The following is a 72089-nucleotide window of genomic DNA, read 5'->3' on the forward strand; positions in this document are numbered from 1 at the left end:
AACAATACAAATGAAAGTCAAGTAGGGTGGGGGAGGGGGTTGTGGAGAGGAATGAAAAGCACAAGTGGCCAGTCCTGATACACAAACTGAAAGAAAGAATAAGGTGCCAGAAGTTGGAGAATTCAATATTGGGTTCTGCAGGCTGCAACATGCCCTAACAAAAACATGACATTTTACTCCACTGTGGAGCTCCACTTGTCACAGGCCTCCAGTCAGAGAGGCAACCATCTACAACCTCTCTACCTTCTTCTGCAAAGCCAATGTCTAATCCAATTTACTATCTCATCTTGAATGCCAAGCAATTAAACCTTCTTGAACAACCTCCCATGCAGGACCTTGTCAAATGCCTTACTGAGGTCCATGTTGACAACATCCATTGCCTTGCCTTCATCAACTTTCATGGTAACATCCTCGAAAAGCTCTAAGGTTGGTTATACATGACCTACCAAGCACAAAGCCATGATGATTATTCCTAATCAATCCCTGATTATCCAAATACTCATATATCCAATATCTTAGAATAGCTTCCAATAACTTTCCCACCACTGATTTCAAGTTTACCAGCCTCTAATTTCCTGGCTTATTCTCAGAACCTTTCTTAATCAGCAGAACAACATTAGCTATCCTCTAATCCTCCAGTACCTCACCTGTTGCTAAGGATGATTTAAATACATCTGCTAGGGCCCCTGCAATTTCTGCACGCCTGCCGTAGGGTCCGAGGGAACATCTTGTGGGGCCCCGGAGGATATGTCCACCCTGATTTGCCTCAAGGCAGCAAACACCTCCTCCTCTGTAATCTGTATAAGGTCCATGACCTCGCTGCTGCTTTGCCGCACATCTATAGACTCTGTGTCCATCTCCTGAACAAATACTGATGTAAACAATCCATTCAAATTCTCCCCCAACCTTTTTGCCTCCATGCATAGATTACCATTCTGATCTTCTAGAGGACTAATCTTGTCCCTTGCAATAACTTTGCTCTTAATATATCTGTAGAAATCCTTGGGATTCTTCTTCGTCTTGTCTGCTAGGGCAACCTCTTGCCTCCTTTTAGCCCTCCTGATTTCTTTCTTAAATGTTCTCCTGCATTTCTTATATTCCTCAAGTACCTCCTTTGTTCCTACCTGCCTATAGCTGCTTTTTTTTCTTAGCCAGGGCCCCAATATCTCTCGCAAACCAAGGTTCTCTAAATCTGTTACCTTGCCTTATATTCTGACAGACACATACAGACATTGTGCTCTCAAAATTTCATTTTTGAAGGCCTCCCGCTTATCAAAATCACCTTTGCCAGAAAACAACCTGTCCCAATCCACACTTGCCAGATCTTTTCTGATATCATCAAAATTGGCCTTTCTCCGATTTAGAAACTCAACCCGAGGACCAGACCCATCCTATTCCATAATTACCTTGAAACTGGTGCATTATAGTCACTGGATGTAAAGTGTTCCCGACACAACCTTCTGTCACCTTCCCTGTCTCATTCCCTGATAGGAGATCAAGTATTGCACACTCTCTTGTTAGGGCTTCTGTGTACTGATTTAGGACACTTTCCGGAACATATTTGACAAACTCTATCAAATCTAGTCCTTTTACAGTATGAGGGTCCCAGTTAATATGTGGAAAGTTAAAATCACCTGCTATCACAACCTTATATTTCTTGTAACAGTCTGCGATCCCTTTACAGATTTGTTCCTCTAAATCCCACGGACTGTTGGATGGTCTATAATACCTTTCTTATTGCTCACTTCCACCCATAAAGTCTCACCAGACAAGGTTGCCAGTCTGACCTGACTGAACACTGTATATTTTTCCCTGACCAGTTGTCGGCTTGATATTCCTCAGCTTTGTAGTTACTGTTCATTCGAATTAATTTGCAGTAATCAGTTTATCATCAGTCAACATCAGCATGTATAACCTTTGCATAATTTCAAGCTCGGAAAAACCCTCCATTTATTGTTACCTGTTAGTTTACCTTATGTTTTAGGTTTATATTTATTTTACGATTCTGTTATGTCTAACTTTAAATAATTTACATCCTAATGTGTCCTTCACTGAAAAGGGCAGGACTAGCTGAGTAGCAACCACCTCTAGGGCTGCTGTCAATGTTGGTGTTTTGCCTGAAAGGGTCCATGGCTGGGTTGGTTCACAAAAGGACGGTGACCCTGCACAGTGTAAGGTGCCAGCCTCTAGTTGCCTCATCTCTTCGTAGCTGCACACACCCAACTTCTCCCTGCATCTGCAGCTGAATTCTACAACCATTATAAATATTAGCATGATACTAGTGTAACGTTCCGTTATATTGGCTCGTGAATGTCTAGGGGATATCCCGCCCAGCACCTGCTTCAACACTCCCCTCAGGGTCGGTTGCTGCCCGAATCAATCACAAACATCAATCATCAGCCAGCACACCCAGTAAATTTTAACACATACACTTTATAGATATTACTAATTCTAGGGCATTAATATACATTTGATACAGAGAGGAAAGTAATGGGAAAAAAAAAGGCGCCAACACTTATCAAAGTCCAAGTTCTTCGCGCGCTACCGTTGGAGCTCAAGTTCGACGTCAGACGACCACCCGAATTCCGTCGACCCACGGCTCGGGACCACCCGAAGTGATCGACCGGAGCCTCTCCGCACGTCTGCCGTCCTCCTCGTCTCTCCTCCCGACTCCCCGCCAAAACTCAGTCCACAGTCATATCATACAGCATGGCATCCGAAAACAAAACGATATATAACCACCCATTGGCTAATAGAACCTGGTTATCTCATTTAAAGTAAAACAAACTGTTAGCGCAAACTCTCTGCAGCGTTAAAACACAACAAAGTCGCATTCCACAGATTAACATAACAAAATCGCCATTTTAAATGTAACAAAAGAAAGACCCCGTACACTAGTACTCCTAATCTCTCTTTTTATATACAGAGTGCAGTTTATAGATGACAACTGATAAAGTTACAGGGATTTGGCAAGATGGTGCTGGCAAACAACATTACCTCACACGACCTCTTCCAGATGATCCACAAGCTGTTTCTTTCACCTCGTCTACATCTTCTTCTTTATTTTAAATGTGTTTCTAGCACTGTTGGAGCCTGTGATCTGCAGTTTAAAGGTGTATTTCAGGCCAATTGGACGTGGTGGTGCTTTCTGTTTCCAAGAAGATTCCAGAGGACAAGTGGCCATGAGGCCTGGAAGCTGAGAGACAAAACGCAAGCACATGATCAACTCTATTTTTCACCGAAGTGTGGAAGGTGAGTGTTCAGTGCCATCTGCCAACCTCTTGCTCACTTAAGGAAGGTAAATGCATGTGACGGTCTCTCGGTTGCTGCTCCCAGGGGAACACGCCTGTGTCTGGATGGTCTCTCTCCCCTGTTGCTGGAGGCTGTTACCAAGGTTCAAGGTCTGCGGTTTATCAATTGGACTGTGGCTCTCTTGGACTCTTTCAGTTTTGTGTTTTATATTCTGTTTTTCCCGTTCTTTCTTGTTGCTGTTTGTGCAATTGGTTTGTTTAGAGCTCTTAAAGATAGCGGAATCAAAGGTTATGGGGATAAGGCAGGAACTGGATACTGATTGTGGATGATCAGCCATGATCATAGGGAATGGTGGTGCTGGCTTGAAGGGCCGAATGGCCTACTCCTGCTCCTATTGTCTATTTTATTTTCTGCAGGGACTTTTGGGGTTTGATATTCATGTTACCATTTGCATGAATTATTTTTTCTTTGTGTGGGGGGGGTGGGGTTTGATATTCTTGTTGCCATCTGCACGATTTGTTTTTGCACATGGGGAGGTTGAAGTTCTTGTTGCCATTTGTGCTATTGGTTTTTTTTGTATGTGGGGAGTGGTTGGTGTTTTTTCTTTGAACGGCTCCATGTTTTTCTTTGTCTTGTGGCTATCTGGAGAAGATGAATCTCAGAAGTGTATAATACATACATACAGGTGGCATTCGTTAGTCTCGTGAGACCATGGATCTGCGCCTGGAAGGTCTTGCTTCAGTCTGTGTTAGAGCAGCGTCTGTTGTGGCTGTAGAGGCCCACACGGGAGTGACAGTCTTGGCTGCAGCGACTGCACTTGAAGGCACTGTCCTCCATTGTTATCTTGGTGCTGTTTTTCCGACGAGTGCGCTTTTCTTCAGCAGCAAGCCTCAGCTTCTCTTCTCCTCTTTTTAGACCACTGCATAGTTCCAGCCTCCAGGGAGAGCGATCGCTTGCAATATCCTCCCACCTCTCAAAGTTCATTTTCAGTGACGTCATGTCTCTCTTGCAAACATCTTTGAGAGGAAGATGGGGCCGCCCTTGTGCTCTCTTGCCGGAGGCCAGTTCCCTGTACAGCAGGTCTTTCGGGATCCTCCCTTCTGACATGTGGTGTACGTGGCCCAGCCAGCGGAGATGGTGCTGTTGGAGCAGGGTGAAGAGGCTGGGTATCTGGGCGCAGGCCAGGACCTCATTGTTGGTGACTCGGTCAGTCCACGTGATGTCCAGGATGCGTCGCAGGCTGCAAAGGTGGAAGGCATTGATGCGCCGCTCTTGTCTGAAGTAGAGGCTCCAGGTCTCGCTGCCGTAAAGCAGTGTGCTGAGGACGCAGGCCCTGTAGACTGCAACTTTGGTGTGCATTGTCAGCTTTCTGTTCTCCCAGACTCCCTTTGCCAGCCTGGCGAATGTTGAGGCTGCGCGTCCGATCCGTCTGTTGATCTCGGGGTCTAGGGAGAGACTGTCCGTGATGGTCGAGCCAAGGTATGTAAACTCGTGAACTATCTCCAGCTCGTAGTTGTTGATGGTAATGGCGGGGGGGTGCTCAACGCCTTGGCCCAACACGTTAGTTTTCTTCAGGCTGATGGTCAAGCTGAAGTCCTGGCAGGCTCTTGAGAAGCTGTTCATGAGGTGTTGCAGTTGCTCTTCACAGTGTGTTGCCAGTGCCGCATTGTCTGCAAACAACATGTCCCTGATGAGTACTTTGCGAACCTTGGTTTTCGCCCTCAGCCGGGACAGACTGAACAGCCTCCTGTCCGATTTGGTGGGGAGGTAGACACCATCAGTTGATGTTCCAAAGGCGTGCTTCAGCATGACTGCGAAGAAGATGCCAAACAGGGTGGGGACAAGCACACAGCCCTGCTTCACACCGCTGAGGATGTTGAAGGCCTCCAAAGAAGAGAATGACGCCCTTCATGTCTGTGTGGAATGATTGAACTATCCTGAGGAGCCTCGAGGGACAACCAATCCTGGCGAGGATTTTGAACAGGCCGTCTCTGCTCACAAGATCGAAGGCCTTCGTAAGGTCAATGAAAGCGACGTAGAGTGGTTGTCTTTGCTCTCTGCATTTCTCTTGTAGCTGTTGAAGGGAGAAGATCATGTCGATTGTGGAGCGTTCTGACCTGAAACCGCACTGAGACTCGGGATATACCCTTTCGGCTATTTTCTGCAGTCTGTTCAACACCACGCAGGTGAAGACCTTCCCAACGATGCTCAGCAAGGAGATTCCCCTGTAGTTGTTACAGTCACTTCTGTCCCTTTTGTTCTTATATATGGTGATAATGTTGCAGTCTCTCATATTTTGCGGCACTGCTCCCTCTATCCAGCACTGGCACAGTAGTTCGTGCAGGTGGTTTAGCAGGACGCCCTTTGCACATTTGATGGCTTCTGGTGGAATGCCATCCAATCCTGGTGCCTTCCCAGTGGGCAGACTGTCGATGGCTTTACTCAGCTCTTCCGCAGTCGGCAATGCATCCAGTTCCTCCATGACAGGCAGGCATTCCACAGCATCTAGCACGCTGTCTGCGATGCTGTTCTCTGGAGAAGAGTTCAGAGTAATGCTCCACCCATCTCTCCATCTGCTTGCCTTTGCCACTGATGGTCTCACCTGTTATGGTTTTCAATGGTATACTTTGATAATAAATATACCTTGAACATATCATTGCACAGAAATGATGATCAACTTCTTGCTGATTTCTTATAGAACATCTAAATTTTGTACAGGCTCTAAATCACCACATGTAAAGACAATTGCCTTGCCTAATGCTTCACACTTAAAAGTTAATTATTAGCCCCTTATGCCCAACATAGACATTAAAAGACGTTTATCAGATTGCAACATTGAAATTAAGTTCAAAGTTCCAAAGTTTAAAGTAAAATTTATTATCAGAGTACATACATGTCACCACATACAACCCTGAGATTCTTTTTCCTATGGACATACTTAGCAAATCTATAGAACAGTAACTGCAAACAGGATCAATGAACAATAAACGGTGCAAGTGCAAATAGCAATAAATAATGAGAGCATGAAATAACAAGATAAAGGTTCTTAAAGTGAGACCATTGGTTGTGGGAACACCAGACTGAGTGTAGTTATCCCCATTCATTCATGAACCTGATGGTCGAGAGGTAGTCACTGTTCTTGATCCTGGAGGTGCGAGTCCTGAAGAACTTGTAACTTCTACCTGATGACAACAGTGAGAAAAGAGCATGGCCTGGGTGGTGAGGATCTTTGATGATGAAATTGAACTATTGACATAGACTAAACTTCATCTCTTATCTTGACATGCCTGAAGTAAGAATTTTACTCAGAACTTACGTACTTTTATACTGCCCAATTTAGCTAAGGTTACATTAAGATTGCACCTGAATCCCCAATTTGGTATTAGGGAATTATTTTCAAATTATATTCAAACATTTCTCCTATAAAACAATGTCCTACATGGAGGAAGAAACATGAGAGCTTTTTAAATTGCTTGTGCTAAACAAAATTTCCTTCATTTTCATATATCACCCCTATAATTAAATGCAAGATGAATAAATACTGGGAACACACATAACCCATTATACTTCCAGTCACGAGGAATTCTGCAGATGCTGGAAATTCAATCAACCCATTAAAGTTGCTGGTGAACGCAGCAGGCCAGGCAGCATCTCTAGGAAGAGGTACAATCAACTTTTCGGGCCAAGACCCTTTGACACCAGCAACTTTGATGTGTATTGATACTTCCAGTCAAACAGTTTGCTGCTAAAAGTCGTAAACGTTGAGTTGTCAGCTTTCTTGGAGTAGTTCCCAATTTACTGTATTAAGTCATATGGTAAAGCACCATATTAATTAATCAATAGCCTGTTATTCATACAGATCTCTGATGTAGCATAGCATGCTTCTTTTGTGACTGACATTTCATTACCAGCCCGAGGGGTCAATGTTTCATCAAAAAGTTGTTAATCCAAGGCACCATTTCATCTCTATGCTCAGGTGGAGACCAAAACATCACCTTGTCTGTAGAGAAAGCAGTTTGAATAACAACATAATTCAATAACATAAATAATAATAGCAGTTTAAATAACATTGTTGAAACATAGCAACTGGTCATTTTTTTAATATGACCACAGTGGCACCATTTCAATGGTAATTCCTACACTGTTTGCAAAAAGCACAAAGTATAAAATATATAATTTATAAAACATTTTTATTTAAAATGTTTAAAAATATTTCCAATTTGACTTTTTTTTTCATTTTGTCTACCTCATTTCTGCAATGATGATAACTCACCAAACAAATAACTAGCCTTTGTCATACAAGAGCCTATCTAGAAAACCAGGCACAATGCAAGATCAGATTCAACCATGTTGCCTCTACATTCAAATAGCCCCCTGGATTCAGTGCTTAGTCCAAATGAAGTTGGAATGTTCAGTAAAATGCAAGCAAGAGACATGTTCAGGAGAGGTGTGGATGAGGGTACGGAGAGGCCTTGGTGGAGCGAAGGGTGAGAAAACTGCAAACTTCAGTTTCTGTATGAAAGAGTTCAACAATTCTGGCAATTTGCAAAAACTCAAATGCATCTGCAATGCCAATGTGAATTTTTCCAACTATGCAAATTGCAAGTATCCATCTGAAACTTCACAACAGCAATAAAGAAAAAGTATGTTAAACATGACTTTGATTAAAATTAGGGCCTGAGAATTTACTAATTTAAGCTCAATGTCTCTTCCTAAAACTAGTTACGAAATATACTGTAACAGAAAATATACGTGTATCATTTGAACTCATAGAACAGTAATACGAAGTGTTGCTGAAAATCCTTAACGAAGAGCGAAACTGTTGCAAATACTCAGCAGCTCGGGCAGCACTTAAAACAAAAGGGGAAGCAGAATTAATATTTCAGGTTAATGGCCTTTAATCATAACCGATTAGTATACCTACCTCCATAATTAAAGAGTGCATTGTGAATTGCTTCTGAAAGGCAAGATAATTGTTCTGTTGATCTCTACTGGTAAAGATATTGTTTCATTGATTCAATTTGCTAATGATCTGCCTGACCTCCTCACTCCAGTATGAAATATAGTATCAATAATCTTATCAATATTGCAATTAACACAAATATCCTATTTAACACCTTGGTGTTACATTTCTATGTGGTTACAATTGCACCTGGTGTCAAAATGGTTGTCGTGATGCATCTAGTGTGGTAGTGTAATGGGTAGTGTTTGTCGCCCTCACTTTCAGCTTCCATCGCTGGCTAGCAGTCTTGAGAAAAGGAGAGCTGACTGTGTAAGTCTCTCCCTGCCAGTACATAGCCCCTCCAAGCAAGTCTCATGTAGTGTCTCCTTGCTGGCGACACACAGAAACTGAACTCCTTTTAGACTCAGGCTGAACTACAGAGGACAGGGAGGAGGTCTGGCCCTTGCACTCGTAGAGCACAGGCTCAGTGGCATGTGGACATGCCCTGGTGCTCATGAACCATATCCCCAGCTAGGGATAAATAGCCCCACTGCCTTGTGGGCAGCCTCAGAAGAGACGAAGGCTACAGGTGTAAACCCAGACAGCAAATTCAGGGTGGAGCCCTGAGGGTGGCTGGATATCATTGAACATCCTTCCTGCAGCTCCTGCAGCGAAGCTAGTGTTAAGCATATTGCTTCCTAGGCTTTCCTTGGACTACAGTGATGAGGCCGAGAGGGGGATCTTGACAACTGGGCATCTCAGGATCTCTGTACCTTCCGCCCAGGCTTGTGATGATGATGATGATGACAATCACACGTTGTCCTTCGAGACAGACAGATGCCAACCAGCACCACATTAGCACCACACATTGACTAAATTGGTTTGTATTCTTTTTGCAAAGAACATAGTTGAACTCCAAGTGATAAATGTACAGATTTAAAACAGGGAAAACAGAAGTAAACAACAAATGAAGAATTGGAATGTAGACATGGAAGCCAAAAGAAGCTGCTTGCAAAGACATGAATCAAACTAGAATTGGAATTCTAAGTATTATTAATTCTAGGATATAAAACATTATTAATATCTAGGATACAGATGGAGGGCAGTCTTAGAGTTCCCATGTGTGCAATTACTGAGAAACATTTTCTCAGTAAAACCTGTTGCTTCTCCCCATTTGGGCCTCCTAGAATGTCCACATCTATTCCTTTGGCTGCCTTAATTGTTTTCTTAATGAGTCCCTGGTGACAGCTTTCCCTGCTATCATAACTATAGGAGCATCTGCTTCCCATTTGCCTATAGCAACTGTTCCACTAATGTTTCTCATTATAGAACTCCTTCCCCCAAGCACAGACCCAGAACCCAATACCATCATCAACCAGGCCCCACTCTGTGCCCTCTTTCTCCATGGTCACTACCTTGGCTCCTCTACAGTCCGTATGGACTTTTGCATTCGAATACTACCTGATGCCAAGAAATTCTGCAACACAGACAAGTCATGTCTGATCCATATTACCAACAGTATCACAGCTGTCATACAGAGATTCTTATTGCTATGCTTGCACGCCCTAAGCCTCAGATGTAAAAACAGACTAATTTCCCTGAGTTTCTAATTTTGCTAGGAAATGCAGGATAATAATACCAAAAAGGCAAAGTGTTTCCTGCTGATAACCCTAATGGAAGTAATTGATCAGAATAAACAAAGTTCAAAACTGTTTTGCTTTCATTACCTCAGAGAAGCCTCCACCTCTAGAGCCAATATATCTTTCACCAAAGCATCCAAATTAAGCATTTCCAAAGTCCAAATGCAAACATCTGCGTTCTCCTCCCACAATGTGAATCATCTCCTGCTCACCATAAATTCAAACAATTCCTTATCCTTCCCACTGCCTGCAAGTATTCAAACTTACCTGAGCCATGGAAGTGAGATCTATCACTGACAATGTTTAAGCTGCGCATTCAGCAATCTCTTGCTCCATTTCACCAAAGTCACAGAAAATCGGTGATTAAGATTAAACAAAAACAGGTGCAGTTAATGCTTGACTAAGTGCTAATATTTTATCTGAAGTTTGTGTTAAACAGTTGAATAGACAATTATTGAATGGATGAAGGAAGTCTTTCTTTACACTCAGGATTAATGTAGTTGAGATACTTAATGCATATACTCCCATCATGAGCTGATCATGATTCTCCAAAAGCTAAGATCCGTCTAATGAAAATTATGTTATTTAGATTTTTGATCCGCAGGTGAAGCTAGCCCATACAATGTATAGGCGGGATCATTTCGAGAACTTCGTGTACTTACAGCATGAGAATATCACCGGAAATATTCCACTTCACAAAACACACCTTTGTAACCTTTAGATTTATTATTATTCATTTATCATTAGTAGGTGAAGATATTCAAACTCCACACTAACAACAATGTGAAAGTTTCTTCACCACACAGAGGTTCCAAAGAAAGAGTTAGACGAGCCACATCCCACGTACGAGTAAAAGATAATATCGTACATCACAACATAACTTAATAGCGGCGAAATGTGCATGCCTTGTTTCAGTCACACACTCCCTCTTGTGGCAATATATTGCAAGAGCTCATCAAGTTAGAATTGGACAACAAGACCAGCAGCGAATCATCAATGAATACAAACATTTCTTGATGGAAAGTTTAGATTACGAATTTCCATCCACAAACAGTTGTTGAAATTGTTTATCATGAATATCATGAGAAGTTCTAGGAGTTTTAATCAATTTCTTCACACTTAAAATTCCAATTACTTGAGATTAGGCAACAATTGTGACAGCCTCATGCTAGTTATAACTGGCTCAGGGGAAGTTTAGGAATGGCAAAATGTTGCAGGTGCTGACTCTTTTAGCCCCAGTAATCTGGGTTCAGTTGTGACATTTCATGTTGTGTAGAGTTTCCTTGTCTTTCAGTTTTCTTCCACATCTCAAGGACGTGCAGCTTGCTAAGTTAAATAGCCGCTGTGAATTACCCTCACTGTTTCAGTGAGAGGTAAAATCTGGAGGGAGTTAAGGCAAAAATGAGGAGAATAGAAATGGGAACAGTACTAATAGGTGCTTAATAGTAGGTGTGGGCTCATTGACCAAAAGGCCATTTCCGAGCATATCTCTATGAAACTATACATTTCCAAGTAAATATTTTTTAGAAATGTAAGTAAGTAGTAAGATATCCTTAAAATATCAAAGATGCAGTTTGCTCTGAACAGGCAAGGGTTTTGTGAAGAGGAGTGAAGTACACAGTAAATAAAGTTCTATCAATGTGTTTATCTTTTTATATTGAGCAAGAATGACGAGCAATAAAACATGAATTAAATTCAGGAGAAAAATAAAACTCTGCAGAGGTTACATGTTGGACACAAGTTCAGAGAACCAGTGTGACTTAACAACAATCCATGCCTAAGGTCTAGGACTGTTTTTTTTTTTGAAGAGATTTTTTTTTCCTTTCATTTTGTGTGGATTGGTGGGCAGAGTTTTATTTTCTTCCTGAACTTAATTCATGTTTTATTGCTGGTCATTCTCACTCCTTAACCATACAGCTGGAGGCCTGGAAATATTTTCATCCAATAACCAATCCTGGCCTGAACGGTTAACAGTTTTCACGCAGCTGGGCTAAAAGTGATTGCTGGTTGAATGGAATTTGATATTAGTTATTTATTTAAAATCTGAATCTTTATCTTTCCATAGTCTCAAAGGAGACTTGGGATTTCTCTTTTGGATAAACTGGTTGGAATACCAAATGCATTTGCCATTTCGTGGGTGCTGTTCTAACACATCAGCTTTATGACAAGATACAAGAGATGTTAGAATAGATTTGTGACATGCCCACCTGTGCAAAAAGCTGAGTGATCAATGTTGCTGCTGAAGGAGAAGATAGCTTCATAAGAACATAAGAAATAGAAATGACCATACAGCTTTCAAGCTTGCTCTGTCATTCATTGAGTTCATGATTAATCCTCCGCCTCAACCACTTTCCCACCTATTCATTTAGTATTGACAAATGTATTGATCTCAGCCTTGAATACACTCAATGCTGCACTGTCTTCGGAGACAGCTGATTTCAGGGATTCATAACTCTGCACAAAATTTTTAATCTAATCTCAATTCAAAAAGTCAGATTTCTTATCCTGAGAGTATGCTCCTAAATCATGACACCCCAGCTAGAAGAAACAACTTTTCAGCATCTACCCTCAAGTTCAAGTTCAGTTTATTGTCATTCAACTGTACACATGTGTATCACCAAACAGAACAGCATTCCTCCAGACCAAAGTGCTCAACACAGTACATATAGCTCACACACACAACACAAAGTAATATTACTATAAATAAAAAAGTGCATTTATGACACAAGTTAAAAAGTAAATAGTGTAATGCCACTGGCACCTCATGCATGATGAGACCTGGGTGGTAGTCTTACAACCTGGGAGAATAAGCCGTTTCCTATCTTAACAGTTCCTGTCTTAATACTATGGTACCTCCTGCCTGACGTTATGAAGTCAAAGATATTGTTGGACGAATGGGAGGGATCATTGACAATGCTAAGGGTCCTACGTATGCAGCACTCCCGATAAATATCCTTAATGGGTGGAAGAGAGACACCTTTCAGCAGTCCTTGCAATCCTTCTTAGAGTCTTGTGGTCAGATGCCTTGCAATTCCTGTACCAGATGGTGATGCAACAGGTCAGGACAGTCGGTGGTGCTCCTGTAAAAAAATCACTCTCCTCAATCTCCTCAGGAAGTGGAGATGCTGCTGTGTTTTGTTGACCAACGAGGTGGCGTTGTGGGACCAGGGGAGATCATCCATTATGTGCACTCACAGAAATAATACCCCAACAATTCTTCATAAGAATTTCTTGTTGCTACATCAGGTCCTTCCCATTCTTCTAAACTCCCATCTTACTCAACCTTTCCTGCATACATCACTCCCTCATCCCAGCATTAACATGCACAAAACTGCACAAAATACTAAATGTGATTTCATCAAAGCTCTCTGTAATCTCTGAAAGACCTGCTTAATTTATACCCCAGTTCCCTTACAATAAAAGTCAACATACTATTTGCCTTTCTAATTCTTTGCTGTATTTTATTTGTGCTGTATGAACTAGCATTCCAAGTCCTGTGCACCAACGTTTACTATTTTCTCATTATTCATCTATATTGTTGGAGGCATATAACCTCTCAGCTCCTTCATCTGCCACCTTCTTTCCCATTTGCATTAACTGTCTCTCACAGCTCAGCTTTCTTTGCAGCTTTGTAGAATCAGCAAATTTAAGATGTCACTGTCTTTATCTGTTGATACAGGTTGACTGATCATTGATCCCTTTGTCATATCACTATTAACAAGCTGCCAATATGTAATGATTCTTATTCCTTTTGCATCTTCTGTCCTTTTACCAATCCCTTATCTATGCTAATATTGCTTCCAATTCCATCAGCTTTGTAAAGTCATTTTGTGGTACTATATCAAATGACTTGGAAAATTCATATCCACGTATTCTGCCTTCTCCACTCTGCTTGCTGCATCTGAAACATGTGTTAGACAACTTCAGACTAACAAAACTTCCCTACAATAAAACATATACTATGTATAATCAGATTATAATTTTCCAAGGGCCCAAGGACCACATCTTTCAAGCATTTTGCAACAGCCTAACTCATCCTTTGCTCCCATTCCCTCACTTTACCTTCTTCATTAAATCCCAATAAGCTATTTGCTATAAATCTAACTGAAGGGAGTATAATAAATTCTGCAATGTCTGGCACATCTCAAATTCCAAGCTTTTGGGTCAAAAGGATTGAACTTCTGTATTATTCTTAAAGGCAAAGGTTTCTCAATAGACTTTTACTTCTCAATTTCTGCTACAATCATTGCTGTAAAGACAGAAGCAAATATTTAATGTGTCACCCACTATTTTAATTCACATTTTATTTATTTCTATCAGTGTCAATAGAACCCATGTTTATTTTCCCTATTCTCCTACTTTCCTTTGCATATTCCTAGAATTTGCTTCAATATTTGTTTTATACTCAAATAATTTATTCCCTCTCCCTTTTTTTTTGCTGATGCGTGATCTTTGATATACCTTTCTTCCTGACAATATTATTTTCTCCTTACCTTCCTTTCACTATGTTTGATTGACTGGTGCTCTACCTCCTCACCTCCTTTGATAGACAGCACATATATTGAGAATTTTGATATTTTTGCAGCAAAACTCAAATTTCCTAATCTATCTTGGTTAATGTATCTGTTATATTAACATAGTTTGTGTTAAGTTCAAGGCTCCCATTTTTACATTTGATACATCTATTTTGAACTGCATACAAACATTATTTTATGATCACTTTTCCCCAAGAAAATCTTTATTGTAAGTTTATGAATTAATCTTGTCTCATTGAACAAGATGTTCCTGAGTTAATTCCATGAGGTAGCATTCTTCAAAATGAAGCCAGTTCCTATGATGGCCAATTTCATTCACCCAGTCGAGATGAATATTGTACTAAAATAATAACAGAAAATGCTGTACATATTGAGTCGGCCAGACCTCATCTGTGGGAAGGGAAACAGAGCTAGCACTTCAGGTTGAAGACCTTTTATCAGAAATGAGAAGAAAAGCAAAACAATTTTTTTTTTTAAAAAAAAGCTTATTAAGCTGCAGAGAAGGTGGGATATTTCTGGAAGAGTAAAACCAGGGTGACAGTGGGGTTATCTATTCAGCGAGTGAATAGGAGCAGTCAGAGTGCGAGACATACACAAAAGAACATACGCAAGAATATGGAAGTTGCAAAATGTGTTCAGAGCAAAACACAAGCCCAGTTTAGCAGCCTGAGCATGTCCTCTACTTTCAGAGAGGGAAAAGATACAACAAGCAGGCTGATCTAATATCACATGTGGATAACTCATATCAGCAGAAATCAAGCTACCTTAATATGTAGAACTCAATAAAGTCCAGAAGGCAGCAACATGCCAGACAGAAGATGCTGTTCCTCAAGTTGGAATTGGGCCTCACAGTAGCAATATAGTAGATCACAGACCAGCAGGTCAGAGTGGGACTGGGATGGAAAATTAAAGTGACAGACAACAGGTAGCTCAGGATCACCCGTTGTGGACTGAGTGCAGGTGATCTGCAAAGCAATCACTAAATTTGTTTGGTTTCTCCTGCTGGGTAATTCTTATACTATTTTGTTGATTTTTTCCTTAATGTTCTTAGTCTCCAACTGCTCTTACTCATTGACCAGATAACCATGTTTAGTTCCTCCTTGGTCACCCCAGTTTTAGCCCCAAAACATGCCCCCTTCCCACCCTCCTGTACTCGAGCGAGATTCTTTTGTCTCCTTCTGAGTGCTGATGAAAGGAACCGTGACTTCTTTTTCTCTTCCCAAAGATGCAGCCTAACCTGTTGTATTTCAACATTTTTTCTTTTTATTTTAAATTTCAAGTATCTGCAGTTTTTTTCACTATCTGAATACAAAGATCTTTGCAGCAAAGTTGTTCATTACTTTATTCTTCATCCCTATAAATACACTGTAATCACTCCAGCCCTTTTTTTTGTCCTAATTTATCTTCAACATACTGATTTACCCTATATTCTTTTAGGCCAGGATATTTATTATTACTGCATTCCTGTCTCTATTATCCAGACTAACCACCCAGTAAACCCTCCTACTACACCCAAAACCCCTGCCCCGCTAAATAACTTTCCCTTTCTTTGTTTCTTCTTTTTATGTAATTCTTAACTTCTGTCTCCTCCACAATTGCTGTCAGGTTAAAACAATTGATCTCTATTCATGCCATCAATTTGCAGTCAGGACAAAGTAATGCAATGCACGGGCTTCACCTTCTAGCACATGGACCAGACAGAGGCATCAAGTAAAAGGCAGAAGCAGCAGTATTTGCTTCATGATTAACTTATTCAGGTGCACAGATTTGGTGGTTCTGAGTTCTCTTTCTCTGACCTGGAACATCTGGCAGTCATCGCTCTTCCTGCCAAGGCAGTTTTCTGCTGTCAGCCTGGCAGAGGTGTATATTCCACTCCCAGCAAACGTCAGTGTGGCACTGGAGCAGCTGAACACCTTGATAAGCAGTCACAAAACAGTACACTCTAATACATCCTGATCATTGTAGAGGTCTTCAACCAAACCAACTTGAAGTCTCGAACCGTCTACCACCAACCTGTCATCTGTGGAACCAGAAGGGCCAGCATGCTCGATCACTGTTACACTACTATCGAGAACACTTATCGTGCCATGTCACATCCGTACGTTGGCAAATCCAATTACCTGGCTGTAGCTCTACTTCCACTGTGTAGGTAGAGACTGAGGATCATAGTACCAGTGGTGAGGGTGGTGAAGGTATGGTCAAGGGAGGCAAATGAGTGTTTATAGGACTGCTTTGAGACAGTGGACTGGACAGTATTCAAGATTCATCTTTGAATATAATTGAATACACCGTGGCTCTCACCAACTTCATCAAGACCTATGTGGATAAGTGCACCTATAAGAACATACTGAGTTTTCCCAAACCAGAAGTCATGGATGAACCTGTGCTGACCAACTGGCTGGAGTGTTCAATGATGTCTCCCACCTCCTACTGCTCTGGTTGGAGGTTCTCACCTGCTTCAAAAGGACAACAATTATACCGGTGCCCAAGAAAACCAGGAGTTGTATCAACAAGTATAAACAATAGCACTCACATCTACCTTTATAAAGCAATTTGACAGGTTGGCTATGGCTTGAATTAACTCCTAGCCAAGCAAGAACCTGCACCCACTACAATTTGTCTACCACCACAATGGGTCTACAGCAGACACAATCTAACTGGCTCCCTCCTCTGCCTTGGGACTGCCAGACAATAGCAATACATGTGCTATGCTGCTGGTTATGAATTACAACTCAGTGCTAAACACCATCTTGTCTTCAGTAATTATCACCAAAATTCTAATCCTAGGCCCCTATAACTCCCTTTGTAACTGGATCCTCAGCTTCATCGGATCACAGATGAATAGGCGCTAACACCTCCTCCTCACTGTGATTCAACACAAGGGCACTTCAAAGATGAGAACTTAGCCAACTGCTCTACACTCATCACTGTGCGGTTAGGCACAGCTCAAACACAATCGATGTATCGACAGATGACATCACTGTTGTCGACTGAATCTCAAATGGCGATGAGGAAGTTTACAGGAGTGAGGTAGTTTGGCTCATTATGTGGTGTCGCAACAGCATTGCGCTCAGCGTCAGCAAGAAAATGATTGTGGACTTCAGACAAGGGAAGTCAGGAGAAAACACCAATCCTCTTTGAGGGGTCAGTGGTGGAAAGAGGGAGTAGCTTCAGTCCCTGCGTGTCAACATCTTGGAGAATCCATCCTTGGGCCTAATGTGCTGATGCAATAATGAAGATGGCACGGCAGCAGCTCTGTTTCATTTCGAAGTGAGGAAAATTGGCATGTCACCAGTGACTCTTGCAAATTTCTATAAGCTGTTAGGTGGAGAGCATTCTGACAGGCTGCATCACAGCCTGGTATAGAAGCGCCAATGCACAGGATCACAAGAAGCTGCAGAGGGGTACAGCCTCAGCCACCTTCATCATGGGCACAACCCTTCACATCATCGAGGACATCTTTAAGAGACGGTGCATCAGGAAGGCAGCATTCATCATTCAAAACTGATACAAGCCCTCCTCACATTACTACCACTGAGAAGCTGTCCATAAATCATTCAGCGTGGTCTTCAGGCTGAGGAACCTGAACAGCCACAGTGAATGATTTCAGAATAGCTTCTTGCCCTCCACGATCAGATTTCTGAACGGTTTATGAATATTGCCTTGTAACTCTTTTTGTTTTCTTTGGCAGTAATTGTGTGACTTTGCACTGAACAAGACATTTTACATCATATAAGACAGTGAAAATAAACCTAATTCTGACTACTTTGTAGGATAAAAAGAGGCAATGTGATCTGCTTAAACTAGTGTAATGCCCCGGTTTACCTCTTTACTGTTATGCTGTAGGCATTTCATTTAGCAGCTCTGTAAGAGCAGTCTGTTCTGCTTTCAGCCAATTTAGGTTATTGTTGAAGGGGTAATGAGGAATGTGTGCCATCCAGTTAGCGGGAGGTTTTCTTGGTGAGGGACAATAAGGTTGGTCTTGGGGGTTTTTGTTCAAGAGGTTAAGAGGGAGGATGCTGGGGACAACTGGTCATAGCATACAATCCGGTGGGAGACCCATTTGTTCGAGATGGATTGCAAGCGACGTTCCGAAGGTGGTGTCTGTTTTCACGTTGACTGAGGGCCCAGCGTGTGACAGAGAAGTTCAAGATGAGCTCCAACTTGTGCACACTTGACTGTTTAATTAGAATGGGCTCTTTTCTTTTTGTTATTCTTTACTAACCCTTTAGTTAAGATTCATTAATACAGTTCCTTTAATCATATGCAGTGTACTGCCTGTTATCCTGTGGCAAATGACACAGCATCCACACAATCTGGGGTTTGGGGTGGAATTGCACGCGTCTCAAGCTCACAGGTTTGGCGGGGCCGGAGGTTGCCTTCCTAGACCCACGCAGCCAAGGAAACCAGCGTGTTTCACTAGTTTTGCAACAGCAGTGCATGCAGGTTAGAAACAATAGTCTTTTAAAAATCTTTAAAATCAACAAACAAGCTTCGGCATCATTTACAAATTCAAAGGCCATATCACTTTCAATTGACAAAGTTGCATAGATCATGCAGGCTTTATCACTTTCTAATCTGGTGTCATTCCACAGCAAATACTCGGAAACAACAGCTTTTTAAGAAAGTTTATTCATTAAAAACATTTTCATCATTAATGATAATTTTGAACAAAATTTTAACTTTCACCTTTTCAAAATCCTACAAAACACTGCCAAAGTTACAGGAAAAAAAACGTGTTTAATGAGATTTGCATTCTGCTTTTTCAGCATATATAATGGAGTCCTTCCATACCCTTAATTGTGATATAAATATAGTGATCTTACCACGTCCTGTAATTGTTACAATTACAGTGAAGCTAGTACCAGAAGAATATCAGAATTCATTGCTATAAAAATTCCAGAAAAGTGTTTCATTTCCTAAAATCAACTCATTTCAGCTGTCATACTAAGTTTACCTCTTGTAAAACTGCAAGGCATGGGCAGCTCAATTCTAACCATCTTCTTTTGAACAGGGTTCCTTCAATTCCATAATCTTTTCTGAGAGAGCAGCATGATCTTTTCCCTCCCATGCCACATTTTTCCACCCACCAGAAGACAGTGGGTCCCAACCTTTTTTTAATGCCATTAACCAAGGGGGGGGGGCGTAAACCCCAGGATGGGAACCCCTGCTCTAAAAACAGCTTTATTAGGGAAGCACATCATTTAATCAAACACAGAAATTTGCCAATTGTGAAATTGGGGGGGGGAGGGGTGGGGGGAGCGGGAAGAAGTGTTACTGAAGGGCTGAAGAGAACACATCCCTGGTTCCAACAGGAGATGCACTGAGAGTTGAAAGATAACAAATTATCTCATTCAAACCACCTTTTAAAATTTTAATTACATTTTCCTTATTTTTTGCAAATGATGTGAGTTATCTTTAACTGTGTACAAAAATAAACCCCAGTATTCAAACTACAGAGTTTACTAGTCCTACTGCACTGCAAGCAAAGGAAGAGGTTAGAGTTTCATGGGATCTCTGCAAATCAGCTGCTGCACTAGAAGTATAGTCATTCCTCACTATAATACTTCCATTACGAGAAATGTGAGTTAACAGAAGGGAATCAAATGTGTGTATAATTCTTAAGGCAAAAATATTTCAAATAATTTTAAAGTGCAAGTGTATTATTCCTGTTCAGTCAGCAAAATAAATTATCTCTATATTTTGGAGTACCTAGCATGGCACACTTATAATTCAAATTGTCTTTAAGGGAACAGAGCAGTGCACCGTACCACAATTCACTTTTTTTTCCTTAAAAGGGTGCAGTAGAATGTGAATCGGAAATTAATTCTTCCAACTTTTTCTCCATTTCTTGTAGAAAAATTACTCAGTTTCTGCTTACATATGCAACAAGAACTAAATAATTAGGCTAGTAAACATGAACTGTAAACACCTCTAACATAGTGACATAGTGAACAGCAAATAGTTTTGTACCAGTTTTGTGGAGAATGTTCAACACCTCGAGTGAGCTGCCAAAAGCAAGTTGCCAAGATCATGATTCTAAACGTATTTAAGAATCAATTAGATGATTTGTGAAGAAAAAGAGTAGAACTTAGTCATGTGACCTAGTTTATTAAAATATCAATGCAAAAAGCAATACTAATTCAAAATGTTACAGAACGTTTATGACAAACACACTGTGTACCAAAATTTATCAGATGGTATTTCAATAAAATTGCGCCCCATTGAAGATTAGTACTGCATATTATAGACATGTTCTTGTGTTATATTTAAACTAGAATCAATAGACAGTCTGGCACTACTGAGATTGGCAGAACATCTAACCTCAATTAAAAGTATCAAGAAAACAAGTTCTCCAATTATTCAGCTGGTAAGTGCACAGACTACTGTGAAAACAGCACTGCAATCATAGACTCCAGACTGCGTGATGGCTGCAATTTAGCTGCATGACACTTGGATGCATTGACTGACTTTCCATTTGCTGGAAAGGAAAAGCATGTGGCTCCCATCAGATTACCAAGTGGTCTCTGTTGGTGCTGAAAGATTGCATTGGTGGAAACAGAATCAAACACTTTAACATATTAAACCTGTTTGAGGTCAGTCATTGCCTGTGGAGCCAATACATGCAGAAACCAAACCTTCGAAACAAGTAATATTGAGAATATTTGTTCACAATTCCTGAATTACACTATTAATCCAATTTTGTGGGAAAAATGGCTGTCTCAGACAGAAAAGAACGTACACAAAATACTGAGTTGAAATGAGGATATAGAATTTAGCATAGATAGATGAAAGTTACTACACATAAGAAAAATAAAGGCAATAAATATACTCCCCAGAAATTATTGAAATATTTATGGATATATTTGAAAGGAACATTAGAATTGAACAGATCCAAAACTAAATATAAGCAATTAATTTAGAACAACAGATACATGACAATACGATTTTGAATTAGAAAGACAAAGTAATGGAATAAAAGCCAGAGAAAGCTATTGTTCAGATTGCTCAGCATTCTGTTCAGATCACATCTTAAGACTACTCTGTCCAGTTCTGGTAAACAAGATAAGGGAGTCATTCAAAAAAACTAGAAGTTCAGGAAAGAACCTCACGACTGATTTTTGTTATCAAAATTATAAGAAAGCAAGCATATCAGACTTGACTTTAGATCGCCAGGAAACGACATACAGAACAATGGAAAATTGATTGTGATTCACTGGCAAGTTCAGAATCATTATCAGAAAGTTCTTCTTTTTCCACATGCAAATCACAATGGACATTGACAATGCTTGAAAAAGGTACTGGAAGAAACCATAGCAACAATTAAGAAGCTGGAGCCTACAGCAAGATCATGTGCTGACAGAGGCAATGCGCAGACATTGTACAATCACCTAGCTAAATCTGACTAGTCAAGCAAAACCTGGACCAAGAAAACTTGGCACATCTTCTTTGTCCAAGGCCGCCAGATATATCCAGACAAAATAGGGAAAGCTTGATGGCATTTACTTGCTATTGTACAGTTACTTTAAAAATTCTCAAGTATTATTGGTCTTTAATGCATAGTTCTATTGGTTATTAACACCTGAAATGTGTATTACAACTGGTACTTAAATATGCAAATTATAGGATACAGAAGTGCACAAATTTTCTATTGGATCAATACCTGTGTAAAAGTTGGCAATCCTGGGTTGTAACTTCAAAGCAGCCCAGTGATAGGAGCTGAGCTGTTCCACTTGTGCACAAGTAAATAATGTGTGTTTGACAAATGAGTGTGGGTTGTCAGAGTCCACAAAATCGGAGATGACCAGGCAAGTACAAGACATCCTGAGAGAAAGAGCTACGACAGACTGCTTAGTTTTCTGAATCTATACAACTGTCTTGTAACCTCATTAACATGTAATACACTGGTGCCTAGCTGTATCGGCCCTTGCCCTTCCCTTGGACAACATCGATGTCATGGAGAGGGGAGACTTGTTGCATGGGGCAACTGCTGGTCTTCCATACAACCCTACCCAGTTCTACGCCCTGGAGAACCTTTCCAGGTGCAGATGCATGGTCTCGCGAGACTAACGGATGCCACCACTACTATTGTTAAGTTAATGGAACATAATTTAAAGATTTTAGCCACAATTCTGAAGATTTTATATGAATTCTATATGTACTTCCCCCGCCATGTTTTCTGGTTCTCCCCACACCTTCAGTCATCCCATTTTGCTGTATCTATCTACTGAAAACTTGTATCAGCTTTCTCCAAGCTGCTACATGTAAAAAACATTAAATCTGTCTGCTGAGAACATTGACTCACAATAATCTTTAAAAAAATCACAACTGCCTTTCAAATGGTGGAAGTCATAAATGTTTTCCACATTGTCTCAAACATTCACCAACTTGGCAAGGAAGATGCCATTAACTTGAGATGAATAACAATATGCTTTAATTTTACATTTAAATACAACCTCTATTCAAAAGGAATTCAATCAAATAAATCTGTATTATTGTTTGTGAAAAACATAGCGACATCCTTACAGTAGTATTTTCAGCAGAATTACTCCAATAGCTTAAAATGCTGTATCCTTGTAATGGTCCAGTCAGGTTCTACACCTAGTGTAAATTCTCGACGAAATCTAGAGTTTAGTGAAGAATGAAAGGTTGGTTAGATTCAAGTGATATCACAAGAGTATACCCTCATTCCCACCATTAAAATAAGCTGAAAAATACTAAATTCACAAATGAGTAGGAAATATTCAATGCATGTTCAATTGCATTTAGAAGACTGACCAGCTGGTGTTCTTCCAGTTATCATCACAGAGAATACTAGCTGTATAGCACAGAAACAGGCCCTTCGGCCCACCGTATACATGCTGACCTTTTTGATCATCTACACTAATCCCACATCCCCACCTTTGAACACATTAACTCATTTGTGGGAACATATGATAATATTCATTATCTTCTCTGGATAAAGCAGACACAAAATACAACATTCTGGCAGCATATTGGTTGATGTATTTCAAGGTAGTAAAGGTCAGGAAAGGCACCATATAACTGCACAACCTGCAACCTACCTACTTAAATTTATTTTTCAAAAAAAAAGTCACTAATGATATGCATTGCTCAGCTCTATTACGCATTACCAAATGTTATTTAGAGAAGGTTGGCATTTTGAACTGACAGATTGTCTGGGAAATGTCAAAAACAACATGGACGTGCAGATTGATTTTTAGGTGTATTTAAAGGTACCCCAAGTCAAACAATTCTGGATCCAATTGCTTTGCTTTTTTCAAGTCCAACTCAACAGCATTCCTAGCTTTAGTTCTTTGGCAGTGCCTCAGGATTGAGGGTGACCTGCTTCCGCACTGTTTGAGGCAGACTCTTCCACATATTGGGCAGGGGTGGGAAGGAGGGCGGGAAATTTGAGAGGCGCCACATTTCACTCAACATGTATTCTGGGCCTTTTAAAGCCTGTGCTGAAAATTTCCCTAACTTGGAAAATTACTTAAGTTCTAAAGAGTTCTTTAAACTCAAGGAATCATTATGCCAAAATGCTTATCTGTGAGGCTACCCCTGTACTTCTATCAAACAGTGAACATTTACAAGAATAAAAAGTAAACATTTCTAATTTAAGCACTTATTATAATACTAACTGATATAAGTATTTTCTAGTGAACTCCAAAAAGGTGTCAGTTATCATTTTTACCAGATTTACTGATGCTAGAAATCATGGGAAGATTTGCAGTGTGGACCCAGACAAATGGGGAACAAAATTTACATTATAATCCAATAACATTGTGACAATCATCAGATAGAATGCAGCGCAGGAGGAGAATACTTAATCTTGCTTGCCTTGCCCAGGCAGTTAAGCACATGCTCTATATCAGGGGCTCCCAGCCTTGGGTCTATAGACCCCTTGCTTAATGCTATAGGTCCATGGCAGAAAAAAGTTTAGGAACCCCTGCACCAGATTATACACAATTAAGGTCATTTGTGTAATATGAAATATTGCAAGTACAGAATCTGCATATTCCATTAGAATAAAAGGCAAAGGTAACAACTTCTAGAAACCTTGGTAATTGATGAATAGTAAGATCCTGGTAAAGTGAAAGGAGGAGGTGTATATCAGATATAGACAGTCAAGATCAAACAAGACGATGAGGAGTATAAAAAATGTAAGAGAATACTTGAGAAAAATCAGAAGGGCTAAAAGAAGGCATGAAGTTGCTCTGGCAGACAAGGTGAAAGAGATTCCCAAGGGTTTCTATAGCTATATTAAGAACAAAAGGATAGCAAGGGACAAAATTGGTCCCTTTGAAGATCAGTGTGGTCATCTATTCATGGAGCTGAAAAAGATGGGGGAGATCGTAAATGGATTTTTTGCATCTGTGACACAGAGTTAATAGAACTGAGGCAAAACGGTAGTGAGGTCATGGACCATATCCATATTACAGAAGAGGAGATGTTTGCTGTCTTGAGGCAAATTAGAATAGATAAATACTCCAAGTCCTGATGAGGTGTCTCCTTGAAACTTTAGGGAGGCTAGTTCAGAAACTGCAGGGGCCTTGGCAGGTTGCCGAAGGACCACAGAATAGCAAATGTTGTTCCATTGTTTATGGAAGGCTCTAAGAATAAGCTGGGAAATTATAGGCTGATGAGCCTGATATCAGTCATGGGTAAAATTTGGAAGGCATTTATAAGGGACAGGACATAAGTATATGAATAGACAGGGCCTCATTAGGGATAGTCAACAGGGCCTTGTGTGTGAAGGTCACGGCTATCCATTCTTAATAGTTCTATGAGGAGATTACTGAGAAGGTTGACGAAGAAAAGGTAATGGATGTCCTTTACATGGTCTTTAGTAAAGCTTTTAACAAACTCCCACACAGGAGGCTGGTCCAGAAGGTTAATTCACTTGACACTCAAAGTGAAGGAGTCAATTGGATTCGATATTGGCTTGGCAAGAGAAGTCAGAAAGTGGTAATGGAAGATTGCCTCTCTGATTGGAGGCCTGTGATAAGCGGTGTACCGTTGGGATTGGTGCTGGGTTACTTATCATCTATATTCTCTAGGAAGAGGTACAGTCGACGTTTTGGGCCAAGTCCCTTCGTTAGTCCTGAAGCAGGGTCTCGGCCCGAAACGTCGACAGTACCTCTTCCTAGAGATGCTGCCTGGCCTGCTGCGTTCACCAGCAACTTTGATGTGTGTTTCTTGAATTTCCAGCATCTGCAGAATTCCTCGTGTTATTATCTATATTAATCATTTAAATGATAATGTGGTAAACTAGATAACAAATTTGCAGATAAATCAAAGTCTTGGTGCATAGTGAACAGCAAGGAAAGATATTAAAGCTTACACAAGGTGATCTGACTGGTTGAAAAATGGCAGATGGAATTTAATGCAGACAAGTGCAAGGTATTGCACTTTGGCAAGACAAACCAGGGTTAGACTTACACAGTGAATGATAGGAGACTGAGGTGTGCGTTGTAGAATAAATGGACCTCGGAATACAGATCCATAATTCCTTTAAAGTGGCATCACAGGCAGATAAGGTCATAAAGAGAGCTTCTGGCATATTCGCCTTCATAAATCAAAGTCCTGAGTACAGGAGTTGGGATGTTGTGTACAAGACATTGGTGAGAACCAGTTTGGAATATTGTATGCAGTTTTGGTCACCCACCTACAAGAAAGATGTCAATCAGATTGAAAGAGTGTAGAGAAAATTTACAAGGATGTTGCCAGGACTTGAGAGCCTGAGTTACAGTGAAAGGCTGAATAGGTTAGGAATGGAGTGCAGGTGAATGTGGGGAGAGCTTACAGAGGAATACTAATTATGAGGGGTATAATAGGATGAATGCATGCAGGCTCTTCCCTCGTCAGGTTGGACGAGGATAGAATTAGAGGTCATAGGTTCAGGGTGAACGGTAAAATATATAAGGGGAACCTGAGGGGGAATCGAAGTGTGGAATGAGCCGCCAGTAGAAGTGGTAGATACAGGTTCAATTATAAAGTCTGGATAGGGACATGGATGAGAGAGGCACAGAGGGCTACAGTCCACCTGCAGGCAGAAAACCAGGCTGGCACAGACTAAATGGGCCATGTGTCTGAATGCTGCAGTGCTTCATGACTCAAGAAGCCCCTAACAGAAAGTTTAACTTTTATAAAACTAACTTCAGCGGTAAATTCTCCAAATTAAATGGGACCCAGTCTGGTATATTATGAAAATATAATATTCTACAATGAGATTTGCAATGGAATCACTCCATTAATTAAAATAAAATATCTATGGAGTTTCATAAGTTACACAAATTGTTTAAAAATATTTCATGTACATTTAATACCAAGTAAGTAACATTCTGCCTTCTTGATTTTGACTTGGATTTTATGAGCTATGATCTTCCTCTACGTACAACTGAATTACATAATCATTATGGCCCAAGACTAAAGCAAACTTAGTCAGATCATAAAAGTGAAGTGAGGCTAACAACATAGAAACATAGAAAATAGCTGCAGGAGTAGGCTATTCGGCCCTTCGAGCCTGCACAGCCATTCAGTATGATCATGGCTGATCATCCAACTCAGAATCCTGCACCAGCCTTCCCTCCATACCCACTGATCCCTTTAGCCACAAGGGCCATATCTAACTCCCTCTTAAATATAGCCAATGAACTGGCCTCAACTGTTTCCCGTGGCAGAGAATTCCACAGATTCACCACTCTTTGTGTGAAGAAGTTTTTACTAATCTCGGTCCTAAAAGGCTTCCCCTTTATCCCCAAACTGTGACCCCTTGTTCAACACTTACAACTGTGAGTCGACTGCCAGAACATTAGTTTTCATGGGCATTAGTCTTCAGCATTTCAAACTCCAATATTATTTCAGTAAATTCAGTCATTTTATAGAATTGTTGCTCAAGACAAATTAGATAGCTAAAATTGTACCTGAAAGCACTGTTTAGACTTTTCACTTGTAATGCTCCCTTTATAAGTAGTAGTTGAGTAGTTTCATTCAAAAATTCTATTGGATGAAGACCCTTTGGTCTATTCCATCTACAGTGACTCAAACAATCCCATTCACTTGCCCCCACAATCATCCCCATCAGCATTATCCCTTGTCCACTCTCTTTACACCATTGCACCATTAGCTTGCATATTTTTCTGCTCACTGTTCCTGACAAAACGCTTCCGTTCAAATATACCCTTATGAATTCTAGCTGCTATTTGTCCACCAACCCACTCAATTGTTACAACCTTCTTTGGTATTTACTACATTGTGAGGTACTGTACAAATTTTAAATTGCTTCAAATGTAGCAAATGACATGTGCTATCCCGTAGTACATTACTGCTTCTTCCACCCTGTCTTGGATAACCATCGATCAGTGTTGCCAAAAAGTTATCACAAATCTAACTACAATTCCCAAGGCAATTATGCTGAGCTGATACTTGCTTCAAAACACTGCATCTGTGATTGAAAGCTTCCAAGTTAGTTACAGGTGAAACTAAAATACCATATTAAAAAGTAGAACATTGATTCAATCTAATTATGAAGTCCCAATAACAGTAAAGTGGCACTGCCCTTAAATTGTGACCAACAACCAGCTTGCCTTGCACTTACAGTTGAATGCAGGTGTTGTGAATGGTTAATTTCAGAATTTTAGTACATATGCACTTAGTACACTGAGCATAAAACACAATAGAATTCCCAAATAAGCAAAAGGACATTACAAACAGAAAGGAATCTTACTCATAATTTGCTGTGAGAAGGCGTTTGCTGTCTTTGCTACTTTCATCACCAAATACGACTTGAAACACTTTAGTTCCCTCTGGTGTCTCATCAGGAAGGTCAACATTGCTCAGGTACCAGTAACGCATTATGATACTGACAAATTTTCTACCTATTAAAATGAAAAAAAAATCAATAGCACTACATTATACCATTAATAATAAAACGTACAGCAAGTAGAACAAAATTGGAGCAGAAATGGAGCAAAACCGTGGAAAAAACCCACTTACAACATCTCATATCTCATTTGAAACTGGAACTTCCTCTTGACTTCAATTTTTCTTCTCACACTGAATCTACAATAACCAAGCACTATCCTCATTACACTATTGCATTAGTATAATGAATCAACAGGCAGGTTTGATTTATGCTATAATCGTTCAAAGGAGTCTTTTCAACTTTCTGAGGCTTTGAGACAACCTTCAAGGGGTTAATTTGAAATTGTTCTATATTGATTCTTTTGATTACTTTTAATTAAAGGAACAAATATCATGGCATTCCTAATTGCATGTGCTCCTACAGTTCAGGAAAATCTAACTTGTGTGCAATTCTGGAATATGTTCTGGGCATGATGAAAAATCAGTGTCAGCTTGGCATCCTAATGCTGTGAAGATTTTAAAATAAAAAACTTCAACCCACGTTAAAAGATCCCACACTCCCCCCCCCCCACCCCGGCAGTTAATCTGACCAACTATTCTAATTAACCAGCTCCTCACCCTCTGTCTATTAACCCCATCACTGCAATAAACATTTTAAACTGCTTTTTATAATGCTGTTTACATTGCAAATACGTGCTGGTAATTATATATTTACGCACATTTAGTTTCATATCCATAACTTAACCTCTAACTTTGTTATATAATTCTTCATAATTGTTGAATGCTTTTGTTTAATGTTGCATGTTGCACACTGACCAACACACCACAGCAAATTCCGAATACATGTAAATGTATATGGCGAATAAAGTTAATTCATGAAAGTTGATTTTTGATACTACATTTTTCTGAGTCAGGTCATGGATGCAGTGAAGAAATGCAATACCAAATTAATAAAGCAATACGCTCTCTGTGGTGCTTAGGATGTGGTTCACAAGAAAAAGGCGGCTTTGGTTATGGCCCTGGCTAACTGAGGCAAATGAGGTAAGGAACAAGAACAACTGCAGTATTCCAGTTTAAGGACTCAGGATGTTCAGGGAGAAGCTTAGGGATGGTAAAGGGAAGTTAGAAGTGTGAACAGAGAAAAAGGCAGATCAAAAAGTAGCCTTTCAAAAAATCTAATGCAGCAACTAAGTCAAAACAGGTAGCCAGCGGGAAAAAAGGACAGGACATTGAAATGGTGTGCCCAAGGTTAGTCTGGAATGAGGGGAGTTGCTTCTAGAATTTATGTATTATGAAGAAGTTGGGCTAATAAATGTTAGCCATGGCTGCATTTATTAAAAATGCATATAGATGGTAAAATAATCATCACAAGTGGCTTTATAAACAGAGAAAACCTCAGTTTAAATGGTTTTGTAAAGAGATGGTCAGGTCAGGGAAGCTGTGTGATTGAGAACATGAGGGGTGTTCAACAAGGAGACTGAGGCATAGAAGGTAAGCACAACAAAATTATGCCAAAGGAAATCATGAGATTTGTAGTTCAAGTCAAATAAGAAAAAAAAAATAGCCAATAGATTACACGGTACATTGGGAGACAAAGATATTGAAAAACGAAATGGGCAGTAAAAGGTGAGATGCCCCAACGAGCAAAGGTGCCGTGAATAAAGAGAAGCAAAGAAAGGAATAAACTAGAATAGATCATGCAAACATAATCAAAGTAAGGAATTTACCAAATACTGTATTCAGGTTACCACAAGCCAATAGAAAATGAGAATGAAATTTTATTAAGTGTCACAATATCAAAAGATATTAAGATGTCATATATATATGGTAGCAGTTAGTTTGTAGCAAAACAAAGAGGACATGTGGTTTAAAAAATGTTGCATTAGAGCTAATCTAAAGGAGCTTTAATTATAGCCTTTCAGGGAATACACCTTGCAAATATTGCATCACATTATAAGACAGTACAGATTATAGAATTCTGTTCAACACCAACAACAGTTTCAGCTGTTTGGTTTAATAAATGAAACAAACCTTGGTTATCATAATAAATTCCAACATCGCCTGGTGTGCTATACATAATTTCTTCCAGATCAGCAGCTAAGGCCTGCCTGCGATTAATTGGCAATGCTAAGCATTTTTCTTCCAGCTCTTCCAGTGCCTGTACAGAAAACACTTACATTTGGATAACAAAAGAAAACATACTTACTAACAGATATAGATCACCTGCTTAGGACAGACTAGTTTCTCCGTGAATTGAACAAAAAGGAAAGCTAGATTTCATCCATGAAATTTACATAATGAGTGATTTTTTTTTTGATTTAGAAAAATACTATGTTTAAGAAAATAGCTATTGAACTGTTTTGATACAACAATTAGAAACTGTTTCCTTCCTCTGATAATTTACAACTGAGTAGATTTGAAAAACAAATTTCCCAAAACAAAAGAGAGTACATAGATGCTAATAACTGGAAGCAACACACAATTTCTCAGTCAGTATCATTGTAATTATTTTGCCACACAGCTGGAATGCTAAACTTCTGGGCTTATTTGGAGCCTTTGCAGGCACAGTACAGCACAAGAACAGGCCATTCAGCCCACGATGTTATTCTGAACCAGCTTAAAAAATCAAAAACACCCAAACACTAAACCCTCCTACCTACACCATGTCCATATCCCTCTATCTTCCTTACATCCATGTGCCTATCCAAGTGTCTCTTAAAAGCTTTCAATATATTTACCTCTACAATAATACTAAACAGTGCATTCCAGGCTTCCACAACTTAACAAAAAACTTAACCGCACATCCCCTTTTGAACCTACCCCTCTCACTTTCTATGCGTGTCTCCTGGTATTAGACATTTCTACATAGGAAACAGATACTCTGTCCACTCTGTCTATGCTTCTCATAATCTTATAAACCTCTCTCAACTCTCAACCTCCGGCACTCCAGAGAAAACAACCCAAGTTTATCCAGCCTCTTGTGATAGCACATGCCCTCTGAAGCAAGCAGCATCCTGGTAAACCTCTTCTGCACCCTCTCCGAACCCTCAACAACCTTCCTATCATGGGGCGACTAGAACTGTATGCGATACTCCAGATGTGGCCTAACCAGAGATTTACAGAATTGCAACTTTTGAGCTGAATGCCTTGATTAACAGAAGCAAGTATTCCACAGGCCTTCTTAAGCACCTTATCGACCTGTGTAGTCACTTTTAAGGAGCTATGAACTTGGATCCCAAGATCTCTCTGCTCAGCAACATTGTTAAGGAACTTATCCTACTTTGCATTTGCCCTACCAAGGTGCAATACCTCACATTTATCTGGCTTAAACTCCATCTGCCATTTCTCTGCCCTCATCTACAAATGATATACATCTTGCTGTACTCTTTGCCAGCCTTCTGCACTACCCACAACTCTACCAATCTGGGTATCATCCGCAAACTACCCACCCATCTACATTTTCATCCATTTACATACATTACAATCAGCAGAGGTCCCAGCACAGATCCCTGTGGAATACCACTAATCACAGACCACCAGGTCAGATAAGTTCCTTCAACCGCTGCCCTCTGTCTTCCATGCGCAAGCCAGTTCTGAATCCAACCAGCCAATTTGCTGCAGATCCCATGCATCTTAATCTTCTCGGATTAGCCTCCCATAAGGACACCATCCATGTAGACAACACCCACTGCACTACCCTCATCAATATCTCTCATCACCTTGTCAAAATACTTAATTACGTTGGTAAGGCAACGTTGGTAAGGTTTTCAAATGCTCATATATCCTATCCCTAAGAATTTTCCCCAGCAATTAATCTGGGTTTACATATTAGTTATTATGTGGATTTCTTCAAGGAAAAGTTGTCAATATTATTATTCCCAAAATAAAAATGTCCAAAAATCAAATAAAAATGAAATGTATGTTACCTCTTTGGATACAAGATCCTTCAATTCAATGAAGTTACACTGTGATAGCATCTTTGACACATGTACAAAAGCCTATGGAAGAAGTCAATAGGAAATGTGAGGTTTTACTTTGGAGTCAGAGTCACAGAGCATTACAGCACAGAAATAGACCCTTCCGATCACCTGGTCCACAATGAACTGTTGTTTTGCCTAGTCCCACTGACACTCACCCGGATCAGAGCCCTTGATACCCCTCCCATCCAAACTGCTGTTAAATGTTGCAATCAAACCCGCATCTACAATGTCTGCTGGCAGCTCATTCCACACTCACACAACCCTCTGAGTGAACAAGTTCCCCCGCAGGTTCCCCTTATTTCACCTTTCACCCCTAGCCCATGACCTCTAGTTCTAGTCTCATCCAACCTCAGTGGAAAAGGCTGGCTTGCATTTATCCTATCGATACCCTTCATAACTTTACATACCTCTCCCAAACCACCACTCATTCTCATACGCTGCAGGGAATAAAGTCTAAAACTATCCAACCTCTCCCTGTAACTCAGATCAGCAAGTCTCGGCAACAATCGCTAACACGTGAACCTATTAAAGCTCAGGATGTTCTGGCCTTTGAGTTCAATTCTGGTGCCATCTATAAGGAGTTTGTACATTCTCCCCGTGAGCTGTGTGGGTTTCCTCCGGGTGTACCAGTTAAGTTAACTGATCACTATAAACTGTCCTGTGATGAGGCTGGAGTTAATTAGATGGGTTGCTGGACAATGTGGCTCGTTGGGTCAGAAGGGCCTTCCCAGATGGATAGATAGATAGATGGCCTTGTAAATTTTCTCTGTATTCTTTCAGTCTTCTTGATATCTTTCCTGTAGGTTGATGACGAGAAGTACACACAATACTTCAAATTTGACCTCATTAATGTCTTAATGGACCCGGCTGGTGGCATAGTGGCATCAGTGCCGGACTTCGGGACGAAAGGTCCCGAGTTCGAATCCAGCCGGCTCCCCTGCATGCTTTCCATCCGTGCTGGGTTACGAGCTAGTGATCTCTTTGGAAACTCACCCGGCAGAAGGCAATGGCAAACCAGTGCTATAACTTGCCTCTTACGCGGTTCCCCACTACATCAAAAAGGTGTGGAGGGAAATCGTCCGCTAACCAGAGAAACTCTGGATGCGACGTATCTTTCCTAATGTCTTAACAGAGGATTTTTAATGTGCAAATCAAATTATATTTCGTACAGCTGGCAAAAAAAATTAAAGGAAAGTATTTTATGCTACAACACATTGTAAGCAATACTACAGTGAGCTTTCAATCAACTAAAAATAATTGCAAAGGATGTTGTTCTATTAGTAAGATATTACAAGTATAATACTATATAGACCTTGGTTCATGATTCTCTTCTGAAAGCCTGAGATAGAGGTTATTGTTTCCAGTAGTCACTGCAAAGAGATGGGTACAGACTCCTGCAACTTTGCTCTCTGGACCCACATTTCACATGTATATTGAGTTCAAATTAAATGCATTAGCCTACAACTGGAAGGGTTTGTTCCTCAATTTCCAGGTGTGTTTCGGACTTTATCATTAAATAATTGATACAAAGGGAAGATGATAAGTCAGAGGCCTTAAGTCTGCATAAGGAAGATATTGCCACACCTGACTGGTCTGACTATCTGCAACCATGTACATGTATGAATTCTTTGCAGACTGTTGTTTGTGCTGTAGCTTAGTTAGTGTGTTTTTTAGATAGCTCTGCATCCGAGTTTTTTAAATCGTAGTCTCAACCACACAAATCAGTTCTTACTGATGCCCATTTATTGGTCAGATATGGGATAATTATGAGCATCACTAGGTATGGGACAAGCAAATTTAAGATGGACTTTTAAGTGCACTTTGCTATCATGGTGGTTTTCAGAGTGTGTTGAATTAGTGTCTAAAATGTCATTTTACTTGTAGATTATATAATCATGTGTTTGTAAATGTTCAGTGGTATTTTCAGTTATTTGTAGAATGGTGGGTTCTTTTTTATGGTTTTGTTGTTTGCAAGCTTGAGGCTTATGGTAGCATAAGTCAAAACTGTCTTTGTTGCTTAATAGGCTGTTATCAAAAGAATTCCCTTATCTATCCAATTTAAAGTGGTTTTCAGCATAAAGATCAAGTAAGGGGTAAGGTTCTCTGTTCTTTCATTTGTTCTACCTTTCCCTCTTACTTACAGCAAGTGAGTTGGTTAGTTAAGAGTTAGTCTCCTGCTGCTGTTATTGCTTTGTGGTGAACATAGGGATAGTATCAATTCCAAAGAAGAAGCATACAAATTACAGATTGATTCCTGGGATGGCAGGACTCTCATATGAAGAAAGACTGGATGAACTGGGCTTGTACTCGTTGGAATTTAGAAGATTGAGGGGGGATCTGATTGAAACGTATAAGATCCTAAAGGGATTGGACAGGCTAGATGCAGGAAGATTGTTCCCGATGTTGGGGAAGTCCAGAACGAGGGGCCACAGTTTGAGGATAGAGGGGAAGCCTTTTAGGACCGAGATTAGGAAAAACTTCTTCACACAGAGAGTGGTGAATCTGTGGAATTCTCTGCCACAGGAAACAGTTGAGGCCAGTTCATTGGCTATATTTAAGAGGGAGTTAGATATGGCCCTTGTGGCTACGGGGGTCAGGGGGTATGGAGGGAAGGCTGGGGCGGGGTTCTGAGTTGGATGATCAGCCATGATCATAATAAATGGCGGTGCAGGCTCGAAGGGCCGAATGGCCTACTCCTGCACCTATTTTCTATGTTTCTATATAATAAACCAACCGAAACACAAGATTTGTGCCTCATTCGTGACTTCTGAAAAACCTTCTGGACAACATTTGCATTTGGAAACCCACAGCCTAATCAGAGAAAGCCAGCATGACTTTGTACTGAGCAGGTCGCGAGGGAGATTGATGAGGGTAGGGCAGTGGATGTTGTCTAAAAGTCCCTCATGGGAGGCTAATCCAGAAGATTACGATGCATGGGGTCCACGGCAAATTGGCTGTATGGATTCAGAACTGGCTTTTTCATAGGTAGTGGCTGAAGGAGGGACTTATTCGAGCTGTAGGTCTGTAATTAGTGGCGCTCCACAGGGATCTGTGCTGGGACCTCTATTGTTTGTGATGTATAAAATTGATCCAGATGAGAATGTAGATGGGTGGATTAGTAAGTATGTGGTTGATACCAAGATTGGTGAAGTTGTGTACTGTGTAGAAGATTGGCAAAGAATACAGCACGATATAGACTAGTTGCAGATATGGGCAGAGAAATGGGATATGGAGTTTAAACCAGATAGATATGAGGTGTTGCAAGATGTGCAAATACGAGGAGACAGTACACTGTTAAGGGCAAGATCCTTAATGTTGCTGAGCACAGAGATATTGGGATCTAAGTTCACAGTTCCTTGAGTGGCTACACACGTTAATAAAGCGGTTAAGAAGGCTTATGAAATGCTGGCACTTGTTAGTCGTAGCATTGAGTTCAAAAGTCAAGAGGTTTTGTTGCAACTTTATAAAACTCTGGTTAGGCCACACCTGGACTATAGAGTTCTGGTCACCCCACTATAGGAAGGATGTTGAGGCACTGGAGAGGGTGCAGGAGAGGTTTACTGGAATAACAAATTCCATAGATTCACCACCCTCTGGCTAAAAAAATGTCATTCAGAACAGAGAGATGAAGAAACTTTTTTAGCCAGAGGGTGGTGAATCTATGGAATTTGTTGTCATGGGCAGCAGTGCAGGCCAAGTCATTGAGTGTATTTAAGGCAGAGATTGATAGGTATCTGAGTAGCCAGGGCATCAAAGGTTATGGTGAGAAGGCGGGGGAGTGGGACTAAATGGGAGAATGGATCTGCCCATGATAAAATGGCGGAGCAGACTCGATGGGCTGAATGGCCAACTTCTGCTCCTTTGTCTTATGGTCTTATGTTTCCTGGTTTAGAGGGCATGTGCTATCATGAGAGACTGGATAAACCTGAGTTGTTTTCTCTGCAGCAGCTGCGGTTGAGAGAAAATCTGATAGAGGTTTGTAAGATTATGAGAGGCATAGACAGAGTAGACAAGGAGTATCTGTTTCACAGGGATGAAATGTCTAATGCCAGAGGACATGCATTAAAGGTAAGAGGGAGTAGATTCATAGGGGATGTGATGGGTAAGTTTTTTGCTAGAGGGTGGTAGATGCCTGCAATGCGCTGCCTGGTAAGGTGACGGAAGCAAAATACATTAAGAGACGTTTAGATAGGTACACGGATGTGAAGAAGATGGAGGGATTAGTAGCTGGGTGTTCTTGATTTGCTTTTTAGCTGGTCTGGCATGACACTGTGGGCCGAAGGGCCTGCTCCTGCGCTGTGTTCCAGCATCATCTCCGGATACAACAAAGGTTTTGGAAAAATCCTCTATTGAAAGGAAAATTATTTGGTGTCTCTGTACATTCATCTCTGCTACCATAATAAATTATTACTTCCATCTTCAATGCCTTACTAACTTCCAGCACACCCAAATAAATGAATATATTAGTGTAATGTCATTACATCATCTCATACTCAAATTCCTATTGGATGAGCTTATATTTATCTTCCAATTCCATGCTCCAAGTGTATTCCTCTCCCCTTTCATAACCAAAGTCAGAAGCTTCAGGTAACTTGTACATCATCTTAAACTCTACAGCTAAAGTGTTTTTGAAGCCTAATTCAGGAAGTGTGGCAGGTAATTTGTACAGACCAATCTTCCTTTATGCCAAACTTTCAAGATATTTGTCTACTACTCCATAACTTTTGGAACTACCATGATTTCATCATCCTATGAAGTACTTCTTTTTTTAATACTTTTTTTGGTGAAGGCAGCCAATATTACAATTTTTCCTGGATTAATAAAATCAACAAATCCAAAAATATTTCTTAAATGTATTAATAAAGTTAAGTCAGATCCATTTTAAATGCAGGTCTTATTAAACATAACCAATGGATGAAAGTCAAGACATTAAATGAGTTAAAGCTAAAAGCTCTCTGGGCAGTACCCTCAACTGAGACAGACGTTTCTGAGTTCAAACCCCACTCAAACACAGTGTGGACTTGAAGAGGAACACTTTGTTGTACTCCTTGGTTTAGTTCTCACATAATTGGTTGTGGAATCCTGTTCTGCATAAATAAGCTATCCCATTTCCTGCATTGGGAAAGTGATCACACTTCAAAAGCAAGTCACTGCCAGTAAATCACCTTGGGATATCAGTACAGGTATGACATAAGGAATCATTGCAGAAGCAAGACACCCTCAATGCCGAGGAACTATCTCAGAGAATGAGATAAACAGAAAAACTAACTAATCAAAATAACCAATCTCTTATTTTCAAAATTGTCATGTACTAATTCAGAATAAGAATCAGAATCAGGTTTAATATTACTGGCATTTTATCGTGAAATGTGTTGTTTTGTGACAGCAGTACATTGTCATACATAATAACTATAAATTACATTAAGTATAAAAAAAAAAGTAGTGCCAAAAGAGGGAAAATAAAATATTGAGGTAACATACACAAAATGCTGGAGGAACTCAGCAGGTCAGGCAGCATTCGTGCATGAAAAATCAGATGATGCTTCAGGCCAAAACCCTTATTCAGGACTGGAGAGGAAGGGGGAAAGATGGCAGAATAAAAAGGTGGGAGGAGAGAAAGAAAGTTAGCTAGGTGTTTGGTGAAGCCAGGTGGGTAGGAAAGGTAGAGGCTGGAAATGAAGGAATCTGATAGGGGGAGAATGGACCATATGAGAAAGGGTAGCAGTAGGGGACACCAGGGGAGGTGATAAGCAGGTGAGAAGAGGTAAGAAACCAGAGTAGGGAATAGAAGAGGAGGAAAGGGCAAGGGAAAATTTCTTTTAGCAGGAGGAATCAATATTCAGGCCATCAGGTTACAGGCTACCCAAATGGAATACAAGGTGTTGTTCCTCCTCCCTGAGGGTGGCCCCATCACGGCACAAGAAGAGGCCATAGACCAACATGTCTTAACGGGAAATTAAAATGTTGGACCACGGGGAAGTTCTGCTTTTGGCAGATATAGCAGAGGACGAAGCGGTCCCCCAATTTACTAAGGGTCTCATCAATGTAGAGAAGGCCAGATGAGGAGCACCGTATACAACCCCAGCAGGTTCGTAGGTGAAGTGTTGCCTCACCTGGAAACACTATTCAGGGCCCTGAATGGAGGTGAGGGAAGAGAATGGACAGGTGTAGCATTTTGGACACTTGCAGGGTTAAGTATTGGGAGAGAGATTAGTGGGGAGGGATGAATGAACAAGGGAATCACAGAGGGAGTGATCCCTGCGGAATGGGAGGGGGGCAGGTAAAGGTGTTTGGTGGTAGGACCCCTTTGGAGATGGTGGAAGTTGCAAAGAATGATGTGTTGGATGCACAGGCTCACCGAGTGGTAGGTAAGGCCAAGAGGAACTCTATCACTTTTAAGGTGGTGAGAAGATGGGGTAAGAGTGGATGTACGGGAAATGGAGTAGATACGGGTGAGGCCAACATCAATGGTGGAAAATACTTAGGTGGTGTTCATGGGTTCATTGTCTATTCAGAGATCTAATGGAGAAGACGAAGAAGCTGCTTCTGAAACATTGAGTGTCTGTCATCAGGCTCCTGTACCAAATCTTAACGACTAAGAGTGAATTACAAAAAAATCGAGAATAAACTGAATTTGGCCAAGGGCTGGACATTGATAATAAAGGGCTCAGTGGGCTTTCAAATCAATGTTTGGTAGTAACCATCAACCAAAGATAATATATTGTTATGTTACCCTCCCTACGTCGGTGGTGGGAAAGATGCTGGAGTCAATTATAAAAGATGAAATTACGACACATCTGGATAGCAGTAACAGGATCGGTCCCAGTCAGCATAGATTTACGAAGGAGGAATCGTGCTTGACTAATCTTTTTGAATTTTTCTGAGGAAGTAACTATGAAAATGGAGAAGGGAGAGCCAGTGGATGTAATGTACCTGGACTTTCAGAAAGCCTGTGATAAAGTCCCACATAGGAGATTAGTGGGCAAAATTAGGGCACATGGTATTGGGGGCAGAGTACTGACATGGATTGAAAATTGGCTGGCTGACAAAAAACAAAGAGTAGCGATTAATGGGTCCCTCTCGGAATGGCAGGCGGTGACCAGTGGGGTACCGCAGGGTTCAGTGCTGGGACCACAGCTGTTTACAATAAATATTAATGATTTAGATGAGTGAATTAAAAGTAACATTAGCAAATTTGCTGATGACACAAAGCTGGGTGGCAGTGTGAAATGTGAGGAGGATGTTATGAGAATGCAGGGTGACTTGGACAGGCCGGGTGAGTGGGCAGATGCAGTTCAATGTGGATAAATGTGAGGTTATCCACTTTGGTGGTAAGAACAGGAAGGTAGATTATCTAAATGGAGTCAAGTTAGGAAAAGGGGAAGTACAACAAGATCTAGGTGTTCTTGTACATAAGTCACTGAAAGCAAGCATGCAAGCACAGCAGGCAGTGAAGAAAGCTAATGGCATGCTGGCCTTCATAACAAAGGGAATTGAGTATAAGAGCAAAGAGGTCCTTCTGCAGCTGTACAGGGCCCTAGTGAGACCACACCTGGAGTACTGTGTGCAGTTCTGGTCTCCAAATTTGAGGAAGGACATTCTTGCTATTGAGGGAGTGCAGCGTAGGTTCACAAGGTTAATTCCCGGGATGGCAGGACTGTCATGTCGAAAGATTGGAGCTACTGGGCTTGTATACTCTGGAATTTAGAAGGCTGAGAGGGAATCTTATTGAAACATATAAGATTATTAAGGGATTGGACACACTGGAGGCAGGAAGCATGTTTCCGCTGATGGGTGAGTCCAGATCCAGAGGCCACAGTTTAAGAATAATGGGGGTAGGCCATTTAGAATGGAGTTGAGGAAAAACTTTTTCACCCAGAGAGTGGTGGATATATGGAATGCTCTGCCCCAGAAGGCTGTGGAGGCCAAGTCTCTGGATGCTTTCAAGAAAGAGATGGATAGAGTTCTTAAAGATAGCGGAATCAAAGGTTATGGGGATAAGGCAGGAACTGGATGCTGAATGTGGATGATCAGCCATGATCACAGTGAATTGCCGTGCTGGCTCGAAGGGCCGAATGGCCTACTCCTGCATCTATTGTCTATACTTAACTACACAGGCAGCTTTATTGAACTCAATGAACTTGTGGTTTGGAGAAACAGAAAATTAGTGACTTTATCATACAAGTTGCTCCTTTGCAATTTGGCATCTATCAGCTAAAACAGGTTCTAAGTACGAGTTTAAGATGTTTTCCCACTCAAAATGGGGTGGGTCAAAAATGCACTGTCTTATTGGAGGTAGAAATCCTGATCACATCGTGCTTTTCACGGAATGTAATCCTCAAAACTGCAAACATAGAGTTGTGAGACGGAATAACCAATGCTTTTATGTTGTCTTTTCTCCTACGTCCCCGCCCCGCTCCAACACAACAAAAAGATCAGTTCTTCAACTGCTGAAATGCATACGTGAAGTCGGCATTAACCACGTCCTAGACTCACTTGTTTAGCACCAGTAGCAAACTCATCGAAGGTGAAGTCCTGGTCGAAATAAGCTCTGATCAAGAAGAAATACATCTTTGTACGGGCCCAGGTGAAAGGGTTGGGAATACCGACCACCACCACCTTCTTGCTGGATTGCCGGGGGTCACGCTCAAAACTATAGCACCTAGCACAGAGAAGCGGCGTAGAAGCAGGCAGAAAAGGCAAAAATCTAGAGCTGCGCTGCGCCCTCCGAGCCGAAGGCAGGGCGCTGAGGGCCAGCCGTAACAGGCTCCAGGGCTTAGTGGACAGCGCCATCTTACCCTACCCTCGGTCACATGGACCAAGTACGTCATTACTACGTTACGTTTCGTTTCTCTGCTCTTTCATTGGCCGCCGTGGGTCCGTCTTACAATAGCTCCGGGCACAGGACTCCCTTTCAGCCAGGAGGGTTAGATCTTAATGTCGGGTCTCTGACCCGAAACATTATATTTTGCCTTTGCTTCTACGTATATTGGCGGACCGCTTGAGTGTTTCCATTTTTTAAATCTTCGATCAGGGATGAGCATTGCTTTCTCTGCCGCCAGATCTGGCTGATTGGTAGTCTGGTGGGTAATAAGTTTTGGGCGGACAGGAGGTGGTCACCATGGAAACCCTTGCCCAACATGGAGGGTTGCGGGAAGGCCCCGGTGGCTGTGCACAACCATGTGGATAAGGATAAGTTTTTGCACGAGGTTTACCCGCTGGTAAGTCTGGCTCGCCGGGCATTTTCTTCAGCTAATACAAACACTGCATTGGATCGGTGTGACGATGCAGATTAGATGGGTCAAATGTCATAATTTTGCTTCTAAACCTTGTGGTCTAAATTCTAATAGATCCCATACACGAACAAAAACGCATAGATAATAGCTTTAATTTGAAATAACAGCGCTCCATTGGGTGGTGATTTAATTCCTAGAAATTGAGAATATATTTGTTGCAATGCAATGGTTACATTTTAACTGTGGCTTTAAAAGCTGGCAGACATAACGGAAGTGATAAAGATCTGCTTGCCACTGCCCTTCGAGTTCACTTCCTCGAAGATAGATAGATATACTTTATTAATCCCGAGGGAAATTTAGTTTCGTTACAGCCGCACCAACCAAGAATAGAGCGTAAATATAGCAATACAAAACCACCAACAATCAAACAACAAAATGCAAACTATGCCAGATGGAAAATAAGTCCAGGACCAGCCTATTGGCTCAGGGTGTCTGACCCTCCACGGGAGGAGCTGCACGTTCGATGGCCACGGGCAGGAATGACCTCCCATGCTGCCAAATGACCGCGGGTGGTGCAACATTTGTCTCTTCTTTCCACCATCCAGGAATCGGAATAATTTTCCCAGTGGAGCAGTATTCATTTGCGCTCATGTCAATTTAACGTATTACATTCATTGATGAATCGGAGTTATTTTGCATCCGATAAACCGAATGCGGATTGAGTGACCGCTTTGCAAAAAATTGCCGTCAATCCCCCGGATTCAGCAGTGGCTAGATGGGAGATGCCAGAGAGTAGTGGTGGATAACTGTGTGTCAGATTGGAGAACGGTGTGTAGCGGTGTGCCTCAGGGATCTGTACTGGGTCCAATGTTGTTTGTAATATATATTAACGATCTGGATGATGGGGTGGTAAATTGGATTAGTAAGTATGCAGATGATACTAAGATAGGTGGTGTTGTGGATGATGAGGTAGGTTTTCAAAACTTGCAGAGAGATTTAGGCTAGTTAGAAGAGTGGGCTGAAATATGGCAGATGGAGTTTAATGCTGAAAAATGTGAGGTGCTACATTTTGGTAGAACTAATCAAAATAAGACATACATAGTAAATGGTAGTGCATTAAAGAATGCTTTAGAACAGGGGGATCTAGGAATAATGGTGCATAGTTCCCTGAAGATGGAATCTCATGTGGATAGGGTGGTGAAGAAAGCTTTTGGTATGCTGGCCTTTATTAATCAGAGCATTGAGTGTAGGAGTTGGGACGTAATGTTGAATTTGTATAAGACATTCGTAAGGCCAAATCTGGAGTATTGTGTACAGTTCTGGTCACTGAATTATAGGAAAGATGTCAATAAAATTGAGAGAGTACAGAAGAGGTTTACTAAAATGTTGCCTGGGTTTCATCTCCTAAGTTACAGAGAAAGGTTGAACAAGTTAGGTCTTTATTCTTTGGAGCATAGAAGGTTGAGGGGGGACTTGATAGAGGTGTTTAAAATTATGAGGAGGATTGATAGAGTTGATGTGGTTAGACATTTTTATGTTGAGGGTGGGGAAGGTTTAAACAAGAGGACATGGGTTGAGAATTAGAGGACAAAAGTTTAGGGGTAAAATGACGGGGAACTTCTTTACTCAGAAAGTGGTAGCTGCATGGAAAGAGCTTCCGGCAGAAGTGGCTGAGGCAAGTTCTATGTTGTCGTTTAAAGTTAAATTGGATGGATATATGGACAGGAAAGGAATGGAGGGTTATGGGCTGCGTGCAGGTCGGTGGGAATAGGATAGGGTAAGAGTTCGGCACGGTCTAGAAGGGCCGAGATGGCCTGTTTCCGTGCTGTAATCGTTATATGGTTAATGTATTCAGAAATGCATTCATCTTTTGACTGGCTCCTTTTGTAAAATTTAAATCTCTCAGCTACTTACAACAATTTAGGGCTCAAGCATTTATGTACAATTGTAACAATTTCATCAAACGCCTTGTGTGCTGGCTTTGCAAGGGTTACTCAGAGACTTGCGTTCTTGGGCCCATTAAGCTAAGAAATGTAAGGGCTTTTTTTTGCGCCTCTACGTCATTCGCATTACAATGCAGTTCAACCCTCTCGATGTATGACTCCCAGTCTTCATTAGTGCTATCAAATTCGTCAAGTTACCCAACTGAAGCCATTGCTACATTATTTTCACTTTAAATTCAGTGCGTCTTTTACTGTTACTCATGGCTTAGCTTTACTTAACTTTCTCATGCTGTTTACCTTTCGCTGTTTCATCCTGTAACTGTCGGTGCAATTTGTGATATTTTCTGACATTCAAGTTTGTACTCGTCACCAATTTGTGTCTGTGCACAGCTACATATCGATTAAATAAAAGCACGCAAGCTGGAGATGGTTTTAACTGGTGTATTCATATTGCAGTGAGAGAGAGAGAGAGAGAAAACAATGCATGTGTATAGACAACAGATCAATACGTAGTACTAAGGGGGAGGAGTTAATTCTCTAAAGGAATAGATCTATACATTACATTAACAACTTGAGTAAAAAATAATTTCCAAACCTTCAATATCTTTAAAGTTCAAAAAATGAATGGATTTGGGATCTGGAGTATTTGGTTTGGAGAGTGAATAACTTGAGTCTGAACCGTAGTTTCCACAACACGGTGCCTTCTGTTGGAATTTTCAGGAGGCTTAAAATAGGTCATGCCCAGTGAATGTGATTGGTTCCAATACACACAAAACTCTGGATGAACTCAGCAGGTCACGCAGCATCCATGAAGGGAAATAAACAGTCGATATTTTGGTCTGAAACCCTTCGTCAGAACTTGGTTATTTTTTAATATCACTGATAAGCACAAGGACCATTTAGCATACAAATCTCTCCAGTTAATTATCTAAATTACAGTATCATCTCTATTAATCTGTCAGTTTCTTATCCAGTCAAGACATTACTTTTGTCACCATACTTTTCAGTTCCTGGTTGATTGCCATAGGTATACTAAGAGTTTGAGGGTAAAAGCATTGGGTACTGGGTTGAAATGCATAGTTGGTACATAGTTGAAATGCAGAGAAATTCTTGATTATTAAAATGGTGAAAAACTGACAAAAAATAAATTGTTCTCTGTAAATTAATGCTGGGGAAATCTACTATTCTATGAAAATAGCACTAGTATCTGTATGAATTAGTCAGGACGAAGGGTCTCGGCCCGAAACATCGACTGTACCTCTTCCTAGAGATGCTGCCTGGCCTGCTGCGTTCACCAGCAACTGTTATGTGTGTTGCCTCATAAATGTTGTTACTTTTCCTGCCTCCACTACTTTCTCCAGCAGCTCATTCCAGATATCAACTACTCTTTGTGAAAAATTTACCCATCGAATCCCCCTTAAACCTCTTCCCTTTCACTTTTCTAGGCTAGTTATTGTCAATTGATTTTCAGACAACAATTTGCATTTTCTTTTAAAACAATCCTCAGAGAAAACCTGCAATTCTTAAAGGAATTCATTTGGGCACGTGCACATCGAAATGGACAGTGGATTACCTGAGCACAGCGGGAGGAAATCAAGAAGTCAAAGTCCATGTTGCTTCAGTACCACAAATGGATTTTATCAACAAAAATTTTATCTACAGGTATAGTTCCTCTATTACTTTAAGCTTGAATTTATCTTTCACAATGGGTGCAACAGCTGGATTCAAAGTTCTTTTAAAGTAATTTATGGTAATAATGTACTTTGTAGGTAGAATTGTAATATGCAGTGGTTCAGTACTTTTTATGTGTTTTATATCATCACATTCTAGAATAGAACTTTGAGCTATGAAATGGTGAGTTTCCAATTTTAAACCTGTGAAAATAATACAAAATGTTAGATCGATTTAACTTTTTTATTAAAAGTAAATTATTGTTGATGGAATGCAAGTATTTGTTATTAATATTCCATGCCACATTGTTACATTGTTCTAGAGATTCAAATATGATAATTATACCTCACTACATCAATTCCAGAGAATGCCAATTCTACTTGTCCTACGTTTCAATAAGTTTAATTCTAACAACTCATTGTGGGCAGTGAACTAGGAATTTTTAAATTGTTTTATAATTCTGTAATTATTTATCTTGATTCTTTAGATTGTTTAGTGAAAGTTAATTTTATTGCTTTTTATTCCCTATCAATTTATTTAATGCAAAACAGTAAATTTCATGCAATTACACATTTGTGGGCAGGTGAAAATGTACCTCATGAGCGGCAATCTCAGATTATACCTTCACGTCGTGTTTCTTGCCCACAGCTTCTTCAATTATTATAAGGACACCATTTCAATCAGTTTGTCTGTCTTCCGCCCATCTTTTCTCAAGATGAAGCCTTCCACTGCATGACATCTGAGGTGTCCTCGTTTCTCAGGAAATTGGGCTTCTCCCCCCCCCCCCCAAAGAACAGGGATAGAGTTCCTTTGGTGTTGGTCTCTCATTCCAGTAGCTTACACATCCAGCACATAATTCTTTGATATTTCCATCCATTTGGTCAACCACTTGTACTCCTTTTATGACCAAAGTGCTTCCTGTTGCCAGCCATTTTAAAACTCTCCACATTCCCACACTGACATTACTGTCCTCTGCCTCCCCCACTGCCAGGGTGAGGCTAAACACGAAAAAACAGTAACAATAAAACTGGAACAGAAAACAGTAAGAATAAGTCAATCGAACTTGTGTTTGGAGGCCATGACGGTAAGGTTGTGCAGAGGTCAATGTCATTTGCCATTCACAATCTCTATTCATTATTTGTATGAGGGTATGAAATATAATATATCCAAGTTTGCTTAAAATCAAAGGGATGGGTAGGAGTACAGACAGTAGGAAGGATGCAGATTAAATAATTGTCAAAGGATATGGCAGAAGATTTTGTGAGGTGATCTATTTTGATAGAAAAAGTAGAAAAACAATGTACAGTAGATTCCGGTTGATTGGGATATATCGGGCCCAGTACACTTTGGTCCAATTAAGCATCTGCCACAATTAGCTAAAGTTTCATAGAAATAGTTAAAAAGATATATATTTTAAAAAAGACAAACTAATTCTAAGAAATTATGTATTTAAATGAAATACAGAACAAATTAAAACATTACCAATACTACTACAGCACTATAAAACTGTGCAATAGTTCCTAATAGTAATCAATAGAGGAATTAATCCAGTGTATGCTTCCATTTTTTTTTTGATTGACTAAATAAACAAAAACAATGCACATAATAGACTGACTTCATACAAGGCTTTTGACGATTGCATCCTCCAACTCTTCATTTTCATTGTAACGTTCAAGATGATTTTGAAGTAGTAAATTAGGGTTTCATTTTCACTCCAAGCCACTTCTCGTATTCACATCCTGAAGGCTTGTAACCTCAGTGAGCAAAACAGTTCTGAATTGTTTATTACTGCTTTATTTCTCACCAACTATTAGAAGAATTACTGCTCTTTGAACACAAACATGTGCAACTGACACTATTTAAAATCTTCACTCGAAACACAGTGTAGTGTCTGGCAGCTACAGAAGCACATGTGACTGAGTTCATTAGAAACTGTTTGGCAACAGTCTCCTGTCCCGGATAAGCGACACAGATCCTAAATCAACAGATGAAATCCCAGCTATTTTCTTGATTAGTTTTTCTTTGAAAGTTGTCCCAAATAAAGTGGCTCCCCCGATGAGCTGATGTCCCAATTAACCGGAATCCATTGTATTCTTTAAATGGTGAAAGACTGAAAGGTGCTGATGCTCAGAGGGATCTCTGTCACTGAGAGCTAACATAGGTGCAGCAGGAAATTAAGAAGGCATGTTGTATGTTGGTCTCTTTTTGCAGAAGATTTTGAGTACAGGAGTAAAGACATCCTACTAGAATTATATAGGGCTCAGGACAGACCACACCTGTAAAATTGTGCACATTCTGGTCTCTGTATCTTAGGAGAAATGTACTTGGGGGGGAAAAAGGAGTACAGTACAGCAACTGTGGTGTTGTTCAGAAGCTGGGCTTTAACACACAAACCCGAATTAAGCAGTTCAGATACTATATTGTCTAGAGTTTAGGTGATCTCATTGAAACATACAAAATTCTTATTGGGAGTCAATGGAGGATTGATGTTTCCCTTGCTGAACTGTCCAGTCTCAAAATATTTACTGCCCCTTATACCACTGACATTTATGGCAGCAGGTGAAAGTCTTCCATCTCTGCTGGTGTTCAAGGCTTCCTTCAACATGTCAGTAGCATCCTCTTGGTTCACCAGTGGATCACTCTTAGTCCGGCCTCTACCCTTTGACCTGTTTGGCATGGGTGACCCTACCAAGAGCCAAAACATAAAGCCCTGACTCCAGCCAACGTACTTCTCTGGGTCATTGGGACACGCAAGTCTCCAAACCATGACAAGGTTGTGGTCCTCTTGGAGGAGTCTCAAAATAGGAGGTTGCATATACAGAACTTAAATGGGAAGGAGTTTCTTCCTACAGAAGAAAGCAAATCTTTCGAATTCTGAACCCAAGGCTTTGGAGCCCAGACATTAAGTTTAGTGATTCATAGTTATTTTCTATATGAAGTGAATCAAGGGATGTGCAGTTTAATAAAGAAAGCAACACTGAGGTAAAAGATCAACTGGGATATCTTGAATGACAAAGCTGGCTCATCAGGTTGATTTGCACCCTTCTGCTTCTGTGTATGTTTTTGGCGCTGTGGAAAATGCTGGAACTATGCTTATACTTTAGAATGTTAGACTAAGAAGATCTGAGAGCGATCTTTACAATGATTAGAAGAATTGCTGCTGTCCATATTAATATACTTCTAAAACTAATCAGAGGAAAAATGAGAACAAATGAAATGTAAATATAATTTAAGAAGCATGAAGCTGGGTTAAAACTGAGGAGAAATCTATTTTCTCTACAATTTCTAAAGCTTTAAAAATTAATTTACAACCTAATAAATTGACATTTTTGTTTGGTATAATCCCTCAATATATTCATGGTATTTCTATATCAGACCAACATGTAATTGCATTTGTTACATTATTGGCCAGAAGGGCTATTTTATTGAAATGGAAAGATGCCTCTGCTCCTACTTTGATACAATGGTTCTCTCAGGTGATGTTATGTCTTAGTTTGAAGAAAATCAGAAGTCGAACTTTTGATCCTCGATTTGACTTTGAGAAAAGGTGGGGTTCTTTTGTCCGCTACTATCACCTGATTTGAATTAATTAAGATGGTTTCCTTCTGATTCTTGTTTAAATGGATTTGAGTTGGCGGATTGATGTTTGTCTTTTATGGAAGCTTTTATGGCGTATAGCTCCAGGGTTGTGCTCCCAACGGTTTTTTTCTCTCTTTTTGGTTTTTCTTTGTTAGCAGTTTTTTTTTTGTTTTAGTTAGTAGGGGTTTTTTTACCTCCTTTTTTCCAAAAAAAATTCTTAACAGCTTATTATTTCTTCTTATTATTGATATATAGTTTAGCTTTGTTAATCAGTTATTTGGTAATTTAATTCCTCATTGTACATATTGACATGTTGACTTGATTACTTTAATGTTTTTTTTGTTGATCTCAATAATAATCAATAAAAAAGATTTAAAAATGAAAACTGAGGAGAAATCACCTCTGGCCTAATGGCAGCTAGTACAGTGAGCGTGGTTTTATTGCAAAATGCAGAAAAGGGAGAGTGGAAAAAAAGTCTTAAGAGTGGTGAATGTTATTCTATTCAATTCAATTCAAGTTTAATTGTCATTTAGCCATATATGGGTACTCGTGAATACAGCCAAAAGAGACAGAATTACTATGGGGTCAAGGTGCAAAGTAAGCACACAAAGATCACAATCAGGTAACCCTCCCCCCCCGGCGTGATGCTGCGGCTTGATGCTTGATATGTACAAGTCAACAACAAACCCGTATAGAATATCAGTTTTAAAAAAAGGCGCCAGGTGACACCATGGCTTTGAGGTCCAGTTCTTATATACAGGCATAGAAAGAATATTAGTAAAAACACAACCAGTTAAATATATATGTAGTCCAGACCCCTCGGTCCATTGTAAATTTTCAGTCGCCACAACTGAGCTACGCTGCCACCGGTAGAGCAGATGGCTTAGATGCCTTTCCCCGAGCGGTTTAAAAGCACACGACCCTGCAGCTTGAGGCCCGAGTCCACTGAGTGCCACTAAAAAAATCTGCAGTTGACAACAGAGCTTGTCTTCTGCTGAGCGAAACCCTGGGAGGGCAGCTCCAACTCTGTTCTGGACACTGTGCCACTCCAACCCCGGTGAAGCATAATGGCTTCATATCCTCACTCCAGGCAGCTACAGATAGGTGACACCATGGCTTCAGGCTTCATCCTCACTACGACCAAGGACTAGGCCCCTTCCATCCGCCCCGTTTGTATCCAATAAGTCAGTGAATTGAACTTGCAGCGTACCAGATTAACAATGCCCAACAGCGTCTTGCGACTCGCTATTTGACTATAAGCCTCCATTGACTCAGGCAGCAGCAAGTTGCACAGCTCCTTCATTATCTCTGCCAGTGAGCAACTCGCTGATGGTTTACATCTGCGGTCCTTTCAGTTCTTAACGTATAGCAGGATCTTGCGATCATTAGACGTACGGTTAAGTAGAACGGTAGCACCTTTTGTTGACTCTCTAGATACCGCTGCAACCAGTCACACCACCCTCTTGCCAGAAAAGCACTTTAAAAAGGTTGGTGGGTTAATAGACAATTGTGGCACCATGATTTCCAGAAGCCAGTTTGAGCTTCCTGCTGGAAAGGAACGGGCTACATAGCAAGTTCTTCTGTGTTAGTGTTCATGCCTTCATCCTTGTGGGGCCAACAATTATTTTCTTTAATGATGTTTATAAATTGTGTATTTAAAATATAATTTGTGCTTTTCTTCTGCTTGCAGAACTTTACCATTTGATGTTTTTGTGAAGCGTGCAGCAGAGGAAACTCATGCAGAGTATTTCATATCTGAGGTATAATTACAGCCATCTTGAAATATACTGAAGTAATCTATTGCAGAAGTCAATGCTGCAATTGGAAATAAATTGTATTTTGGAGTCATAGAAACAGATACAGCCCCTCAAACTTGCCATGTCAATAACGATTATGTAACTGATCTACGTACCCCAGTTACAAGCAGATTGTTTGTAGCCTTCATACATGGTGATTTAAATCCCAAGTTAGTTGCTTTTTCAGACGATAAGGTAGCAATGTAAGACAGCTGAGATAAAATAAGTAGAAAGGTACTGGCAGTATGGCCTAAAACTAACAATAAATTGTTTTTTGTTTTTTTTTAAATTCCCTCTGGTTAAAGCAGCTTTTGTAGTTTACACTTTATACTTATGACTGTGAGGCTGAGCACAGCTCCAATGCCACATTTAAGTTTGCTGATGACACCACTTTCATTGGCCGAATCAAAGGTAGTGATGAATATATCGGAAGGAGGATGAATGTATAGCATATAGGAGGGGGATTGAAATCTAGCTGAATGATGCCACAATAACAACCTCTCACTCAATGTCAGCAAGACCAAGAAGCGAGTTATTGACTTCACAAGAAGAAAACTGGAGGTCCGTGAGCCAATCCTCATCAGGGCATCGGAGATGGAGAGGATCGGCGACAGAGAATCCTACAAAAAGTGGTGGATACGGCCCAGTCCATCACGGTATACTCCCCACCATTAAGCATATCTACATGGAGCACTGTCACAGGACAACAGCATCCATCAACAAGGATCCCACCATCCAGGATATACTGTCTTCTCGCTGTTGCCATCAGGAAGAAGGTACAGGAGCCTCAGGACTTGCATCACCAGATTCAGAAACATTTATTATCCCGCAACCATCAGGCTCCTGAACCAGAGGGGATTACTTCACTCAACTTACTCACCCCATCACTGAACTATTCTCACAACCTATGGACTCACTTTCAAAGACACATCATCACATGTTCTGTATTTATTGCTTACTTATTTATTACTATCTTTCTTTTTCTCTCTTTTTGGAGTTGCACAGTTTGTTGTTTTTTTTTGCACATTTTCCTTGTCAACCTGTTGGGTGCAGTCTTTCACTAATTCTATTGTGTTTCTATTATTTCCTGTGAATGCCCACAAGGAAATGAATCTCAGGATTGTATATGGGTACATATATGTACTTTGATAATAAATTTACTTTTAATTTGGAGAAATCGACAGCTTTTGAAATCATATTTACTTAACCAGTTAAGTGTGCAGAAATATTTTAAAGAAAAAACAAGCGTACCAACAAGAAGTTGCATCATTTGATTTCAGACATAAAGTTGAAGTTAAAACAAATTTAGTTCACTCTCTCTAGGGACTTATTTATGCTCATTCTCTCCACTCGTAGGTCTATGTGTGGTTTTTGATGAGTTTTTGGAGGATTTTCCAGGGGGCAGTTTTAGGAAGTGCAAGAATGCAGAGCAGTTTATCCCAGAACTTTTAAATAATTTTGAATGCATAAATCTTTAATTAATTTCATTACTTATGCAGCTTTATGAGCTGAGTGCCCTTATGACTAATGTAATCACTGTGTTGTGTTCAGGATGAAAAGTATTACTTGCGGTCATTAGGAGTAGACCCACGTAAGGTAAGTGAATTAAAAAGTTAAATATTTTGCAGCATGTGATCCCTAAACCTTTATGTTGTATTTTTTAATATAACTTCCTCTTCTGTTTGTATTTGTGTCATCTGGTGGTATTTTAACTTATCCTACACTTACCGCAATGCTGTCAGCCTGAAAGTGCTTGCAGGCTATTTTTTGTTACAAATATTGCAGTGGTGAGAGATCCTACCTAGTTAAAATAGTGTCAGGTTACACTATCCAGCTATCTGAATAGATACTGAATGCTACTGATGTTGTCCTACAGCAATGCTGATTGTGATTGTGGAGCCCTTGATAGTACTCTGATGTTGTAAACCATTTAATGTTCATTCAGCGATTGGTGCTGTAACCACCTTCATCTTCTTATCCTGATAAGATAGCAGGATAAATTTCCACTTTCAATTGGAAAAAAATAAAGACTGCCAATTGAAATTAGTGCTATCTTGTTTCGACCATATGTTATTAAAAGAAGCTTGTTGTACAGTTTAGTGTAAATGTTTGTAAACAATCCAGTGTGCTGTGCAGATAATTAGTATTCCTTTGAATCAAGTTCAAATACATTAATTGGACTAAACAACTGATAAGTTCTCAAAAGACAGAGATAATTAATCTGTTAGTAAAAGATGCACAAACACAAAGCAAATACTTCCACATTTCACATTTCTCTATTATAAAAGATATCTGCTTCTCATCAGGAAATATCTAGTAATTATCATAATATTTCAAACAATTACATTTTAGTTCATCATAAGGATTCAGAAAGTGTGCAATATAATTATGAGATTGAATATTAACTTTATTATTAACTTCAAATTATTATCCCCAAGGCCTTGAAAAAGTAAAGGATTCAATGGCCAGAGGGGAAAAATCAATTAGCCAAATTTTTTTTGCAGGTGAGTCTTGATAAAAATTTAAATATCTGGTAAGAAATGTGAACTTGTGTAAAAACAAAATTTAAATGATTTTTAAATTGATAAAATGGATTATCATTGTCACATGTACCAAGATGCAGTGAAAAATCTTGCATTGCATACCATTCATACAAATCAGTTCATTACAACAGTGCATTGAGGTAAAATAATAACATAATGTACAGTAAGGTATTACAGTTACAATAAAAATACAGTGCAGGGTCATGAGGTGAATTGTGAAGTCAAAAGTCCATTTTATCATACTCAAGAACCATTTAATAGCCTTGTAACAGTAGGGCAGAAGCTTTCCTTAAGCCTGGTGGTACACTCCTTCAGGCTTTTGTACCTTCTGCCCAGCAGGTGAGGGGAGAATAGAGTGTTCAGGGTGGGTGGGTCTTTAATTGCACTGGCTTATTTACTGAGGCAGCAAGAAGTGTAGACATAGTCCATGGAGGGGAGGCTGGTGTCCATACTGTACTGAGTTGCATTCACAACTCACTGCAGCTTCTTGTGATCACAGGAAGAGCAGTTGCCATATAAAGCTGTGATGCATCCAGATAGAATGCTTTTTATGGTGCATCGATTAAAAATTGGTGAGGGCCAGAGGGGACATGCCAAATTTATTTAACCTCCTGAGGAAGTGGAGGCACTGCTGAGCTCACTTGGGCATGATGTCTACATAGTTGAACCAGGGCAAGCTGTTGGTGATGTTCACTCCCAGGAACACAAAGCTGTCAACTCTCTCAACCTCAACAGTGTTGATGTAAACGGGAACATATTCACTGTCCCCTTTCCTGAAATCAATGACCAAGTTTTTTGTTTTGCCAATGTTGAGGGAAAGGGGGTTGTCATGACACTATATCATCAGCTCCCTATCTCTTTCCTGTACTGTGACTCATTGTTATTTAAGGTATGACCTACTGTGGTCGTATCATCTGTAAACTTGTGGATGGAGTTAGAACAGGATCTGGCCATACAGTTGTGAGTGTATACTGATTGACAAGTGTGTTACATTACTTTCCACTTTTCTAACAGAACTGTTGAAACCTTCTGTTGCAACATTTGTTCTGTTACTTCAACAATGTTAAAACCACTAATATTGTTTCCAATTTTATTTTAATCTCTTAAAAACACCTATGGTTTTTAAAATAACTGAAGCACTCATCAAATAACAGTCAGCTGTAATTGTTTACATTGATATATAAATAATTGATTTTTGATTATAAGTGTTTACTTCAAACTGCTGGCTTGGAATGGTATTTCAAAATTTGTGAAATAAATTAACAATTCTCATAATTTTGTATCAAAGCAGTAGCTAATGACAAATGCCTTTAACTTTTAAAACAGGATGTTGCAGATATCACAAAACAATTCCCAACTCTGGCTGAGGACATCAAAATCCCAGAATTCTTTGACAAGGAACAATTTTTCTCCAGTGTTTTTCGAATTAGCTCACCAGGCCTTCAGCTCTGGACTCATTATGATGTATGTAGCCTTGATACTAATTAAAGATGTATCTGCTGTGAATAATACAATATATAAAACTTCTATTAACTGTTTATTAGTTGATGAAAAAGATATAGCCCTGTGAAGCCAGCATATTATGTTTGGTGAATGTTTTGCACAAAATTCCAGGATTTGCACCCAACAATTATGAAGGAATGTTAACAAATTTCCAACAGAGGGCAGCATATGATTTGGAGGCAAACTTGCAGATATTTGTGTCTATTTGGACATGCTGAAATCACATCCTATCTGTGCTGAGATGATCAAAAGTGTGTTCAAGATGTGGTCTAACTTGTGTTTTATTAAGTTTTCACATGTGAGTTTTATGTTTCAGTTCATAAAACAGGCTTCCTATTTGCTTTGTCTATCTATCCTGCTACCTTCACAGTTCAACTACTACACAATCCTTCTGCTTCAGCCCCATACTATATTTAGTCATTTGCTTTACACCCCTCATGTTAAGTGATTTCTGCACTGAGGAAGCTTCTGGCTGTTCACTCAATGTATGCAACTTATACATCCCTATCAAGTCACCTGTCAATCTCCTCTTTGAAAAAGAAAAACCCTAGCTCACTCAATCTATCCTCATAAGACATGCTGTCTAATGCAGGCAGCATCCTGGTAAATCTCCTCTGCACCCCCTCTAAACCTTGCACATCCTTCCTATAATGAGGTGAACAGAACTGAATACAATATTCTAAGAGTGGTTGAAACAGGGTTTTTTTTAGAGCTGCAACAATACCTTGCAGCTCTTGAACTTAGTCCCCAGATTAATGAAGGTCAACACACCATATGCCTTCTTAACCACTCTATTAACTTGTGTGGCAGTTTTGAGGGATCGATGGATGTGGACCGAAAGACCCCTCCATTCCTGCACACCGCTAAGAACTCTGCCGTTGGCCATCTATTCAGCCTTCAAATGTGATCTTCCCATGTGAATCAGTTCACACTTTTCCAGGTTGAACTCCATCTGCCACTTCTTAGCCCAGCTCTGTATCCTGTTAATATACCGCTGTAACCTTCAACAATCTAATATACTATCCACAACACCACCTACCTTCTCGTCGTCTGCAGATTTAATAACCCAACCTTCCACTTCATCATCCAAGTCATTTATAAAAATCACAAATGTATGATTCCCAGAACACATTCTTGGGAAACATCCCTGGTCACTGACCTCCAGGCAGAATGTGCCCTATCTGCTACCGCCTTCTGCCTTTTGTGGGCAAGCCAATTCTGATTCTTATTCAAAACTTCTGCCTGTTGAGCCTGAGCCTCCCACTCTTAACCCGGGTCCACTCTAACAATGGGCATTCTGCTTGTACTTCTCTTTGTTGTCTCAAATAAAACTCACTTCACCAATTTCACTTCATATTTGATAATTAATATGCAATTGTGTCCTTTATTGTATATCATTTGGATTTTTTTTTCATTTTCTTACAAGATTCTCTTTTTTCTCGTGTACCTGGGCTTTATCCATCTGTTGCTTGTCTCTTTGAGACTTGTGTTTTAATGTTTCTTTACCAGATGCCAATTATACTCAAACAACTGTCTTGCTATCTACCCCAAATTTTAGATGTTTGCTGGAGTTATTTGATACCCAGCTCTTTAACTAAATTAGTTGCCGCATCTTATTTGTATCAACTTCTCAATTTCTACCACTCATCTACATCCTGCAGTAAGTAGAATCTGGGGAGAGGGGTGGATTGATTGGAATGAAGTGAGAATAGGTTATATGGGAAAGTAGTGAAGATTCAGATTGTTCCTTTCTGGTTTTGTCTTGATGGGCAGAAGTAACCTCCTCCTATATCATAGGGAATATGGTACTTGGCTTACAAAAGGACGTCTTCTCACTACTTGCTAGTACCCATATAGGTCTATGGGGTTAGATGTTTTCATTTCTCACCAGCAAACTTTTGTTTCATCTTAGAAAATAGCCTGATAGGAAGTATAAAGCAATTCTCTATGAAGAGCTTACTCTGCCACTGCTAAGTGTAGAATATAACTGGGAACTCAATAAGCAGCTGACTCTACAAAACAACACTTCTTTTGTTATAATGTTAAATATGAATCTTGAAGAAATGAATTGCAATTTATTTTCTTCTACAGGTTATGGATAACTTCCTAATCCAAGTGACAGGAAGGAAGCGAGTGCTGCTGTTTAGCCCTCGAGATGCACCTTATTTATATCTGACAGGTGAATTTTATAGTAGGAACTATAGCCTGTTCACATGCCACCTTCTATATTTTAATTGACAATTATCACTCTCTTTAAAAGAAAGTAGCTGTTGGTGAAGAAATTAATTTAGAAAAATGTATATTTTTATTTAAGTGTACCACGTAGTGGAGAATTATCAATTGGAAGCACTGGAAGCCTCACCACTCTTTCCCAATAGCACTATCACCACTTTTATCACTAAAATTTCCCTTGCTCACCACACTGTCACATTTAGGAGTCAAATCTGTATGCTTTTCCATACTGGAGTGGAAGTCTCCCATACAGCAATTAATTGTCTACAAACTAAATAAATTTAAAAACTGGGATTGGTGAATATTTGCATGAGAAGCATACTTGGGAATATGGAGCTAAGTCAGTTTGAACATAGATCAGCATGCTGATGAGCCTGAATGATTCAGGTCTGTGATCTATTGTGTAAGGTTTTTCAGATAAATTTTGTTTTAAATCACTGATAAAATATAGTAATTTAGGGGGTAATACCTTTAAGATATTTCAATAAACACAACCAAGCCTGTATTGTGCTGTAGGTTTTCTATGTTTCTATTTCATCAGAACTTTGCCATATTAAATCAACAAACAATAAAGAAATGAACATACCAAAACAATGGTATTCAAAGGGAAGGGAAATGATACATTATATTGTGAACTCCTTTAAAAGTAAAGATACTAATAGAAATAAGATCAGCTTCACAACTATTGGAGAAAGCTATATCAATAAGCGTTAAAGATGTAGTTGTAGTAAAATAGACATTCGACATAAAACAAAACAAATTTCTTCCTTGCAGGTTTCTTAACCTACACGCACCTTATTTTTTTTAATCTTCCCAGAAGGCACCCCAAGTCTTGCTAATAATATCCATGCAATTCAGAGATTGTTTTTGGTTGCAGTAACAAAAGTAAAACACATGGGAGAGTCAAAATCAATCCTTTTGTGTACTTGCATTTTAATAAGTTTAATAATAATACTTGTAATTTCTTCTCTCACTTATATAATGTGTCTGTAGTCTTGAGAATGCTGTAATCATGTGTATTTTTTCCTATGTAGGCGATAAATCTGAAGTCTTGCATGTCGATGCTCCTGATTTAGAAAAATATCCAAAATTCGCTAAAGCCCAGAACTATGAATGTCATTTAGAGCCAGGCGATGTGCTTTACATCCCAGGTAATCCAATAGAACAAATAATAGGCCAGCAAAATATTGTATCATGTTTAATAAGGTGCATCTTCTCATTATTTTAGCACTGTCACATTTGTTTCAAAAGCTCATGCGTTTACCTTACTTCAGAAGCCTGAGAATAAAATTTAGTGTGACGCTTTAGTCCAGTACTGTTGGAATGCTGCACTGTCAAAAGTACAGTCTTTAAACTAAGACCAGCTGTCTTTCTTAGGTGGAGGTGAAGGATTTTTTTAGGACTATTTAGAAAAGAATCAACTAAATTTAACAATATTTCTGCTAACATTTACCCCTTGTCTGACTACTTATCTCCTTGTTATGTATGTATTACCCACTACACCTTTTTAATTTACACGATTCTTTCAACACGCATCTGTATTGTAATAGATTTTAATTTTGTAAGCATAACTCACTGTAATTCATGCCAGAGGGTGAAAACCTACAGAATTGCACAAAACTTCTGATTCTCATTCCTACTATCCAAACAGGAAAATTTCTGAACTTTGGATAAACATTTTTCCTTGGCTACGCATGTTTCTATTAAACAATTAATCTTTGCACTATTTTAGCAATTTTAATATAGTGCATTTTTCTTGTTTGTAGAAATCTCTAAGCTTTCTCATCTTTTTCCTCCTCCAGCTAGCCCCACAATTATTTTTTTAATTGCTTTCTTCGAATTTCAGTGATGGGTCCATTTCCCCTAAAATTCACTTTACCTTGGCTTTAAATTGCTGATTTAAGTTGGGCACGTGGCCAAGTGGTTCAGGCATTGGACTAGCGATCTGAAGGTCGTGAGTTTGAGCCCCAGCCAAGGCGGCGTGTTGTGTCCTTGAGCAAGGCACTTAACCACACAGTGCTCTGCGACGACGCTGGTGCCAAGCTTCTCTCGGCCCTTGCCCTCCCCTTGGACAACATCGGTATCGTGCAGAGGGGAGACTTGCAGCATGGGTAACTGCCAATCTTCCACACAACCTTGCCCAGGCCTGCACCCTGGAGAGTGAAGACTTTTCAGGTGCAGATCCATGGTCTCGCAAGACTAATGGATGCCTTTTTTAAAGTTGCTGATTCAAGTTGCCTGAAAGTAAGTATTGGCAGAAATTGAAATGTCATATTAAGAATTAAACTTAAAATCCTAGCAGTTTCTTCCCACTTGTCAAACACCAAGTCATGAATTAAACTGCTCTTTATCTAATAGTCTTGATCTTTTTTTCCACCAGGAATGTTGGGTGCAAATTAACACGGTCAATCAAATGCTGAAGCTGGTGTGCATTAGCTTAAACCCTAACAGTGGATATTGCCTTCTCATAATTTTACATACATTGTTCCTAACTCTCTCTTCTGAGGGTAAACCAATTGACCCACAAGACTTCACTCTTCTTCATTGGACCCATTAATATTTTATACTAAAGATATCATAATATCACATTATAATCTGTTTATTATAAGTACACAATAAATATTTTTACAATTTGTTGATGTTCAGCCATACTTAGATGTGACTGCATGCACTGTGACACAAATCACTATAGTATTTGAAGATTTTTCTTTATTGGGAAGTCAAGTTGAAACTGAGCTGGTTGCTTTTGGGTTTAGTTCATAGTGCATGTACCCATTTTGATCAGGCACTCTATGGGTTTGTTGGAATAACCAACTTCCATCTTTGGCCACAGAATGTAAACTGTTAGCCCACTAGATTTTACACAAATTAAATAACAGAGGCTCAATATGACAAATTTATAATTGTCTTAAAATAAGTTGTATTGAATATTATTTTGATCTATTCAAGTTTAACGTGCTTGAAACACCTATGTCGTATAAAATATTTTGTAGGAACATCCTAAGCAATTGCCTAAGTTCCTGTTTATCCTTCACAGCATTGTGGTTTCATAACACCCTGGCTAAAGAGTTTGGGGTGGGTGTGAATGTATTTTGGAAACACCTTCCAGCAGACTGCTATGATAAAACAGACACCTATGGAAACAAGGATCCCACAGCAGCCTCGAGGGCAATGCAGATTTTAGACCGAGCCTTAAAAACTCTAGAAGAACTTCCTGATGAATACAGAGACTTTTATGCCCGAAGGATGGTTCTACGAATTCAAAGTAAATCATACAGTAGTCATTATAAATAACGCTTGATGCCTTGATTACTTTGGAGAAAAAAAGTTTGTATAGATGCCATATTTATTTACAATAAATTCCATATTTGAGTAATGAAAACGGTTCAGTTACTTTTTAATTGATGATTTAAGTGGTTATCTATGCAGATGCAAAGTACTAGCTGTAGGAAATGCTCCAGGTCAAGCAACATCTGTGTAGGAATGAATAGCATTGATATATCAAGTTAATGTCCTTTCATTAAAATGGAAAACTCTGCAATCAGCAAGTTCTAATCTGCTAAGGAAGTGAGAAGATAAAGTAATATGAATGGTTGGGTGGAAGGCAAGAAAGATTAAAGGGCAAAATGATTTCATTACTGAGAAGGGAGAAGGTGGTAAAGGGCTGGTGTTGCATCTCAAGTGGTTTTATTGGAAGATAGTTCAAGAAGGAAAGGGGATTTGATAGATATAAAAAAATGAACAAGAACAGACCCTTTCAAATGCAAAAGAGAGCAGAACATAATTTTTTCCTTCTATTCCAAAAATCTGTGCATTTAAATCTTCAGTCAGGAAGGCAACATGCTTCACTATGACGCCGATGTAGAAACCAATCTGAACTCTATCCTTCTGCACATACTCACCAGTAATGGTGCTGGTGCCAGTGATCCAAGTATTTTGCTTCTGATGTCATTTCAGTTATGCATGAAAGCAGAGTCTGTCAGCAGAGGACTGAAGTCTAAATGGTTGTTCACATTACACAAGCTCTTGTCTGGGTGTTGTATTAGTATATTCAATTCCTCTAGTGAAATATCGAGAAGAGTGAAGCTGTTGTTTACAGTCCCTGTACAAACATAGCTCCTGGTTACTGATTCTAGATCTGTTTTTGGCCTTTTCTGGGCTATACCAGGCAATTCACACTCTGGAGCTTTTAACCATTCTAGTATCAAAACTAATTGATTCTATGTATATAATATCAAATAAAATTGCCCCTGTTTTATCTCTGTGCTTATGGCTCAAACCTAGATTATCTCCGATTTTCCCCAAGACTACCCAAGCACCAGTACCTTGAGCTGTTGCTTCATTTGTCCGGGCCCTAAACTCCACAATTTACTTACTGGCTCTACACTTTATATAATCTCTGTTTAACCAAACAACAGGAATTCTGCAGATGCTGGAAATTCAAGCAACACACATAAAAGTTGCTGGTGAACGCAGCAGGCCAGGCAGCATCTCTAGGAAGAGGTGCAGTCGACGTTTCAGGCCGAGACCCTTCGTCAGGACTAACTGAAGGAAGAGTGAGTAAGGGATTTGAAAGTTGGAGGGGGAGGAGGAGATCCAAAATGATAGGAGAAGACAGGAGGGGGAAGGACGGAGCCAAGAGCTGGACAGGTGATAGGCAAAAGGGATACGAGAGGATCATGGGACAGGAGGTCCGGGAAGAAAGACGGGGGGGGGGGGACCCAGAGGATGGGCAAGGGGTATATTCAGAGGGACAGAGGGAGAAAAAGGAGAGTGAGAGAAAGAATGTGTGTATAAAAATAAGTAACAGATGGGGTACAAGGGGGAGGTGGGGCATTAGCGGAAGTTAGAGAAGTCGATGTTCATGCCATCAGGTTGGAGGCTAACCAGACGGAATACAAGGTGTTGTTCCTCCAATCTGAGTGTGGCTTCATCTTTACAGTAGAGGAGGCCGTGGATAGACATGTCAGAATGGGAATGGGATGTGGAATTAAAATATGTGGCCACTGGAAGATCCTGCTTTCTCTGGCGGACAGAGCGTAGGTGTTCAGCAAAGCGGTCTCCCAGTCTGCGTCGGGTCTCGCCAATATATAGAAGGCCACATCGGGAGCACCGGACATAGTATATCACACCAGCCGACTCACAAGTGAAGTGTTGCCTCACCTGGAAGGACTGTTTGGGGCCCTGAATGGTGATAAGGGAGGAAGTGTAAGGGCATGTGTAGCACTTGTTCCGCTTACACGGATAAGTGCCAGGAGGGAGATCAGTGGGGAGGGATGGGGGGGACAAATGGACAAGGGAGTTCCCTCCCCCCCCCTGCATTCCGCAGGGATCGCTCCCTACGTCCACTATCAACTCTGCTCTTAAACGCATCTCCCCCATTTCACGTACATCTGCTCTCACTCCATCCTCCCGCCACCCCACTGGGAATAGGGTTCCCTGGTCCTCACCTACACCCCACCAGCCTCCGGGTCCAACATATTATTCTCCGTAACTTCCGCCACCTCCAACGGGATCCCACCTCTAAGCACATCTTTCCAGCCCCCCCCCTCTGCATTCCGCAGGGATCGCTCCCTACGCAACTCCCTTGTCCATTCGTCCCCCCCATCCCTCCCCACTGATCTCCCTCCTGGCACTTATCCGTGTAAGCGGAACAAGTGCTACACATGCCCTTACACTTCCTCCCTTACCACCATTCAGGGCCCCAAACAGTCCTTCCAGGTGAGGCAACACTTCACCTGTGAGTCGGCTGGGGTGATATACTGTGTCCGGTGCTCCCGATGTGCGATGTGGCCTTCTATATATTGGTGAGACCCAACGCAGACTGGGAGACCGCTTTGCTGAACACCTACGCTCTGTCCGCCAGAGAAAGCAGGATCTCCCAGTGGCCACACATTTTAATTCCACATCCCATTCCCATTCTGACATGTCTATCCACGGCCTCCTCTACTGTAAAGATGAAGCCACACTCAGGTTGGAGGAACAACACCTTATATTCCGTCTGGGTAGCCTCCAACCTGATGGCATGAACATCGACTTCTCTAACTTCCACTAATGCCGCACCTCCCCCTCGTACCCCATCTGTTACTTATTTTTATACACACATTCTTTCTCTCACTCTCCTTTTTCTCCCTCTGTCCCTCTGAATATACCCCTTGCCAATCCTCTGGGTCCCCCCCCCCTTGTCTTTCTTCCCGGACCTCCTGTCCCATGATCCTCTCGTATCCTTTTTGCCTATCACCTGTCCAGCTCTTGGCTCCATCTCTCCCCCTCCTGTCTTCTCCTATCATTTTGGATCTCCCCCTCCCCCTCCAACTTTCAAATCCCTTACTCACTCTTCCTTCAGTTAGTCCTGACGAAGGGTCTCAGCCTGAAATGTCGACTGTACCTCTTCCTAGAGATGCTGCCTGGCCTGCTGCGTTCATCAGCAACTTTTATGTGTGTTGCTCTGTTTAACCAAGCTTTTATTCATTTGACCTACTGTTTCCTTCAGTAACATAATTTATTTTGGACATAAAGTTGGAATTGCTGTAAATACAATATTTGTTATTTATTTGGCTGCTAGCAGTATAAATGATTACATCATTACCAAAAACAGCTGAGAATGCAATGATGAGAAGGGTAGAAATGTACAGATGGCTAAGAGCCCAGAAAGATAAAAAGGGTGTTGTGGACTTGCATGTAAGCATACTGAAATACTGAGGCCAATTACATATACAGAACAAGCTCCCGCAGTTTGCTTGGCACTTGCACTCTGAGAGAGAAGAATGTGTACAAGGTAATGTGCATATCTGAAACACGAGATTCTGCAGATACTGGAAATCCAGAACAGCACATACAAAATGCTGGAGGAACTCAGCAGGTCAGACAGCATCTATGGAAAGGTATAAACAGTTGACATTTCAGAATGAGCTCCTTCATCAGAACTTGCATATTTGGTGTTAATTGAGTGAATTTTAATATATTTTATTTTTGTGTTTGTGTTTTTTGACATGAATATCTTATAGTTAATTCTAATTCCTAAATGTTTGCCATTGATACATCTGTGCAGAAACAGGAATTCCAGGGTTTTTGAGTGTTTGGAACATACACACATGATATGACACCAGATTCAGGCAGCTAGGAAGAACAAAAGAAATCTCTGGTCTTCCTGGGCCTCACCAATGCATTCAGCTCAATTCCCCATGCACCACTCTGGGAAGCATTTGACTTCTTCCAGATACCAGAGCCCATCACAACACTGGTGAAGTTGTACCTGCAAGACCACAATTGTGCTTCACAACAGTAGATTTTACCACAACAGGACAGAGACTAGAAGTAGACATTATGGCAGGTTGCACTGTATCACCCCTGGCCTTCACAGTGGCCATGGAGGTCATTATCAGGGCTTCAAGATGGGTGGTAGGTGGAAAAAGGACAAGTGCTGGACTTCATCTTCCTCCCTATTAGGACATACCTGGATGATATAACAACACTGACCACTACTTCAGCATGCACCAAGCGACTACTTGGAAAGCTGCAGGAAAACAGCAAGTGGGCCAGAATGAAAATCAAACCCAGCAGTCACGAAGCATCTCCATAGTCAAAGGAAGACTGAAAGACAAAGTTCTTCATCAGTGATGATCCAATTCTAATAGTGTCTGAACAGCCTGTCAAAAGCCTGGGTAGATGGTACAACCCTAGCCTCATGGACAAAGAGCAGGTGCAGCAACTAAAGCAACACATTGCCAAAGGCCTGGATACCATTGACAAGACCATGCTGCCTGGAAAACTAAAGCTCTAGTGCTCACAGTTTGGTCTCCTACCCCAGGTGATGTAGCCACACACTATCTATGAGGTCACACTAACAACCATGAAGAAGCTCGAGTGAACCATCACATCATTCACAAAGAAATGACTCGGTATCTCAAGGTGTTTCAGTAACATCAGTTTCTATGGTAAAGGAGTCCCTGAACTACCTTTTACTGGCGTTACAGAGGAATTCAAGTGTTTTAAGTTGCATTTACAGATGACACTCAAAGACTCTCATGACAAGACCATCAGCTGATGTGGTGCAGCAAGCAACAGCAGCCCTTGGGCACAGAGAAATTGTGGGGCAAGTCCAACAGGACAGGAGCGGCTTTGCTCTGGCAGCAAGTGGACCCACCTGGCACAAGGCCACAGTCCCAGAGCTAAGGAAGATGGTTGTCAAGGAAGTGTGATGACAAGAAGAGTCAGAAGTTCAAAGGCAGTCTCCCTGGCTAAGCAAAGGGCAATAGATGTGGTGGGAAAGCATTGAAAGGAGGAACAACATATGGAAGATGGGAGCAAACAGACTTAGCTTTCTCATCAGAGATACTTATGATGTGCTGCCCTCACCAAAAAAAACCTCCACCAGTGGTTTGATGAGGATCCAACTTGTTCCCCGTGTCCAATTCTGGCAGCCCTCAAGTATATTCTAGCAAGCTGCAAAACCAGCCTCACACAAGGCAGACACAAAATGCTGGAGGAACTCAGCAGGCCAGGCACCATCTATGGAAAAAAAGTAGTCAATGTTTCAGGCTGAGACCCTTCAGCAGGACCCTTCCAAAGATCTTGGTTCAAAACATTGACTGTACTTTATTCCATAGATGCTGCCTGGCCTGCTGAGTTCCTCCAGTATTTTGTGTGTGTTGCTTGGATTTCCAGCATCTGTAGACTTTCTCTTGCTTGTGATTGGATTACACAAGGCAGATATATGTGGTGTTACAACCAGGACTTGTAGCGTCTGGCAATGGCAATAGAGACCGAGAGGATAGCAACCAACTCCTTGCTGCCTAGAACGACTAACACTCTGACATCAGCAGCATTCGTTCAGGAAGGAGAGAAAAGGCCAACTAATCTCCCTCCCAAGACAAAACAGGACAAATGAACATAGCACATGACTGGGAAATGCTGGTGAATGTCAATAAGCAACTCAGCTTTCCACCAGAAAATGCTACCACCAATCTTAGGCCAGACTTGATTCCCTGGTCCAATTCATTACAGATCGTCTACATCGTGGAACTCAGTCCTGTTGGAGGATTCAGTGGTTGAATCATATGAGCATAAGAGGCTATGCTGTGCAGATCTAGTACCTGAAGCTCAGCGATGGGGCTGGAAAACCAAAGTTTCTCCTGTGGAAGTAGGTTGTAGGAGATTTATAGCCTCATCCACCATCAAATTGCTGAAGGAGCTAGGGATCCATGGTCAAACTCTACGTCAAACCATCAGAGACACATCAGAGATGTCAGAAAGAAGCAGTCACTAACTTTGGATGAAGCGAAAAGACCTGGGCTCCAAGATAGCATCAAGAGAGTGTGAAGCCACAACAGGGAGTGAATCTGGGACACCAGAAGTTTTCGTCGAGCCTTCCGGAGATGTAGTGGGCTAATCAGTGAGACATCAGGGAAGGAGGGTAGCCACTTGAAAACCCCTGCATGCCTATTCTGTGCCACTTCCAACATCAAGGCAGTCTCGAGCTAGTGCTCATGACCCATTGGCACAAGGAATATTAACATCTTATCCTGTGTTTTTTGATTTTGCGACAGTCACAAACATTCGAGCTGTTTGGTAGCTTTGGAAGTCTGTTCTGATTGGGGTGTGGTTTCATTGGCTGTTGAAGTGGCCCAGTGAGTTTGCCAGTGAGAGAGGACTCCACTGCCAAAAGCCTAATGAGCAGCTTGGAGCTGTCTTTACCGAGGATGTTTGAGCTGGTTGATGTGGCAGGGCAAGCAATCTGATATTTATGGACAATATATTTATATACTGTATTTAATGTAACAGTTTAAGATCACAGTTCAAGTTAAACCAGCAGCATGTTTGTTGGAAGTATGCAGTTGCATAGAAGGGTAGCATGGACATATATATTTCCAAACAGTATACCTTGGCTGTGTGACCTACTTGAGTCCATGTTTACTAACATTGCTGAATATTGTTTGAATTTTATAGGCTGAATATTTTGATGGTTCTCTTTTTAGTACTGTTTTCCTGTTGCTGGCTTAGTCCTATATTAGAACATTCACACCTGTTCGGCATTCCATTCATGTTGAGTAATGTACAAAGTGCAGCAGGAATCCAGCAGATCAGGCAGCATCTGTAGAGAGAAATTGGAGGGAAACAGTTGACATTTCCAGCCAAGACCTTTCACCTCTACTCCATCCTATTCAGTTTTCTGATTACTAGCTGTTTAAATCTGTATGTGGGACTTCTTTGGAGCCTCCACATTATCTAGTCTTCCACTGTTTGAAATGCCACCATTCCTGTTTCTTGTCTAAAAGAATAATTTATTACTTCCATGAGTACTTTCTACATCTCACTTATCCTTATGTTTTCAGCAAAATTGCATATGTGCCCATTAAGTTACCATCTAAATTGCTCATCAATATGAGTGACAGTTGAAAGCCCAAGACAGACTCTGCTTAGTTGAATACTTGTCTGTCATCCCTTCTGATGTTCAACTAATATCCCAACCTGGTTAATAATTTGCCTTCTTTTCATCCATACTGTGATATCTTATTCATTGTCAAGGAGGTAACGTCTGAACAATTGGTGTCCTGTCGCATTCACCTCAATAATAAGCAAGTGCTTTGAGAGGCTGGTCAAGGAATACATCTGCTGCATGTTGCCATCCACACTGGACCCCCTACAGTTCGCCTACTGACAACCGATCGAGAGACGATGCAATAACCACAGCTCTACACACCGTCCTTACACATCGGGAGAAGAGGGTTGCTTATGTGAGAATGCTGTTCTTGAACTACAGTTCAGCATTCAACACCATAATTCCCTCCGGGCTTGAGAAGAAGCTCAGAGGCCTTGGCCTTCACACTGCCTTCTGTAGCTAGATCCTGGACTTCCTTTCAGGTCGCCGACAGGTGGCAAGAGTGGGCTCCCTCACCTCTGCCCCTCAACACAGGTGCCCCTCAGGGCTGTGTACTAACCCCCTCCTTTACTCTCTGTATACTCACGACTGTGTTGCCATCCACAGATCCAATCTGTTAATTAAATTTGCTGAAGATTCTACATTGATTGGCCTAATCTCCGATAATAATGAGGCAGCCTACAGAGAAGAAGTCATCACCATGGCACAGTGGTGTCAAGAAAACAACCTCTCCCTCAATGTCGCGAAAACAAGGGTTGTGGACTACAGGAAGAATGGAGACAGGCTAACCCCTATAGACATCAATGGATTTAGGATTGAGAGGGTGAACAGCTTTAAATTCCTCGACATAAACATCACCAAGGATCTCATGTGATCTGTACATACTGACTGTATGATGTAAAAAGGCTCAAAAGTGCCTCTTTCACCTCAGAAGTTTTGTATGGCCTTCCAAATTCTAAGAACTTTCTGTAGGGGCACAATTGAGAACATCCTGACTGGCTGCATCACTCCCTGGTATGGGAACTGTACTTCCCTCAATCGCAGGACTCTGCAGAGAGTGGTTCGGACAGCCCAGCGCATCTGTAGATGTGAACTTCCCACTATTCAGGACATTTACAAAGACAGGTGTGTTAAAAAGGGCCCGAAGTATCATTGGAGACCCGAGTCACCCCAACCACAAACTGTTCCAGATGCTACCATCTAGGAAACTGTACCACAGCATAAAAGCCAGGACCAACAGTCTCCGGGACAGTTTTTTCCACCAGGGCATCAGACTGTTTAATTCAAGTTGACACAACTATATTTCTATGTTATATTGACTATCCTGTTGTACATAATATTTATTATAAATTACTACATTTGCACTGTTACCAGGTTCGGATATGGCCCAAGTGCGGAGTGAGAGACACACACGTCGATAGTTCACAAACTTTATTGCGAACAGTTTTAAAGGGAAAATAAACAAACACTAGGCCAAACAGGGCTGTTAACTAAAACTCTCAAATGGGAAATGAAGCCTATACTGCGGCTGAAAAGAAAATCTAAACATTAAATGAATATCGTTAGTCTTCAAAGTAAGTTGACTGAAAAGTCCAATTTCTCAAGGAAGGCCAAAAGCAAACAGGCACCGAAGCATTGCTGTGCTCTGTCCAAGTTTCGACAAGCACTACGACGACAAATATGGAGTTAAATACTATCACGATTAAATAATTGGTTGACACATGCAAATTCACAAGTGCAATTGCCATATCTACTGCGCTGGCGAATCCATGGTTGTGACAAGGCCTTCCTCTCTAAGCGCAGCCCCTGAGGCGCCACAGACGTGTGTCCACTGGAAGTCCCGGATCAGCCACTTGTCCAAGATGTCCTTCACCGGGATCCAAATACATTCTCCTGGGCCATACCCTTCCCAGTCCACAAGGTACTGGACCTTACCATGTACCCGGCGAGATGCCAGGAGGCACCGCATAGTATAGACAAGGGAACCATCTACCAGGCGGGGAGGAAGGGGAGGGGGCGTGACTGGAGCCAGGGGAGAGGTAGTAACTGACTTGAGCTGGGGAAACATGGAATATTGGGTGGATCTTCAGTGATGCTGGTAGACACAATCTACAGGACACCTTGTTAACAGCCTTTTCCACTACAAACAGTCCCACGTTGCACAGTGCCAATTTCCGGTTAGCACTGGATCAGCTGTTCAGCAACTGAAACTCCTACGTCGATCTCCTGATCAGGGAAGGGTGAGGGCTGGAATCCCTTCTGGCATTCAATGGGAGACATACTGGTGGAGGACTTCTGGAGGTTATTGTGGGTGATCTCTGCCCAAACCAATTGGGAGCGCCAGGACATGGGGTTGGAAGAGGCAAGACAGCGCAGGGTTGTCTCCAATTCCTGGTTCACTCTCTCAATCTGGACATTAGATTAGGGATGGAAGCCAGACGAGAGACTGGCCATGGCTCCTACAAGAGAGCAGAAAGCCTTCCAAAAGCGGGAAGTGAACTGTGGTCCGTGATCAGACACTATGTCTTGAAGAAAGCCAAGGAGTCTGAACACATGTTGAACCATGAGTGTGGCAGTCTCACGAGCCGATGGGAGCTTGGGGAGGGCAATGAAGTGAGCAGCCTTGGAAAATAGATCCACAACTACCAAAATGGTGGTGTTTTCATTAGACGGTGGTAGACCAGTGATGAAGTCTACTGAGAGGTGGGTCCAGGGGCGGTGGGGCACAGGCAGTGGACATAACAAACCCGCAGGATGCTGGTGTGATGTCTTGTTCCGAGCACAGGTGGGACAGGCAGATAAAAAGTCGTGGACATCCTGCGACATAGATGGCCACCAAAATTGTCTCTTTATAAACCCCTGAGTCCATTGAATTCCCGGATGTCCAGCCAGATGGGAGGAGTGACCCCATTCCAACACTTTGGAACGCACCGCAGCAGGGACAAGCAGCCGGTTGGGAGGTCCCCCATCCGGGCCTGGATCTGGTTGCTGGGCGGCCCTCACCTCTGCCTCTATTCCCCAGATCACCGGAGCAGCGATACATGCGCGAGGTAGAATGGGCTCTGGATCGGCATTGTCCTCAGATCCGTCGAACTGCCGGGAGAAAGCGTTGGCCTTTGTATTCTTGCTGCTGGGAGAATAGGTGAGGATGAAACTGAGCTGTGTGAAGAGAGGCCACCGGGCTTGGCGAGAGGTGAGTCTCCTAGCATCCTGATTTTGTGATCTATCCAAACCAAGAATGGATGCTCTGCCTCCTCCAGCCAGTGTCGCCATTCCTCCAGGGCCTCCTTGACAGCCAGAAGTTCCCGGTTCCCAACGTCGTAATTCCTCTCGGCCAGAGTCAAGCGATGGGAAAGAAAGGCACAAGGGTGCAGCTGGCTATCCGCAGTCAAGCGCTGAGAGAGGACAGCTCCAATTCCTACATCGGATGCATCCACCTCGACAATGAATGGCTGAGATGGGTCTGGGTGTTGCAGCAGCGGGGCAGTGGTGAAACGTCGCTTTAGCTCTGAAAATGCTTGGTCGGCATCGTCCTGCCAAAGTCTTCTTGGTGAGTGCATTAATTGGAGCTGCGATTGAGCTGAAATTCCGGATGAAACGACGATATAAGTTTGCAAACCCCTTGAAGTGCTGTATTTGTTTGACTGTAGACGGTTTGGGCCACTCTACAACTGCCTGAACTTTACTAGAGTCCATTTGAACACTGGATGGGGTAAGTCTATAGCCCAAAAATGACACCTGGTCTTTATGGAATTCACATTTTTCGGGCTTGGCGTACAGGTTATTTTCAATAAGGCGTCTAAGTACTCTCCAGATATTTTGGACGTGCTCCTGATGAGAGTGGGAATAGACAAGGATGTCATCTAAATACACAAACTGGTTCAACATGTCCCTGAGCACATTGTTAACCAAGGCCTGGATACAGCAGGTATTCAAAGTGGCCATTAGAGGTGCTGAAAGCCGTTTTCCACTCATCCCCTTCTCTTATGTGATTCAGATTGTAAGCATTGCGCAGATCAATTTTGGAAAATATTGTTTTTCCCTGGAGATGTTCAAATGCAGACGCCAGCAAGGGAAGAGGGTAACGGTTCTTCACAGTGATGTTGTTCAGGGGCCGATAATCGATGCAGGGACGGAGTTTGCCATCTTTCTTGCTCACAAAAAAGAAGCCCGCTCCTACCGGCGAGGTTGACGGACGGAAAAACCCCATGCTCAATGCCTCCTTAATGTATTCCTCCATGGCCACCGTTTCAGGATGAGAAAGGGAAAAGGACCAGCCTGGAGAGAACTAGTGGCAGGTAGGAGGTCTATGGCACAGTAGTATGGCCAGTGTGGGGTCAGGGTGATGGCCTTTCTTTTATTGAAAACCTCAAGGAGATTCACATATTCAGCCGGAATTCTAGATAGGTCCACATCCTTAGCTGACACAGGAGGGGATTCATGGAATGGAGCTTGAGCTGGACCCAGACAGGCATGCTGGTCCCCACTCTTGGAGTACCTTCAGAGACCAATCGATCCATGGGTTATCGTACCTTGCTCCCGTAAAGCGTGGAAGAGGCTGAGTGGAGGTCCATCAAGAAGATTGACCATGTACGTCAATTTTCGCGCATCATCACCAAAACGACCAGGCTGGGCTTGGAATGGCAGCTCGCATTGGGTAATAAAATTCCTGCAACCATTGGGATGACCAGAATATCTGCCTGGTGGTGGAATACTCAGTTCCTGAACGGTCGTGGGAGTCGGATCTGGTCCGGGCGCAGGAGCATTACTAGCAGAGAATGTCGGGGCAGCAGAAAAGGATGACTTGAGAGATGCTGGACGTGGGACTAAGGTGGCCTGAAGCTGCTGAATTGAACTGGCAAGAACATTATTGCTGTCAGCTGATGCTGGCTGTTAACAGTAAGTTCATGGATGGCGGACGTGAGTGTGGAAATCACAGACACCTGAGTCCGATTGTCTGTGGTGAGCTGTCAAACAGTTGCAGCTA

The 72089-nt window shown here is 41.0% G+C and overlaps 2 protein-coding genes across 2 annotated transcripts; one reads left to right on the plus strand and one right to left on the minus strand.

Moving 5' to 3' along the window:
• Positions 1-19043: 19043 nt before the first annotated feature.
• Positions 19044-41027, minus strand: maip1 (matrix AAA peptidase interacting protein 1). Its single transcript, XM_072261600.1, has 5 exons — positions 40715-41027; positions 32165-32236; positions 30270-30396; positions 28102-28252; positions 19044-22993 (listed from the first exon to the last, which is right to left on the minus strand). The coding sequence occupies exons 1-5, from the start codon at positions 41009-41011 to the stop codon at positions 22915-22917; spliced, it is 726 nt and encodes a 241-aa protein (XP_072117701.1). The 5' UTR covers positions 41012-41027; the 3' UTR covers positions 19044-22914.
• A 95-nt stretch (positions 41028-41122) lies between these two features.
• tyw5 (tRNA-yW synthesizing protein 5) lies at positions 41123-60079 on the plus strand. The gene is made up of 8 exons (XM_072261601.1): positions 41123-41439; positions 44905-45059; positions 50338-50407; positions 51995-52039; positions 54313-54450; positions 56581-56668; positions 57756-57872; positions 59759-60079. The coding sequence occupies exons 1-8, from the start codon at positions 41359-41361 to the stop codon at positions 60013-60015; spliced, it is 951 nt and encodes a 316-aa protein (XP_072117702.1). The 5' UTR covers positions 41123-41358; the 3' UTR covers positions 60016-60079.
• The last annotated feature ends 12010 nt before the right edge of the window (positions 60080-72089 follow it).

The sequence above is a fragment of the Mobula birostris genome, chromosome 6 (genome assembly GCF_030028105.1).
Source record: "Mobula birostris isolate sMobBir1 chromosome 6, sMobBir1.hap1, whole genome shotgun sequence".
In the NCBI taxonomy this organism is placed as follows: Eukaryota; Metazoa; Chordata; class Chondrichthyes; order Myliobatiformes; family Myliobatidae; genus Mobula; species Mobula birostris.

What these genes read in the sequence shown, in the direction of transcription:
- maip1 (XM_072261600.1), bottom strand. Translation starts at nt 41,011, where the DNA reads ATGGCGCTGTCCACTAAGCCCTGGAGCCTGTTACGGCTGGCCCTCAGC. An exon ending in TTGCTACTGGTGCTAAACAA is followed by an intron (nt 32,237 to 40,714) that starts GTGAGTCTAGGA and finishes CTTCTTCCATAG; the next exon opens with GCTTTTGTACATGTGTCAAA. An exon ending in AGGATCTTGTATCCAAAGAG is followed by an intron (nt 30,397 to 32,164) that starts GTAACATACATT and finishes TTTTCTGTACAG; the next exon opens with GCACTGGAAGAGCTGGAAGA.
- tyw5 (XM_072261601.1), top strand. Translation starts at nt 41,359, where the DNA reads ATGGAGGGTTGCGGGAAGGCCCCGGTGGCTGTGCACAACCATGTGGAT. An exon ending in CAGAGTATTTCATATCTGAG is followed by an intron (nt 50,408 to 51,994) that starts GTATAATTACAG and finishes TGTTGTGTTCAG; the next exon opens with GATGAAAAGTATTACTTGCG. An exon ending in ACCTTATTTATATCTGACAG is followed by an intron (nt 56,669 to 57,755) that starts GTGAATTTTATA and finishes TTTCCTATGTAG; the next exon opens with GCGATAAATCTGAAGTCTTG.